Below are 72089 nucleotides of genomic sequence, written 5' to 3' on the forward strand. Positions count from 1 at the left end.
TAAGGCCCCTTGTTAACTTGAGAGGTTTCGTAAATCTCCTGTGAAAAAGATATTTACAGCTTCCAATTTATTCTTTAAATGGAATGGGCGGGGCAACAAAGTTCATTTTTGATCAGGACTACTGGTGCTTGCACTTTTATATGATAATCAAAAGCAAGAATCACTTTTAAAATTGGCACACTGTGTAGCTTAGGGTTAAGTTCTAATCGCAATTAGCGGCTGGCTACATCTTTATTGTTGTTGTAGCTTCACTTAGTTTGTTGGACAGCGGAAGCGTGATTGGATTGTTAAGTTGATGGCCAATCATTATTTTACCTTTCATTTTTTCATCATCGAGGACCTGCCTGTTTCCTAAAATAACTGGTCAAAACAAGAAGCCTCAGATGAAGGAGGAATAGGATGTTTTTAATTGTTGTGTGTGTGTGTGTGTGTTGTTAATAGACTCTCTGTTTGTCTGTCTGGTAAATGTGCTAAATTATTTTATAAATCACAGTGCACTATTAAATTATGGTACCCAGAGGTGATTAAAGGCCTACTCTTGCCTAAAACATAAGGTTGTTTTAATTCATTATTTTTGACAATGTCTTTGTAAACAAACAATGTAACTCATTTCAATATCATGGACTACATCCAGAGCTCTGTCTATGAATTCGAGGGTGCCATCTGTCAACTTGACATCAAAACAAGTGGTGGGCCAGGCAACCTTTGAAAAATGTTCACTGATAACCTTGAAAATAATGTTTTCTGGGAACATGGGAGCAAAAATATTGTGTTTAGGCAGGTGTGGAAACATTGATGGAGAAAGTAATATTGGTATGGAAACGTGGAGTTAGAATGTCTGTGTGTGTGTGTGTGTGTTCCTTTGTGCAGAATCATTTTCAGAATCATGTGCAGCATTCGTTTAGTGAAAATGCACTGCAATAACTACTCTCTGATGAAAATGTACATACAACAAATTAAGATGATATTACCAGTGTGTATTGGCTTCAATAAATGTTGGCTTCAAATGAAAATCACATCCTTTATGAGGGAAGGACATATTACTGAGGTTAACAACTATGTTAACCTCTGTAATAAAAACATAACTATGCAGAGCATCTCAGTGAGAATTATGTGAATTCACAAACTGCTACTCTTAACATAAGCTACCTGTGTATAACACTATAATTACACTGGTAACAATGCTGTTTATTGTTGTTACACAGCACTTTATCAAAAGCATTGCAACTCAACTAGTAATTGAGTAGTGTGTGTTTTAAATGTTTTCAATAATCTAGAGTAGGGACTATTTCTTATTGCTCTAGTCTAGTGTAATAACAAACACTAAACTCTATTACTATGCAATTACTGAGCAATTAAATTACAAAGCAATATGTAACAACAATATTATCATATTAATCAAATTGTTACTAAATGGGTATAAGTATATATATAAGTAAGTATAAGAGCACTTTCATGTAGCGTGTTACCAAGTACTTGCTTGTCACATGCATGTGAGACATCAACATGTATATATTGTATATCCTCTACTACTAGTACCATGGAGATTACTATTTTCATAGTACTAGTACTATATTGTACTATATAGTACTATACATCAAAATGGAGCGATTCCTTTTTATCGTTCCAACACAAAGACTTGCGTTGATAATGAAGCGATTAGTTTGGTTTACTTTGCCTTTCTCCTCTGTCTCCTCTCCAAGTTCAGAGTGACCTATTTAACTTTCTGTTCCTTCCCCGTGCGGCTTGGCTTATTAGCATAAGGGAGTGTGTCAATGGGCCTCATTAATACATTCATTAATGTCAGGGAAATCTAATTTAGCCACTTGAATTATTCAAAAACCCAGCAGACACCTGCTGCTCTCAGGTAGGAACTCGGCTCTCGACAAGGAGCTCAGCTTCGTCACAATGGGTGGAGATCTAAGGCCTGTAAAATACATTAAATCCAACCTCAATGTAGGAGGGTAGACACACATGGCAGGTGGAAGGATACACCTCTGGATGTAGTAGGCGAAGTGGAAGGTGGAGGGATACCTAAATGTAGTAGGGTAGGGTATGGGGCAGGTGTAGGGATACCTGAATGTAGTAGGGTAGAGGGCAGGTGGAGGGATGCCTGAATGACAATTGCACTATTGCACTATACTCCCCTCCCCTTCTCTTACTCAATACCACTGCTCTTCTGTACATACCTGTTCATACTGTTCATAATGCACATAATGCACATATCCTATATTTTCTTTAATACTACTGCACATACTGTACATACTGTTTATACGGCATTCCATATTTATATTTTATTCTGCATCTACCTCATGTTACTGTTAATACATATATACTGCTAGACTGCATTACCCATACAGCTCATATGCTGCTACACTGCTCATACTGTAACTATTTATTCTGCTATAATGCTACTGCTACTCACATACTGCTATACTGCACTGCTATATTATACTGCTTATATTATACTATATTATACTGCACTACTACTGATCATATATTGCACTACCTGTAAATACTGTTCATTGCACTTTCTGCTATTTTGCACTTCTGGTTAGACGCTAACTGCATTTCGTTGTCTCTGTACTTGTACTCTGCACAATGACAATAAAGTTGAATCTAATCTAATCTAATCTAATGTAGTAGGGTAGGGGGTAGGTGGAGGGATACCTGAATGTAGTAGGGTAGGTGGCAGGTGGAGGGATACACACTTGGTGTAGTAGGTTAAGGGACAGGTGGAGGGATTCACCCCTGGATAGAGGGTAGGTGAAGGGATACACCTTTGGATGTAGTAGGGTAGGGGGCAGGTTTAGTGATCCATGGAAGTAGCCGGGTCATGTTACTTACAGGTGGATCTGTGCTGAGTTTAGATGGATTTCTGAGGCAACCCATTTCTGCGATAATAGGCCTCAATTTCCCCTCCTCCATCAATTATGGAAATAAGACAAGTAAAATGTTACAGTGTACCGGGGTGCAGCATACCTAAGTGGGACGCTCATTAGAGGGATCTATAGACTGTTGTCCTGATTTGAGGTTATTTTGAACAGTGGAGTTAAGTTTGAAAGTGGACAGGTTTGAAAAAAGTACCTTCTGTGTATTTGTTATTCAGATCTGTTGCTGCGCTTTATCTAACAATCTATCATGGGACCTCATCAAGCAGAAGAAAGAGAAGGTACTAGGATATGTTTCTCTGTTTCAACTTATTAACACCAACATCAATATGTTCAGTTGTCAAGTCAGCTTTAATGGTTTTGTATTCAAATCTCTTTTTTGTCTTGTGAAGATGCAGTGCTCTCGTAATTATTGGGACAGTGAAGCATTTCAAACGATTACTATGAGGTTAAAGTATATATTCTCATCTTTTATTTAAGGGTATTAGTGTACATATCGGTTTCACCATTTAGAAATGAAAAACGTTGTATACACAGTCCGCCTATTTCATGGCACCAAATGTATTGGGACAATCGGCTTGACAAGTGTTTCCTGGTTAGTCAGATGTGTTCTGTCACATCATCGCAGCAGGCTTAAGAGAGCCGTCAATGTCAGTATTGATTTGGGCTTTGTATTTGCCTTTGGAGTCTGCTATAGGTGTCTGTCAACATGATGACCAAAGAGACATAAATGAAAATCAAGGAAGCCATTATGATTAATCAGGAACAAATTAATCAGAAACATACTAAAACCTTAGGCTTACCAAAATCAACAGTTTGGAACATCATTCAAAACAAATTAAGGCACTGGTGAGCTCAGCAATTGCAATAGGACTGGTAGGCCAAGTAAGATCTACAAATACTCACCATAACTAAGAAGAATCCCCAAACAACTGTCCGACAAATCAGGAACACTCTCCAGGGGGCAGGCGTGAATGTGTCAGAGACTACCATCCTCAGAAGACTTCAGACAAACTACAGTACAGAGGCTACACTGCAAGGTGCAAACCACTAGTTAGCCTCAAAAACAGGAAGGCCAGTTACAATTTGCTTACAAGTACCTAAAAGAGCCTGAAGAGTTCTCGAAAAAGGTCTTGTGGACAGATAAGACAAATATTATCATGTACCAGAGTGATTGGAGATCTTTTTTTACTACTGAGTTTCCTTGCATTTCTTTGTGCTAATGTTTGAACGTCGTCAGTGTTATCTTATAGTGAGTGTTATATTCATGTTAAATGTATGAATTAAACTGTTGGCACACAATCTGCATGTGTTAAAAAGAGAGTGTGAGATGACAGGAGGCAGACAGGCCCCCAGAGCTTGTGGCCCCCCTCACATAGGGGTGTGTGGTACGCCAGTGGGCAGCAGCAGAATTAATTCTGAAGTGTACAGAAACATTTTGTCTGCTTGAGTATAAGCAAATGCCCCAAACTCATTGGACGGAGCTTCATCATACAGAAAACAATGATAGGGGTTTTTCAGGGCCAAAATTGGAAGGTTCTCGACTGGCAAAGTTGATCTTGCGATTTAAATCCAGTTGAACATGCATTTCATTACCTGAAGATAATATTTTAGACAAACATTTAAGACATGTATACAAATACCCTAAATTAAAAGCTAAGAATCTATACTTTACCTCATAGTAATTGTTTGATTTCAAATCCAATCCTTTGGATTATAGAGCCAAAAGAAGCAAAAAAACACTTCACTGTCCAAATTCAATGATAGACCCGATACGTCTACTTTTTAATTGAAACTTTTGAGACAGACAACCTTAAGCATAATGATCAAACTGAATGTCTTCATTAGTGCTACAGCTTAATTTGGAGCTGTCTCAGATCTGTTGTCAGAGGAGCTCCTCCAGCTTAATTGGCCCTGTACACGTCATGGATGCCAGTAGGCTCTTTCTATGGGAAGATTAATTGGCTATCTATGCAAACTCTCAGTGCTGGATGAAGGCTGAATCTCCCTGCGATTAACCTTTTTAAAATGGCATGAGCATCCAACACTGACACACACACACACATCCATGCATCTGCACACACACACACACACACACAGACTACAACCTTGCTGCGCCATTGCAAAACATCATGTCAGCGCTCTATCAAATGCACGCTCCCGGGGGTCACTGGTTTAAGTGGGCAGGGAAGTGTGTGAGGTGGCCCACATGGTTCAACTGCCGGCGTGTGGGCGGTTCTGTTGCTGTTGGATCGTGGGTACTGTAGTTGACAGCATGCCCACAGGAGGAGCACTGGGTGTGCTCTTCATGTCACTTTAATTACTGCACTACGACAGGCCGAGGGCCTCCAAAGAATGGAAAATGGAACACAAACAGGATAAATGATAGATGGAAGGATCTAGAAGCAAACATGAATGAATCATCGTTCGACATTTGGGTTTTTAAGTCACTCCTCATTAACTTTTCCAGCTATTTGTTGGATTTTTATTTTTATGTTTATGGATCCGATACATTGTACTTGGTTATGTATTGTGTACTCTCTGGTAACAATCTGGTAACCATCAAAACATTATGACATCAATTCCCAGATTGATTATAAATTCAGAATTCATTCAGGATTTTTAGCTTGTAGCAGTGACAAGCTTGCAGCTTATGCGTTTGGCAGCGGTGCTAGCTGTGTGGAAGAGATAACGCATTCAAACACAGGGCTCAGGTGGTCATCTGCAGCACAGTGAGCATTACACTCCCTAGGCAAAGAGATGGGGAACGTTCTGTATGTGATACTCCAGAATGAGTCACATTCAGTCAATAGTATTCACATTTTGAGATTCACAGGTGTGCACAGAACTAATACACGGGGGCCCACATGCCAACATCAATATTTCAAGACACTGACTCCTCAAGGTACATGGCCTTATCTTTTGCCCTCTCCTTTTTCTATCGCTCTCTGAATATTATTTAAATTCATCCATTGCATTGAGCTCTGAGAGTGCACCATTTGTATTCTTTGCCTTTATATGCTCATATATTTCTCCAGTGGAATGGCAAACCAATTCATCCCACAGTTCAGTAAGCAAGGATATGGGAGTAACTCAATTCAATTAAGATTGGTTCCTTTTAATGTGAGCATACATTTCACATATGACCTGGAGTATGCACTGTTTATTGTGCTATAACATATAGTGTAACTATTTCAGAAATATTGATTAGGTTTAAAAACCTGAGAGACCATACTATTTCAATTCATACTGTACATAGGTACAGTGTGGGAATATGCTGATCTGCCTTTCCCCCCCGACATCCCATTAATTTGCTTGAATACGTATGTTACGAGCAGGGGAGGTTGGTGGAGGTAGACATCGGAGGACAGACTCATTGTTATGCATAGAATGGAATAAGGAATTAAACACACGTGTTTGATACCATTCCTCATTCCGTTCCATGCATTACAAAGAGCTTGTCCTCCGATTTCTACCTCCATCAGCTTCCACTGGTTATGAGACACACAAGATAATTGCTCATCAGGGAAAGGATCTACCACAGAGAAGCCAGACGGACGATAAAGAAAGACTTGATATTCGTTATTAGGGAGGCACTAATAAGCGTGCATCAGCTAGTGTCGACCAAGGAGAAACTAAAGCATGGGGGAGAATAGCCTAGAAAGGGCAGGGAGCTCGCTGATGACCCTGTTAATACAAAGTGTTTTGTTCTCACAGACTCGACAAGTGAACCGTCAGCGGCACAAAGCATGCACTACATCTGCGTTGTCATGGCAACTCCACAGTTACAGCCGGGAGGCTCCAACTGTGATATCAAGAGAGGTTGATGTATTTTTTTTCTGATCTTCTACTCTATTGCATGATGCATATTCCATCTTAATTGGCAACAACTTCAAAAGTTGACAACTTCTTATCAGTAGAATCATCTTTACAGATGGATCCTGGCCAGAGCCAAGACCCAAAGAAAGGTCTCAGGCCAACAATCTTAGAAAGCTTGTTTTAATAACTTTGTATGCCAAAGATTATGGTTGTAATACAGATGGATCCAGATTGTGCCATATCCAACGATGGGTACATGTACAAAAAGTCCAAATGTGACAGGTACATGCTGAGTGCGAGACAGACTGTGATAGAATTGGCCTTGTTCTACCAGCTGCAGTGCTGTGAAAACACTTTAAGTGTCAATGTGACTGAGTGGAGGTTATGGAACTGTATAGAGTCTGTACTGCTGTCTGACAGAGGGGGGTTGGAGCATCAATCCATAGTGTGTTATCCTTGCCATACTTAAAACCACAGCCACGACAGTCCTCACACAAAAGGCAAAAGAGCACTGAATGTCATTGGCATAAGGTGACATTCCTTTTCTGACTCAGAAAACAAGTCTCCCCAAATTACTTTACCAACAATACAACATTAAATTCCGTAAAAGTATTTGAATGTTTGAGCATTTGCTTGAGTCTCCCTTCAGTGTCAGATGAAGGTGATTTGCACTTTTGGGACAATTCCATTGAGCCAGGCAAACTCAATCAAACACAACTAGGCAAGTATTCTATTTGAACCCAGTATTGAACCCAGTATTTGAACCCGGTATGTCCTTATCTGGAAATAAATAGATAGAAAGCTCTATTCTTGATGATACACCACACATTTCTACTCTAGTATGCCACAGTCCCCAAATCTCTGGCTCAACCTTGTTCAGGGGACATTGACAAATGCAAGGGTGTTGCACTCTTGGGTATAAGTATCTATCTAAGCCGTATACAACATTTGTTTAGTATTGAATGTGGTGAAATGTGACCTGCTACTGCAGCAGGACCTGTATACAGTGAGTCTGACTGCACCAAGGCTTACACTAAGGGGATTGCCATTAAATATATCTGAGGAACTCCTCAAGGCCTCTGGTTTACCATTGACCGCTGTCTGATAAAAACACATTTTTGGGAGGAAGGAAATTCACACATGTAAAGATTACAATGTACATCAGGGATCTGCTTCCCTCCAGAGGGGCTTCCACAGGAAATCAATTGGGTTTCTTGTCTGCCGAGTGATGGCTCAGGGGACTGGCAGTTCAGCGGCATAGCATGTTCAATAGTCAGATGTTTTCTTTTTCCACTTTAGAACCTTGGAAGTTTTCAGAGGAGAAAATAATAGTGCTCCTGGAAATAATAGAAACAATCTGTCTGAGGCTGCTTTGGGTACTAGAGCTTCAAACCTTATACTGTATGCAATATACAATTTCCTCCAAACCCTGCGTTTGGCCATCTGCATGCAACCTTTTCATTCCACAAGCATCCTTGTCACATGAAGTTATATTTCCACCAACATGTGCAACATGCAAAACAGTCCCTATACTGTACAAGCTCTATAGGGCATAATTTGCATCTCACATAAAAAATAAGAAAGTGTTTACTGTGTGGGAGGCAAGAGTTAGAATAGTTCTCTAAATCACAAACTAAGTGATTCAGTCAATTGTCTTGGTGTGTTTTTGTGCATAATTTCATTCATTTTGCATTTCTTATCACAACCATTGCCAGGCTTTGCTACTGTACGTAGTCGTCACGACAACAGGACACCAGGCTCCACTTCCATGTTCTACCCTGTCAAAACCCACCGTACAGACCACTGTTTGCGGCTATACCATTCCTTTGTGAGGCATCTACTTGGATTTGGGTGCTATTCCATTTCCAAGTGGAGGTTAATTGAATGAAGGTGAGATGTCTATCTGTGAGATGATTACCTCGCGCAGAAGCTGAACTGCCAGCTCTTTGCTCACATGCATCGTTTCTGCTCGCCTGAGATGCATGTAGTATTTCTCAGGCTTTCAAGATCCGTCTTTGGTCTGATTCACTTGACAGCTGAAAATCTGTCATGATGGGTCTTTTGATAGAGAATATTGATGTTCAGTCCTGGTCATACACGCTCAGGGATTGAGTGTCTTACAATTTGTAAGACAAGATGGTCCGTTTAACCTTCTGTATTCAGTAACCTTACCTGAGACCTGACTTACAATACAGCTAGCTGAAATCACGTCACATGGGGTTTATTCCATATAGAAAACTGCTATACAATCCCAGATCCAAAAGAGCTTGCATATACTACAGTATATTTGTTTTGCAGTTTGCCCATATGACTCATTTTAAAGATCCAACAAGCAGATTTCATATGCATTTCATATTCTCCTGAACTACTCACAACAGAGCCTTCCACATGGGCTTAACAACAAAAAAAAGCATTTGGGCATTTGACCACCAATTATTTCTCATCCTTTTAAAAAAAATCTGCGTGTAAAGATCAGTCTCTCGGATAAACTGTGTGGCGTGCCTGTGCAGAAGATAAGAGGAAGTAAAAAATTAACATCACCAGCAGTCGACTCCTTCAAACATCATAGCGGTGTTTCAGCAGGGTCTAATTTCTCCCTAATGGAGTGCAACTGGCTCCACAGACTGTTATTGTAAACATGTCTGTTTCCATTAGCATTCCATGGACTTCTCCTCAAGTGGAGAGAGCGCCTGCTATGAGACATGAAACAAACAAAACGCAGCATGCCCACTCGATAAGACCAATCCAACATCACACGCATGCACGCACACACACACACACACACACACACACACACACTCTTTAACACCGACAGAGGTAATGTTAAATTAGGCTAAACGGCGTTCCCTGGCCTAGCTCTGCCCCCCTCCATCCATTCCACTGATATCGAAAACAGAATTATTATAGAGCAAAAATACTTGCGCGTTTCATCTCCCGGAGACATTCCCACCAAAATGTGTTTCATAACATAGCAGGTGTCGAGTCATGTTCTCCACCAAGACTGAAACACTAAAGTGCCCTTTGGTGTTAGCTTTAACTGGAGTATTGCCTCTGCCTCCTGTCACACTCCTTTAGTCTTGGATATGATGCTCTCTGACGAAGAACAGATTGCTGGGGGAGACTCACCAGAGGCAGTTACCTGAAATAGGCCATGTCTTGTTCACTTGTTAACATTGCGAGGCTAAGATTACATTACCCGTTGTAACACCTGAGCCATATACAGTAGGCTGCTGTTGTTGTTTTGTTGTTCCCTCCTCCCATGTCACCCCCCCCCCCCCCCCCTCGCTCCCACTCTTTGTAGTAACGCATGCATACTAAATGAGAGGTTCCCTTGAAGAGGTGCATTGGAGTGGAGACGCAAAGTGCGGATGGGTTTGGTGGATACATCCCATTTAACCATGCGCGGCAGCAGGATGCTGCGGGCGCTAATACGGTTCACTCCTACACCCGAGCCGTGAAAATCACCATCCTGCCTGCTCCCAGCAATTATAATTATTTCCCCTGCTTTAATTTATCAGCATTATGACTCTTGACACGCCTTGGCTGGATGTCGTGGGGGCCCTTCGGGGACGCTCATCAGGTACACTGCATCATGATTAGAGCGGGAGAAAAAAAAAAAAAGCCCCTTGGTTGGGATCCTAAGGTGCAGTCGGGGGTTTTGGCCAGACGCCATGGCGCAGTGTTCCTAAACTGTCGTCCCCACAGTCTTATTAGTTAATGCTGGAGGAACATGATGCGTAACCAGCGCCGCTTTGTTGCTTTGACAGGGCCGAAGGGCCGGGCCTGACGACCCCGGGGGTTGCTTATAGCCAGGTCATTACAGGTGATGGCCGCTGCTCTCTCCCTCTGTTTCCTTAGCTTACAATCAGAGCTATGCTAACTGCGTGTGTGTGTGTGTGCGTGTGTGTGTGTGTCCAACAGAGTTTAAAGCTGGGTCTCAGTTTCCTTAGTTTAGAATCAAAGCTGTTGTACTGTGTGTGTGTGTGTGTGTGTGTGTGTGTGTGTGTGTGTGTCCAACAGAGTTTAAAGCTGGGTCTCAGTTTCCTTAGTTCAGAATTAGAGCTATTGTACTGTGTGTGGACTTTGTGTGTGTGTGTGTGTGTGTGTGTGTGTGTGTGTGTGTGTGTGAGACCAACAGAGTTCGAACCAAATGAATGCTCTCTCACAGAGTGAAAAGCTAGCTTGCCACTCGGGGAATGACAATGAACTTCTATGGATCTCCAGGGGGTGACGTCACTGGAAGATGGGACAGCTCACAGTGCAACAGTGCAAGCTGATTCACTGCTACATATGTACACACACACACACACACACACACTCACTGACATCATAACACATATGCACACACATAATCATCCATCTGCTGTTTATATTGCTTACTGCTTATACTGTTCATATTGTTTATACTGTCCATACTGTATATTTTTTAGTACTTCTATTTTATTTTATTCTATTTTAAAACTTATTGTATTGTTGCACTACTCTGTGGCACTGTCACTTTTGCATTTCACTGTATACTTGTATGCACGTGACAAATAAAGAATCTTGAATCTTGAATGGTTCACATGACTGTGGTGAGCTGCAGTTTGGAACGTTGATGAATGTTGATGTTTTGGGCAAATAATGTATGCTCTTTTGACTTGCTATTGACTGTTTATTCCTTCGTGATGTTTGCAGGTGCCTCGTGAGTAAGTATGCTGGACCTTTGATAAAAGTCTGCTATCTTATCCTACTCATTATATGACACACACACACACACACACACACACACACACACCTGTTGTTGGCATGGATACAATATAAAATCTGATATACTGTATGACTTCCTGCGTTGAGCCAATTTGATGGGTAAAATACAACCAGCAGCAGAATATTTTTGTATAGTGTGTATTTTTGGTGTAATCCTGGACCTTATATAGGTTTCCTGTATACATGTTAATAAATAAGAATCACCGTTTTCAGCTTGTTAAAGCAATTTTCTGATTACATGGTTCAAGGTACGATGTAGGCACTAAGCTTATTAATTCACTCTGGGCTTTGCTGCATTACCTGGTGACCTGCCAGAGAGAGAGAGAGAGAGGAAACTCTGTGTGTGTGTGTGTGTGTGTGTGTGTGTGTGTGTGTATGTATGTATGTATGTATGCACGCATGTGTGTGTGTGTGTGTGATATGAGGAGCCCAGTGTTGCCCTGGCGTTACTAAACGATCACATTCTGTTCCCATATAAATCAAGGCTTTTCACACTGCCTCTGCTCGAGTAGGGTTCAGGCATGGCCTTTTCTGGGTCCATTGTTAGTTACTTTTAGAACTGAGCTGGAGTATCGGGGATAAGCATTTCCCGCTAAGCCTTGGCGAAGCGGTAATGCTAACGCCAGGCACCATGCTAAGCACAATGCAGACATATCAATACAGAGACAAGCCAAATATATATGTCTGTTTGATGTGCGAGGTGCTGTGCTTTACATAGCTCTCTGGGATTATTTGAGGGCCTTCTAAATCGGAGGGGCTAATAACATGGAGATAACGAGAGGATGACAGTAATCTGCGGTCTGTTCTTTTTCTGCTCTTTAATCAGTGTTTGGAGTGAATACTACTTTTAGAGCGCTATATTTGGGGGCTAAATCATCGCACGAGTTGTCTGTGTTTATAATGGCCTCTGCGGATCACGTTTACTGACTGTGACCAATCTTTTAAAACTTTCTCATAATGATTACTTAACGTCTTAAAGGCTGCCGGGTGTCTGTCAGTTGTCAGTTATTCCTTCATCACTTGCCCTTCACATTTACGTAAATACGAGACATGTCTCACGACACAAACACGCTCACAAAAGCTTAGCTGTGCTGCAGGCTTAATGTAACAGTGCAACATCTCTGAAACTCACAATTCGACTGTAATGTTTTCAAAAACACTGGTTCGTGAAAGGGTAATGGAGAAATATCAGAGGATCTAGTTCTTCACTGATGTTAGAGACGAGAGGCAGCTTCATGTAAGACACTACAGCTGGAACGGCACGGTAGGAAAAAGCGCATGAAATGATTCGCCGAGCGGCTGAGTGATGGCTGATGTGCTAAGCATGTGAGCACCTTGCATTTATTTCATAGCCCCGACACCGAACAGTTACCGTGCTCCCTCTCACCTCTCTGCTTCACAGGTCCATCATCTCTACCCTCTGGTTCTGCCTCACTGGGCATTCAATTCTTCCTCTGTGCCCCAGCGAACCAGCCAGTCACTGAGGCAAAAGAGCGGTGGAGCTCCTCTCTTACTCCCCTACAAGCCTACCTTTAACCCTTCCTCTCCCTCTGTGACGAGCACAGGGCTCCTAGGTGTACTACATACATCCATCTCAGTGAATCACATGAACTAGGTAGACATTTAGGGTCAGCTGTTCCGTGAATACAATTTCTGGGCTACCCATGAAACCTCACAGTGCATAACACGTCTATCCATAAAATTATTATTACGATATCTGCTCCTCTACAGTTAGCAGGCCCTCTACAGAATGCCTGGAGTCCTCGCAGATGTGATTGTAGGAGGATAATATGGTATGATGATTAGGGGTATGACTAGGTGACCAAAGGGTAATGGTGTATGTTCCAAGTGGATTAATTTGTGCAAGATAGAGAGGCACTCAACGCAAATGGCTTCATTGGCTATCCAGTCACATGAGTAAAAAAATCTGCAAACTGTTATGATTTTCCCTCCCATGTTCTCCCCTAGGATGGAAGTATCAACTAAACATAATGCTCATAAGGATTATTTTCATGATCATAAACCATCTAGCTTTACAAAAGCACAAATTCCACGAGCTGCAGTGTGACGTGTGACAACAAAGCTGTTATCTGTTTTTGCCTGTGTCTGTCTGTCCATCCTCATCGACCTCCAGGTCACACATTAAGCACAACGCACCTTCTTGTAAACTGATGAATTTGTATGCAGGGCTGATTCCAGTTTGTATCCAGTGCCGACCCCACGCTCTTTCATCTGTCTGTTAAAGTCCACTGCATTAGCAACCCCAAGGTCATCTCTGAAATGCTGAGGAATCAAGAGGCATTTCCCATAACCTGATTAAGTAGCCCATTACTACATAGTATCCCTCACTTCTTTCTGTTACGCAATGGGTAATGGTGCATGAATATGTATTTATGATTCTTCTGCTCACACCAGCGTGGAGGTAATGGATCATGTTAGCATTGACAATGTACCACAGAAAAAATGGCTGTGTTTAAAAAATGTGTTAAGTGTACTGTATCACCAACAAAGACAGGGTTAGATAAGAGGCAGCATTTGCCAGTTGATTTGACCTTAGAATCTCATGTATCCTATTTGTTATGGTTGTAAACATGATAGAGATGTATCCCCCCACGCAGGAAATCCACTTAATGGCTTGGTCTCATATAAAATGTTAAATAATTCATAACCATGTACTGTGTTCGTTGCTTTGTACCTCCGGAATTAAAGAAGTGGATGTACGGTAAATTTGTCACACTTGAAGCATAACATCCTATTATTCATAAATGAATTTGTAACCTGCATGTACTGACCTAATTATAGTGACATTGAGAAGGGCTTAAAATATTCTCAATAGAAATTAGTTCATGACTACATGCATACACTTGAATTCGCCCAGCCCAGTTGCTTCAATAATAATAATAATCATCATCATAATCATCGTCACAATAATAATTATAATAATAACTTTTTCAATCTCAAAGATAAATGTTATTGTTCTTGCTGTGGCATGGCTTAATGGTATTAAGTGCACTATTCAACACTTCCCACCAACAGTCTTGTTCAACTTCCCATACGTTTCTCTACAAGATCTACAACCTAGTTCTTGGTTATTCCATTTGAGAACCCAGGTATTTGTTTTGTACTGCAGTTTAATGCAAAAGTTAGCTCCATGTTTACCCATGACTTTCTCCAGCTCGACCGCATGTACAGTTGAAGAGCCACCATTACTCTCATGACATTTCATATTTGAAAAGGCCACCACCACAGCCTCTACACAAACATAAATATCACAGCATAGTTATCAGGAGGTCTTAATATCATCATGGCAACACTGTAAGCGTGACAACCTGACTCTTGCTAAATCAGCGATCATTTGAACCTGATATTTAGCGCTGTTGAACAAATTGCATCCGCGTTTCAGGTGTAGCATGATTATTTCGACTAGGTGCAATATAGGAAAACTTTGAGGCACAGAAGGGAGTCAGATAAAGGGGTTCCATCTTTCCAGGGATGTAATTGAACATGGGTCTACTGGGACGACTTAAAAGAGCCTTTCTTCAGTGTTTGGAGCCGACTTTGTTCAAACAGGTCCTTGCCAACTGTTGGATTTGGTTTACTTTTCTTTGTTTGTTTTCCAGGCTCTCATACATAAAACATGGGAGTTTGAAGTTCTCTCTACCACAGGGAATGCAACATCAAAATTCTTGCTTATAGTTTCCGTTTATTGCCTTTTGAGAATTTCCTCAACTTTGAAATGTCTGGAACCAGAGGAAAATATACCTGATAAATTTTTTTGGGGAGAAAACTGTGAATTTAAAACATTCACAGAGCTCGCTCTAGAACATTTTTTTGTAAGAGGTAAAACTTGGTTACAAGTTGGTTACATCAAGGTGTAGGTAAGGCTATTTCCAAAGAATGCTCATGCTTATCATTAGTCATAGTAATGAATAGTGAGTTGTATCCATATTTTGTTTTATAAAAACATACTGAGGTGGTTGAGTGAAACAGATATAATATAGGGGTATTACACAAATGTGGAACTAATCTAAGATATTGGGCTGTTGTGTTCACTGTTGTGAACATAATGTACGATATGGGATTGTTATGCTGATGTGAAAGCATAGTAAGATATAGGGTTGTTACACTGATGGAGCTGTGTGCAGTCCTTTAATTAGGGAGGGTAATGGGCTGAATAATTATGTTACCTTTTTGCCATCTGGCCCTGCATCTCCTGGAGGCAGAGTCAGCCTTGTTGTGCTGGACGTGCTAGGGCCCAGCCAGGAGAAACATGGAACAGAGATCAGACACCCTTGAGAGCTTTGTCAAAGAACCAAGTCATTCGCCTCTCTACCTACTCACTGGCAACCCTGCAGAATGACTCATGCATACATGTATATCTCTCTATATAGACTGTCTCAATAGCAGACAACTCAAGATTATGGGATGGTCATACCGTAAGACATAAGGAGGACATTTGTGCTTATGATGAGTCTTATAATGCAATACAACTGCATTATAATGCATTTGTACGCAATGGCTTTATCGGCAGCTGGAAGCAAGTCAACAGGCCAACCTATGGTGTGGCTGTAACACAGAGTAACTGTTGGTAAACACATGCTGTTGTAGGATCAAACTGCAGGCTTCTGAAACATATGACAGCATTAGGGAGAATGTGGTTTGTTCCAGTGAAAGTGATTCTCTTTCTTTTCCAATGGGATATGGCAGGCTGTTGGCAGACAAATGGAGGACAGATCCGTTGAAGCCATGTCAGCACTTAGTCTCAAAAGTTAGTTATGTTTTAAATTGCAAAAGAGGGTATTAGCAAACTAAATATTTTAATCTTCAGAGCTCTGTGGGATTATGTTTTGGGCTCAATGAATGCATTTAAAAACGTCTGAGGAAACAGAGCATATGTTTTATTACTGGTCTGTTGGTTGATATTTTTCCAGCTTGTATCAACAAATGTTTCTCTTTTTTCCCTTGCCACCCCAAAAAACAATTATAATTACACATTTTAAAAACAATATCTTTGAAACAATCATAACACATGAATAAAAATATACTTTGAAACTTCAAAGTTGAGTGGCCTTATATTGTGTTGTAGCCCTCTGGCTGATTTACATAGTCTTGTATGATTTTAACCTGGGTTGACAGGTTATACTGTATACTGTTGCAGAAGATACAAGTTGGTAGGGAAACTGAATTATAAGGAGAAATTGGATTGGCTGGTATACATACAGCCCTTATGTTATCTGTTCACTGAACAGAGAGAATGTCAACACCCAGAGTGATCTCCTCACGCCATGCGGCCTGAATCACGTACATGTATGACCTTCAGAGAACTATTCATGGAACAGAGGTCCATGTTTAACCCAGCATTAGTCTTTAGGATGCGTCTTAATACTCCAAAATAGTCTTCTCTACTTGACTCTGCACATCCTGCCAGATCAGTGTTTATCAAATCAAAGATGTGAGGAAATGATGCAAGTTAAACTATTGAAACGCAGCCCCACTCCCTGGGCCCCTGCCCCTATCTCCATCAAAGCTCCTGGAGAACATCTGTCTCCGTGACCCAGTGCTGCAATAGGAAATAGGATATGGGCACGGTAATACCTGTACTAATTCAAACCTGTTTCCTCCTGGGTTCCATCATCTCCTGTTTCTATTATGTAAACACTAATTAGCACCTTTAACTGTCATAGCCTCTAAAAACAGAAATCCACCTGAGACATGGTCTTCCATTGACCTCTCCTCACCCATAGACAACCATACATATGTCTGTACATCTCTCGACATCCCTTCACACCCTTGTGTTTCCTTCTTAGCCTCTGTGTGAGGATGTTATGACTGATTTAGAGCATTTAAAGCAGAGGGTTACAGTTGAGGCGAGGAGGCTAAGCGGGTGGAGATTTGAGCATCTAGGTGAGAATGAGAGAGGTCAGTTGAGCGTGACTGAGCTCCTTGGCTGTCTGGGAGAAGTGAGAGGAAGTGGGGGGGGTGAAGGGGAGGAGAGCATGGCCGTGTTTTGAGGGGAGAGTATTAGGTCTATGGCCCTGGTGGAGCTGAGACAAGCTACATGATGTTCAGTCTGGAGGTCTGCAGTGCAAGCTAGGTGCTACCTAGTCTCATACCGTGATAAAAAATAAAAAAGTCACCTTTTGGTTAAAGTCACATTTTTAAGCAAAGATTATGGTTGGGTTTTACGGAAACAAATATCCTAGCTCACGGCTGAGTGCGGGGCGTGCTGCCAAAGACCTGCATGATCTCACTGGTACATAATTTTAGTATAATACAGTATAGTACCCCTAAACCAGATCATAGAACGCAAGTGTTTACATGCCTGAGTGACCTTGTCCAATATGTACATGTGGTCGTTTGCTACATTAAGGTTCCTGCGTTATGCATGACCATTAAATATGTATTTTTCATATTCCAGACCCTGTTCATTCCAGTGTGATGGCTTGTTGAGTGCACAGGTCAGAAGTGCACTGTGCGTAGCTGGTTCAAAAAATACAGTTAGTCAAGAGATGGATGTGCTCTGGTAGAAATGAGGCAGTGTAGCAGTATACAGTATAATGTTTGTGTTGAGAACACCTCTGGGACTTTTAGTGGTAGGAGTTGGAGCTCTGTTTTGATATGGTGCACACACACACATTGGGGTTAAAGGTTTATTAGTCTGTAAGAGCTGTGTTGCGGGGTTAATTACTAACGCTGAAAGCTTGCATCCGTGTTACAACATGGTGCTCTCCAGAGGAGGGAGTTATAGTCTATCTGTCTAGAGCCAGTACAGCTTTATTTGGTGTTTACAAATGATGATCAAAAGCATCCTGTTCTTATTGGAAACAATGACCTAAACCTCAAAGAGGAAAATAAATGGCGTTTTATGTTAATCTGCACATTTGTTAACATTTACCAATCATTCAGCAAGATTACACAAGAATGAAAGCTCTACATAAACCAAGAGTACCCAGAGGCAATATCCATAATAATCAACCTTTGAAGTGTATAAGCATTCTACAGGTGGAATATTGTCAGGTTCCAGTGAAACCATCCTAGTGTGTAAGCTGAATTGTTTCAGACCTGAAAACAAACCAGCAGGACACATCATGCATATATTATTACCCTGAGTCATATTAAGCTGTGTGAACTCAATAAATAAATTCATGAACACTTGATTCCCCACTATTTCACTGGGGTTAACTATAGCCCACAGTCCTCTTTTGTGACGCTGCATGTGGCTTCATTGATTTAAATAATTAGCAAAATCATTTTCTAATCCTAATTTTCTGAGGCTGTGGTTTATTAACCTTGCGTTGAAGCATTGTCAAAGCTCTTTAGATTTAATGAGCCTCACCAATCCATTATCAGTTGTCACTTATTTACCACAGACTGTAGTACGCGCAAGTGTGTGTGCGCGCGCGCGCGCGCGCGCGCGCACGCACGCACACGCACACACACACACACACACACACACACACACACACACACACACACACACACACACACACACACACACACTGATCTCTACTGAACTTCTACTGAACTGTTAATAAGGCAATTGGAGGGATCAATTGGGTGGTTTGGCTAATGAGCCTGTTTAGGGATGTGGAATTGCTACCTCACCAGTAATTCAATTTAGATGTTTTTCTGATTGCTGATCTTTGAAACTATAGGCTATTTTAACAAAACTAAGGACAAAACATTACACCAAACCAGCAAAACATTATATATTTCTTGCAAAAGCAAACAATTATTGGAAAACTCTTAAAGAATTGTATTTTTGCGTCAGTACACACAAACCATCATTTGAATAAGCACACGAAGCACCAACTACGCACTGATAGTATAAATGAAAAACACTTGTGGCTTTTGCTTTTTCTGTGTGCAGGGCGTAGCAGTGTGCAATGACGTTTTCATACATGTAGTAAACACACATACACACAGGTATCCAAATGTGTAAAGTATGGATGTGTATTCCGAACATAACACACTATCAATACAAATAAGGGGAAAACGTTTTTTTTTTTTCTCTGTTCTAACAGTCCTCAAACAACAAAAGCACAGTAGAAAAAAACAAAAACATTTGTGCTAGAAAAAAAAGACCAGAAAAAAATTTGGCTTAAATCTTTGTGGGTCTGGCCATAAGACTTCATCCACATCACATGCGATGTTGTCTTGAGCTAGGCAGCGTGGAAAGTATTGCTTGGAGTGCCGTATCCAGGCCTGGCATGACTCCTGATCGATGTCTCCACAAGTCTCCTCTATTGCTTGTAGAAGGGCTGTGCATTGGTGGGGCTGGCGATCATACACCTTCCAACGCCATGCAGAGAAGAATTCTTCAATAGGATTCAAGAAGAGAGAGTATGGGGGAGATTGAGTGCGATGAAAAGTGGGCGACCTGTGAACCAATTGTGGACCGAAGCAGCCCGGTGGAAACTAACATTGTCCTAGATTATAACGTACCTGGGCTCCTCTGGCTCCTGGTCATTAGGAATTAGTCTGTTGTGGATGGTGTCCAGAAATGTGATGATGTGTGCAGTGTTGTATGGGCCTAGGATTGCATGATGATGAAGGATGCCGTTTTGACTAATAGCTGCACACATTGTTATGCTGTCACCACGTTGTCCCGGGACGTTGATGATGACAAGGTGTCTGATGATATTTCTGCCGTGACCCGCCTCTGTTACGGTTCCCCCTCCTAACCAACCCTCTGGCACCACCTCGAGGCCGCGGCGGTCATCACTGGAGCGTCTTCCTCGACAGCGCACCTGGACCCGATCCCCAATCAGCACCCTACATAGACCTAGCCGGAACTCCACTCCAGTGCAAGAACGTACTGTGACCATACGTCCTGACTACCTTGGATTCGACCCTTCCACGGACCTAGCCCTTTCCTGTTACCGGACCTCCCCGCCTGCCCGACCCCTGCCTGTCTGACCACCCGTCTGCCTGCCCGACCCCTGCCTGTCTGACCACCCGTCTGCCTGCCCGACCCCTGCCTGTGTGACTACCTGTCTGCCTGCCCGACCCCTGCCTGTCTGACCACCCGTCTGCCTGCCCGACCCCTGCCTGTCCACCTACCCACCCACCTGCCAGACCCTGGACCGACCCTGGACTACTCTCTCTGGATTATCCACTCTTCCCCCTTCCCTTTTCCCTATTATTATTATTAAAGACGCCTTCGGGCATAACCGTATTCTCCGCTCTCTGTGCCGTCATTGGTTCCACCCGAATGTCTCTGCGTAACAGCCTCGTCCACATAGAGTATATTAGCTCATGATGCACTGCATCTGCTTCTAGCTCCATGGCTCTCAGAAAGAGACAAGACAAAACAATGTAGCACTGTACGAAAAGACAGGGATCAGTCAGTATGATGTAGCACCATACATTTCCAGATCCAATACCAATGATAGGATAGTATAGCTGACCTGCACATATTCATCTCTCAGTTGTTTTACACAGTCTGAGTTTCTTTCATTACCGGTTCTCATTTCAAAATATCCGGGTGATGATACCTGCAACAGTATAGCGGCTCAGATTTGGTTGAACCCGTTGCCCAGCCTCCCTCATGGTCAACCACAGTCGCTCTGATTTCATCAGTTATTATGTTCCTGACTCCCATTCCTCTTCCCTGTCCTCTCCTTCTCCCCCGTCTGACTTCACCTCTTCCTTCTCCTCCTCCTCCTCCTCCTCCTTCTTCACCTCCTCATCCTCATCCTCCTCTTCCTCCTCCTTGTCCTCTAGTTCTCACCCCTCTTACTCTCTATCCAATATTGGCCTCCATTGTTGTCCAAACCAAATGTTTACCTGTGGCCTATTTATAGTGCTCAAGCTCTAGTTTGTAAGTGAAGTCATTATCTAAAAGTGTTTTCACACGTGTCAATGTGGAAATGCAATTGGCAAAATAGTGTAGCAATGTAGACACCAATGTTTACAGTTTTGCCAAAAGTGTGTTATAAAAAAGCAGAGAACGTGCATTCAGTTTGTCACACTTGGTAAATGCATTGGTTACAAGTGTTAATGGTTTCAGAGATAGTGCTTCAAGAATCACTGTTAGTGATAACACATTCAGAAAAAGCTGTAATGAATGTGATACCCCTAATTGCCCAACCCGGATGTTATGATAATGTTAGGACAATTGTTCGAGTTGGTAAATTGTTTGAATAGTCCAAATCACATGGTTAAGGTTCCTGTAGTCACAATGAAGAATTCAAGTCAGACTGTACACAGTCAAATCCACAGCCAGCTGCCTGATCAAATCAACTCCAGAGCTGTATAGTTGCAGTCAATGACTCATACTGTATGCGACTTCCCTTCATTAGTGTGCGACAGTATCTAGACATTGCTTATGTAGTCAGATGATGAGCGTATTTATCCATTGTGCTTGGGGCCTTGAATCTGTGTTTGCAGCATCAGGTCCCTAGACAGCCCATGATCCAGTGTATCAGGAAGGAGCCCTAACGATGAGGGCGAGCTAGAGGGAGAGGCAGGGGGAGAGAGAGATATATTGATGCTGTGGATGCAGGCCCTGTTTGAGGCAGTGGGATGTATCAGGAATGAGAATGGAGCTAGAGGCTATCATATTGAGCAGCTGGGAGAGACTTCTGGTGCCAATAAAGCAGAAAACAGGCTGCATTAAAAGGGTAAAAGGGCTAGAGCGCTAGCTCAGAGTAATATGAATGATAATGCGTGAGATGGATTGCATGAAACGGAATGATAATGTGCCACTACCAGTGTTGCTCCTTTCCTCTGTCAGACGAGTGAGCACTCCTCAAACTGTTTCCTTCCCATTTACTGGATGAAAGCCGGTCACGATGGCCTAAAGCAATGCTGTGCTACCAATAACAACAATATCAAATAGCTATTCAACAACCACATTCGATATGTGATATTTTATACCAGAGTCTGATCCATATTTCTTGTAACAGTTGGATGATTATTGATTAGAACAATTTACAGGGACATTTTAAAATCATACACAATGCTCAACTCCTGTTCCTCTCAGGAGAAATATACTCTGCGACAGATTGAAAGAAAGAAACCAATTAACTAGATCTCCCCCACTGTGACAATGAAGCCATTAGCACTAAAAATACACTATGACCATGCGTCTCTGGTAGTCAGCCAAACCATTGATTTTGTGCTCCACTGCACCGCATGAAATGAATACTGGTGGGACAATACAAGGCGACTTGCCTGTTGGCTTGATGTAAATGCTGATTATTTTTAGATTGCTGGCTCTCGCTGAGAGAAAGCAGAGAGTGTATTTGGAGGTGAGGTGAGGAAAACCGGAACTCAGTCACTGGTTGAGAGCCAAACTCACTAAACAGCCAAACTCACTAAACGCCACTCAATATCAGTGGCGATGCACTTCCCCTTGAAGTCCACTGAAGTAAGACAGTGTGGTCCCTGGTGGGAAGGAATTGCTGCAGGAATTGCCCACATCTCTCTCTGCCTCTCTCTCTCTCTCTCTTTGCCTCTCTTTCTCTCTCTCTTTCTCTCTCTCTCTCTGTATTTGACAGCTCTTTACGCATCAGGCTGCACATACTAGGACGGCGCTCTCCTCGCTCCCTGGATGACACTCACTCCCTGGACGACTCCAGGGCTTCTTCACTGTTCTCAGTCTCGCTCCCTATCCTTCAGATGTGATGTCTGACAAATGTGGGCACCTCACACTGACAAGTGTACTGCATTATGATTTAGTAGTGTTTGTGGTATGAATGAGGGCTGTCAAACGATTACAAAAATGAATTGAGTTAGGGGTCATGGTTTGCTGTGATTAATCACAAATTAATCGCAATTTTGGTAAGGTAAATTTAGACTTAATTAAATATGTTTTCATTGAAAAGGAAGAAAACACTAAATAATCTGCATCAGATGTTTTTATTAGCATATTCTCTGATAAAACTCTACGTACCTCTGTAACTGATTGAATGAAGTTAAAATAAAGTTAAAGTTAAAATGTTCTCAATGGTATCTATTCCTCCATATCCATGCTATTCAACATGGCAAGATACTGTATACGTTGAGAATGGGGTGCATGGATCTTTTCAGCTGAGAGTCACAATACAAATTCAAAGGCAATAATAAGTGTTTCTGATTTAATTACTGCACTATAGGAACTTGACCAACTGTCAAATCTCTTCAGATAAGAACTAAGCCTATATCAAAATGTAAGGAGTGGGGCATAGAAGACAAGTTAACCACTCTGGGCACAGGCAGCGCACTCAACACAAATGCTGCAGCAAGACTACTGCCCTTTGAGCCCTGGGCCGCGCAGAGCTTGCAAAGGTCTGTTTCCCTTCGAGACAGCCTCCCCGTTTGATGGTCGGTTTGAACAAGGTGCTGCGCAAAATCACCGATTGTTAAATTTGACAGCACGTTATTAATACACTCATAGAAAAAAAGGGTTCTTCAAAGGGTGCCCCTACTACAGGGCCAAACCGAATAACCCATTTTGGTTTCTACAGTAGGCACAGAGTGTACTCATAGTAAAGAGTGTACTGTACAGTTTGTTGTGAAAGTTAAGAAATAAACTTAACAAGTATACCTCATAGTATAGCTCTAGTTTTTTCCCAAACGGCAACAACCCACCTGCTCTACTATTACATAACTGTAGTTGTTTTCTGTCTTGATATCAGTCTACAATCCCACATAACGGAAAGTCTGTATGTCTTTGCAGTATCCAAGGACAGGCCAAGTCGAGTGCAAGGTGATACAGTATCGCAAAATGTGAATAAAAAAAACAAGGTAACCCAGCCCAAACAAGTAACAAGGCATACTTCATGGTACCTCAATAGATTAAGCATAATACATAATTACAGTACAGTAAATGGCACATTGTGGTACTTGTGTCTGTGAATCTAAAAGCAACAGCAAGTGTGATTAATTAACCATTATCGGGTAATAACTGTCACGCCCTCCACTTCTACATAGCCTGTGCCAGGCTCTCTTGCCCCTGTCTGTTTCTGTGTGTGTGTGTGTGTGTGTATGTATGTATGTATGTATGTGGCCCCAGCTCGATCCAGTTCACGTCTTTCACTCCACCTGTTCTGTCTACACACCTGCGGTTCATCATCCCATCACCATGCAGTATTTAAACCCGGGCTTCCCATCCACTCATCGCCAGATCGTTTGTTGTTCTACACGTCAGTTTTGCTCTCGGTCGCTTTGTAGCATTTTTTACTCAGAGCATTACTGTACTTTAGTATTTTACTAACAGCGCTCTCTCTGTTGTTCAGTGCCACTCCCCGGTTTCCGCCTGCCTGCCCACCTGCCAACCCTGCCTGCCTGCCTGCCTGTCCTGCTTGCCCTGCCTGCCCTACCATTCCGTTCCCTCTACTCTTTCATTAAAACCTGGTTCCTGTGATATACGTGTCCTGACTCTGTGTCCTGCACTTCGGTTCTTTAGCTCTGACCGTAACAGTCATAGGCAAGGTTGCAGCCAAGCATCTCCTCTCCCTCCTCTGCTCTCAGTCCCTGCACCCACTACCTCTGATCCACTGCCCCTGCCGGAGCCTATCAATCTATCCTGCAGGATTACCACGACCTTGCTCCTGTTTTTAGCAAGCATCTTGCCTTGTCTCTGCCGCCTCACCGCCCTTATGACACTTCAAATACCTGGTAATGCCTTTTGGATTAACCAGCGCCCCTGCTGTGTTCCAAGCCCTTGTCAATAACGTGCTTCGTAACATGCTGAACCGGTTTGTTTTTGTTTATCTGGATGATATTCAGATTTTGTCCCCCTCTGAACATAAATTACACGTTCGCCAAGTTCTCCAACGCCTTTTGGAGAACAAGCTATTTGTGAACGCTAAAAAATGTGAGTTTCATGTTCTCAGTGTCTTTTCTAGAGTACGTTATCGCCCTAGGTCAGGTTCAGATGGATCCCACCAAGGTTTCCGGAGTGGCCAGCATCTACCAACCTCAAGCAGCGTTTCCTTGGTTTTGCAAATTTTTAGCGCAAATTCATCCGGAACTACAGCCACATTGCGGCCCCGCTCACAGCCCTCACCTCCACCCCTACTGATGGATAACTGAGGCAGAAGCCGCTCTCAACAAGCTCAAATGCCATTTCATCTCTGCCCCGGTCCTCATTCAACCCGAGCCAGCCCTGCAATTCATCGTGGAGGTGGATGCCTCGGACACGGGAGTAGGTGCAGTCCTTTCTCAGCGGTCCCCTACTAACAGTAAACTCACTCCGTGTGCTTTTTTCTCTCGCAAACTCTCTCCCCAGAGAGAAATGATGACGTCGGCAAACGGGAGCTGCTCGCTGTCAAGATGGCCCTGGAGTAGTGGCGCCATTGGTTGGAGGGAGCTGAAGACTGCAGATCCAGTTCCCATCCTACCACCCACCTGCATCACCAGGGAGATTGAGTCGCAGGTCAGACAAGCCCAGACAGAACCAACAACCCGACCTAGGTAACGGTCCCCACAATTGCCTGTTTGTCCTTGCTACCAAGTTCTCCAATGGGCTCATTCCACATGCCTCACCTGCCTTCCTGGGATCAACCAGACGCTCGCCTTCCTCCACCAACGGTTTAGGTGGCCTACCATGGATGCTGATGCCAACGCTCTCTCAGTTGTTCAGTGCCACTCCCCGGTTTCTGCCTGCCTGCCCACCTGCCAACCCTGCCTGCCTGCCATTCCATTCTTCCACTCCTTCATTAAAACCCGGTTCCTGTGATATACGTGTCCTGACCGTAACAATGACGGTTTTACCCACTACTTTTAAATAGATACCCGGCTGTAGAATAAAAGCAATTGTATTTTTTCTCTCATCACGGTACTAACCACTCCAGAAATCCCAATACCAGTGTTGAACATGATTTCCATCCTCTCTCTCTCCTATTGTTTGTCTGACACATGACAGATCCAGCAGTGTCTGCTTTGTCTGCTAACTTCTTGGAGAGATAATGAATCCGCAATTAGGATGGAAAATGACCCTTTGTTGCGATTCGGCACATCACTCTTGAATACACAGTTAGGGTAATTTTCACCCACTGGCAAGCAAAGTTCCCAAATCATTCTTTATACCAGGCTCTTGATTGTCTCTAGACTCTTTAGAAGATTGGCAGTTGTATACAGGTTTATCACTCATAGAGTACATGTAATATGTATTACCCTTCATGATGTGAATGTATCTATGTACAGTACCAGTCAAAGGTTTGGACACACCTTCTCATTCAATGGTTTTTCTTTATTTTGTATTATTTTCTACATTGTAGATTAATATTGAAGACATCAAATCTATGAAGGAACACATATGGAATTATGTAGTAAACAAAAGTGTTAAACAAACCAGAATATGTTTTATATTTTAGATTCTTCAAAGTAGCCACCTTTTGCTTTGATGACAGCTTTGCACACTCTTGGCAAGGTGTGTCCAAACTTTTGACTGGTACTGTATATAGTCTGTCTATGCATATAATGTATAATTACTATGTACAAGATTGCTAGAATACTGTATGTAAAGTGTTACTACACAGGTATGTCTTAAGGGCAGCTGATTGTAATGTGTTACCATTTATTAATGGCCCGTTTGGATGGTTCTCTGGAACTAGTAGCTCCTAGTTGGTGAAGTCATAACTTGGTGAAGTTATGAATGCATTCTAGTGCTTTTAAAGTGGTTTTGAGATTTTGTTTGCAATCCATAATGAACGTTAACGTCAAACTACAGACATATAATACATACACGTGATTGAACAGAAAGAGGAAAACTGTTGATATTTTTACTATTTACTGTTGAAATCAGCGTCTTTGCAGCTTTGTTTTCAGACGAGAATGTGAAAGGTTACAGTGAATATGTCACAACCTGTAATTCGGGTATCATCATTCTGGTCTGACTTGGAGGGTCGTTCAAGTGGTCATTTCCTACTCTGGAACTTGGATCTCAGAGTTTCTGACAGCATCCGGATGGGCCATTATTCAGAAAACACATTCTATCAGTGACTATATATTCTGTGGACAAAATGAGCAACAGTAAGCTTGGAGGTACTGCAGTTTTAAAATAACCCACCTCTAAAGCCCCAGAGGTGGTATACTTCAGCATGCTAATTAATTTACTTAATTGGCTTAATTACAGTAAGCAATTCATAGAACAGAGGACTTCAACTCCCTTGGCTGTATCTCAATGTTATTTAGAACCATACAACAGGATAAATACTAGGTAAATACAGTTTGTGTGATTCACACAACTTTTGAATCATTTACATGTACATTAGCATGAGTAACAAAGATGATTACTATGCAAAAAAGAATGTATACCGTATATCTCTACCAGGTTCGAGATATTATAACATCCTGTTGAATAGGAATTCCTTTTCAAATCGACCTCAAGTTCAGTTGCATATATAAACATATACTCTATAACATGGTTTAAGTGAGTGAGAACTCCCCTCAGATGCAGTAATTACTGGGGTGCTTGGTAAACAACAGGTTCATTTATACATTTAAACATTAATTAACTTCCTTGTGTTCACTTCTCCACCATTTCTGCTTTTTGTTTATCCACTTTAAGTGATCTTTTTTGTTTTCATTATGCCAGGCTTTTCCCCCCCACTAAATTAGTATTTGTATTAGTTGATTATGCTGGGTATCAGTCGATGGTGTTTTTGTTTTTTTTTGCTTCCTGTATTGCAGAGAGATGTGTAGACGGATCAATTCCTCAGATGGAAATGCATGCTCCGCTGCTCCGCATTGATGAGGTTATTAGCTTGCACTTCCACTAAATAAACAAAGTGCTCTCACTCACCGGGAGAGTGACATCAAGTAAGAAAGAAACATTCATTACCCAGCCTCTGAGGCTCCCCAAGGAAAACCCCATACGATCAAACTTCTCATAAACTCACACCCAGTCTCTTTAAGGTGATATTCTTAGTGCTACTGATGACATGGTACTCTGGTACTCTGTGGTTCTCAACCAGGGGTACAGTACATGGCCTATCCACAGGGGGTATTTGGGAAGACTTAGAAGAACATATAGGCCTAATGGTATGAACATGAGGAGTGTTTTTTGAGTAAAAAGTACTTAGAAAAGGTTGAGAACTACTGGTCTATGGGGCTTTACACACTACAGGGCTGAACTGGGCCGTTATGCGCTAGTGTGTGTATGTTTTTTTGTCACATTGTCCTTTCCAGCACTGTTTCAGTAACTATGGTGGATGCATAACTGGCCAGCCCAATACCACTCAGCTCAGAAGTTCAATTAGGGTATACAGTATACAATGGTGTACTTCAATGTCTGGCCCATTGTAAAGGTATAGTTGAGAAGTGTATTACCACTTTGTATCATGCTGTAATTTGTGGTCAGGGCAATGTGGCAATTACTGAGGATTGTCATTAATACTGTATGGCTTTGAAGGCAGTTGTAAGCAAACATGGTCTTTCCATTTAAACAAAGTGCCATCTATCTACAAAACCTGGTGAACATGATCTAAACTGCTGGGACAGAAAATCAATGGGGCTAAAATGAAGTGGATCAGATGAGGCAGCGTTGGTTCCATTTAGCAAATATGATACATTCAACCTGGAGAAACACATCCAAACAATTACTGGGTGAAATGGATGGGTGTTACTTCGAAACTATAGTTTCTAGTGCCACCTCTTAAAGGCCAATTTTGGCAACTTTGTTGTTGGTCCCAAAAATACTCCTCATTCCTACTCTTTTTCTGCTATGGATTTGTTTTGATAGCCATATAGCCTCTACTCACTATTTTAAAAAGCCCATATTAGGTTGGACTCTGTCATCTGGTATGACCTTGTGCAATATACATACAGTAGACAGAGCAGTGTAGACTAAATTACTGTAACCCTTGATCCTAGGGTTATCCTCTCATCTCTAGCCTCTCCCTGCTGTCACCCAGAGTGGTTCCAAACAGCACAATTACTGTTTTCAAGCACCCATATGACAAGATTCACGACCGAGCCAGGTGATGCACAATTTGGTTAGGAAGTTTTACTGTTGTCTGTGTCTGAACAATGTATTCACAATATATACTGTAAATTATATATTGGAAGGCATTACTAGGGCTAATGCTATTCGCTGTAGTACACACTTCCGTTTTCATAGTTCAAATTTTGGATTCATTATACTGCTGTAATAAATTGATAGATGGAGGGAAATTGGGTCTGACCAAGTTAATAATCCAGTGTCAGAGAGATTGTGGAGGAGAATACATAGTAGACCGTGGTGAATTGGCTTTCCTCATGGGGCAGGCTCAAGATACCTGCCCACCTCTTTCTCGATGTTTCCATATCATCTCCCGCAGAGCTCCAAGTCTTTCCGAGGCTCTGTGAGGGGAAGGAGAGGCGGTTTGGACTTTTGGAGCACACAAGACAAACGGTGTGACTGACGAAACGTTCAGACAGATCAACTCATCGTCCTTCCCCAGAGTTCGTTTCTGACGCAGAGGAATGTTTCGTCAGAACAGATCAAGCGGCCAAACCCCACAGCTATCTATACACTGTTATAGCACACTCTTACTAGTTGAATAAAAGGTGGAGGGGAGTTGCGACAGGCTGACGAGATGGGCCCGGGTGTGACAACGTTTGAGGAGAAGCTGTGGTAAAAAACACATTATGAAGTCCTCCGGGAGTCTGCCCTACATTGCCTCGCCTCACACAACCGTGTTGACTTGTTATTGCCTCTGTGTAGTCGACCAGAGTTTTTTCATCAGGGGCCCTCTGTCCACAGCACATATTCAAGGGCTTCAGTAACATTATCCCTTGTGGGGCTTTTGTTGTTATTTCCTTTGTTAAGCTCTCCTTCCTTTCTATGGCCTGTAGTTATCATGAGAGAGCGAGAGAGAGAGAGAGAGAATACAAGAAAAGCAAGTTTATTTATCTGCTTGCACTTGCACTGTTGAAAAAACAGATATGACACTGATTCGTGCTATATAAGTTTGTCAGAGTTGTTTTGAAGAGGGGTTATTATACGGGTTATGCATGCAGTACAGAGGGCTGATTTGATGGCTCCTCGCTCTGCAGACCTAGCAATATTTGATCTCAATACTGTAATTTCATCCTGCAGTAGAGTAATGCAACCATTATAAAATGTTCTCTTGCCGCTGGTAAGATCATTGTAGCATTGGCCTATGATAGGACAATGCAGTAGGAAACTTAATCTATGCACATTTAAGATTGATCTAATGGACAATGCTTAAACGAGGCCTACAAATACTGCATGAAACTTGCATGTTACTTTGGCTATTTTAGGGAATGACAGAGGACACTTAGAAGTCCATTTTCTAAATTCCATTGATATCAGACAGTAGTATGCCAATAGCTCCATATTGTGTTGTCCCTGAAGGACTCATTTTGACTACAGTTGAATAAACAAACAAAAGATCAAGATCACATTTTTTGTCGGGGTTCCAGGCAACTGTTGGCAGTATCCATCGGATGTAGCCTAGTCTAGTATTGAGTCCCATCCACAATAAGAACCGAGCACATGCACTGTAGCGACAATTGAACACCCTGATCAATTGTTTGAAATCTGCCACACAAGCTGGTCCAGATTATGTGCCCAAAGATTTGCTGCAAACACCATGATCCCCTCGATGGTAGCAGCATGAGATCATGAGGACTGTGCCAGTGATCAAGAGAAGAGCAGAAAGCATGTGGATGCAAAGATAACAGTGGTGAATGACTGCAGTTGTCCCCTAATGGAATTTCCAGTCTGTATTTAAACTCCTCTATGCAGGGGGAATATGCATTAACTGTCCAAACAGTAAGTGAGCTTGCAGGCGTTGCTGATTCTCTTGGCTTGGGTTGAGGATCGTGCCAGGCTTCAATCTTATCATGTCTAATTACTGCAGCTAGCTAGCTAGTGCCCTGGAAAGTAACAGAGAATACAATAGGTTTGTGTGTGTGTGTGTGTGTGTGTGTGTGTGTGTGTGTGTGTGTTTGGAGTGTACATTACAGAATATGGTTGTTGCCATTCATTGTTTGCTGGTAGTGGCTTGCTTCACGTTGTACCACAGAGTAGGATTCTCTTCTTTCAAGTTCGCAATCATTGTTGAGAATAAACATAGTTGAATTTGAATTATATATATATATATATATATATATATATCACACTGTACTGACACACATATCATGAAATTCCCCAACCCACCCACTACACTAGTTTAAAAGTCATGTAGGTGGTTTGGGATTATGCATACAGACCATGCAAATACAATTTATCCAGCCATATTATTAAGTTAATGTTAAAACTCTTCAAAGGCTTTTCAGTGACAAGACATTTGTAAATGGATGGCATACAGTAGATTCCATGCATACCTTAATTGTCGGTCACAAGTAGCCATATTCCACTGATTCCATGTGCTGTATTAAGTTATATCCACTGGTACAAATGAAACCATGCATGAAACAGAAGCACTTTAAGGTTATTGGCCAAAATACTCCAGCATAGTTACCGTGTACATAGAAACCAAATCTCAGTCTTTGTGGACCGTGCAAATGGGCCATGTTGCCCATAGCGTAACTATATGCCCATGTTTGGTTTGGAAACAAAAACGGTTCAAGAACCACACTGACAGGATGTAGAGCAACACAAACACGTGGTGTGGTAGATCACGTCCTTGCCTTACCTCTGCCCCCTTGAAACTCCCATGCCCCACTCAAAAGCTTTGTGCCCATTTCTCCCGACAGGAAGCCAAAGCTTTTCTACAAAACGTTTATTTTCCATCTGTGCCATTTCCTGGGGGGGGGGGGGGGGTAGGGATGGGTGACGCACTGTGCTGGTATGTATAATTAAGCCAGAGTGTTTTACTCAGGGGTTGAATGATGGGATATAACATCTGCAGTTTGGCTGCAGGCGCTGCGGGCTTCATCCATTTATTTTCATCAGTCTCCATCAGTCCGAGGATGTCTCGAACAAACAGTCGTAACCACACAAGACAAATGGCCTTCATAGTAAAATGCGAATGCGTTCATGCAGTCATTCACCCGTTCATGTACATGTACATTAGCTGCTGGATACTGCAATGAGTGATACCTTCAAATAAAAGGTGAGGATTTAATGTAGCTGGCCTTTTCACATCTCAAAAGGGCTCAGGAGTGGACCATGTCCAATTCATGCTTTGATAGACTGTACAGCAGAAGAATTTCAATTGTGCCGTTTCCTCTCAAGCACTTTGTGTAACTTTCAGATATTTCCACTGAACAGGAATGAGCTGGCATGAAATAGGATTAGTATAAGAGACAATTTCTCCAACAAAGCTGCTCCTCTCCTGTTCTGTCAGAGGAGCCCAAGCTCGCTGCAGGGAAATGTGGAAAACAGGCATACAGAGTCTGCCATCTTGGGTGCTTTGTTTTCTTCTGGTCTCATTTGTGTTGCAAAAGCAGTGTTCTGGAAAGGGACTTGTGACCCTTATTGAACTGGCTTGGAACAAAACACAAATGTCATAGCCTCCTAGGGTTCAGTATTAATACAAATATTTTCCTTACAGGATGAATTTGCAACCCAAAGGTACTGTCCAATAGAATTAGACAGGTTGCCAATGCTATCGCTAATGCTATCGCTAATGCTAATTCTGTGCCTGACTCATTAGCAGTTGTCTGGCCACTCATTTGTCAGGGACACCAAATGAGAGATTTTCTCTCTCACGCCTCGTGTCTTCTCCAGTTAGCTTCTCTATCTGTCGACCTGTTAATAAGCCAATTGCAGGGATCAATTAAGAGGTGTTGGCGACTGATCCTTATGTTAAATTGAAGATTACATCCTGATTAGGGACTAAATGATTGCCTTAATGAGGTGGCAGAATTACTCCGATTGTGCTAGCTCAGCTGGTGTTGTAGGTTGCAGTGGCTTCCTTTTCCCATTATTCTGTGTTAAATGTTTGGTGTTGTAGCCCGTCTTGTCTAGCACACTATAGGCTGTTTCTTTTTGCATCAATCGTAATGGTATTCATGGCTTCTGCCCGTTTTGACGTATTGCTGGAGAGAACATTGGTTCTGTTCATTACCCTGACTTATAATGGTACCCCTGTCTGAGTTATAGCAGTGTGCCTGCTTGCACTAAATACTTGTTGATTACACTACAACAGCAACGCTGTATGTCACAGACAAAATAGTAGGGGAGCTTTCCCTGGTGTGCATGTTACTCTGTCTCTGTCTCTGTTCATTTGACCTCCCTTGTTCGACACAAGGTCATTTCCGATGACAACATCAGCAGATGAGAGAGGCAGGGGAGGGAATGCAGAGTGCTTTGACAATGTCACTCCCTTCCTCCCTGGTTTAATAGCAGCCACGCCAATAAGAAATCTGTCACATTCCCAGTCCCAGGTGTTTCTGTGCCATGCAGACTGCTGCATCTGGCAGTGAATACACATTTCTGCTCCAGTGTCAGCAGTCAGCTAATCGGTATGTGGAGCTATTGTGCCTCCCCCTCCCTCTTCTGAAACCTCCCCAACCTCATCTCACTGTAACGATATCATCACTGTCGCAGTATAGTGATGAGGATTCTGTTAATGAGCTGGAAAATAGATGCATGCAACATAAATATGCATATATACATAGTATACACAAGCTGTTAATGTCTGCACTTGCATGCATAATGTACACCCCCGGACACTAACAGGTGTATATTAGTGCATGTTCAAACACACACAAACATACTCTCACACTCTCTCTCTCTCTCTTACACACTCTCTCGGAAAAAAAACTGTAATTTCAAGCGTTTAAGATACTCATCGCTCTCCCTGGAGATGGGAATGGAGCCAGCAGGATGCAAAGCAACAGAGGCTGGCCATTAAATGGCATGTGTGGCAGAGATGGATGAGCTGAGGCCTCCAGAACCCAACATCAGAGCGAGATTTAAACCACTGATCCCACGCCCCCACCTGCCTGTCTCACCTCTCCTCTGATCCCACTCCCCCACCTGCCTGTCTCACCTCTCCTCTGATCCCACGCCCCCACCTGCCTGTCTCACCTCTCCACTGATCCCATGCCCCCACCTGCCTGTCTCACCTCTCCTCTGATCCCATGCCCCCACCTGCCTGTCTCACCTCTCCACTGATCCCACGCCCCCACCTGCCTGTCTCACCTCTCCACTGATCCCATGCCCCCACCTACCTGTCTCACCTCTCCACTGATCCCACGCCCCCACCTGCCTGTCTCACCTCTCCACTGCATAGCCATCCTTTGATCAAAGTTCAATATATCACGAGACCACCTTAAAAAGAGGCTCCCCTGGGATTCCTAATTTCACCGACTGTTATATTGTATTTGTGGTCCTCTGTGTGTTTGTATGTATGTATGCATGTATGTATGTATGTGCACGAATGCATCTCCCCTGCAATGTTTCTTGTTCATTACAGTGCAAAACTAATAGTGAAAGGAGAAGGAAATTATGCATCTGCAAAAAGAAAATGTTCATAACAAACTCTGAGAAATGAGCTCAACAGTACCAGGTCTGACAATAGGCTGGCAGATGTTGACTGGTTCTTCTCTAATTACACCCAGCATGTTAATAAGGTCATGCCAAGGTGCGAGTCTCTACGACTCAGAGTATGCCAAGCATGAACGCAGGCAGCCACACATTTACTAAACCCAGCGGAGTGAAGCAACACACAAGCCCATTGGGTATTGTGGAAACTCATGTGTTTGAGATGGTAGGGGGACGAGATGAGAAGAGACATGTGGGCCTTGAAAATCCACTCAACCTGCTCTCGTGTTTGTCCTGGCGTGCTCAGGTTCCCTCTCGGAATTAATCACCAATAACACCTGCACCATACTGTTGGTATTACTGCCGATTATATAATTACTATCTGTGACTCTTTGCACTTCTTCACTGGGAACGCAATTAGCATCCTTTAGAGGACCGATTTATGCATTCTTATGCATCTTATACATACCAAAACAACCATGCAGATATGCTATAATTACAGTCTCCTATGCTGGTTAAAATGAAAGTGAGATGATATTGTTAGTGAGTCATACAGCTACAGTATTGATTATGAGATTGTCATGAGGCTGTCATTAGAATACGGCACAGATTTTTTAGATCTGATCAAATGTCGCTGGGGGTGGAAATATACTGCAGTATTGTTACCAAAACTACTGCAGTAGGCTACTATATGCCAGAGGAGGCTGGTAGATGTAGAAATCGGAGGACGAGCTAATTGTAATGGATGGAACGAAATGAGGAATGGCATCATACAGGTGTTATTTCACATTGTGAGAATATTGATTTGAATGGTTCTTAGCAATATTGACTCGGTAGTAAACCATTTTTCAATCCATATTAATTTCATGACAGTCTCTGGCATGCCAAGCACTCATAGATTGGCAGAAACACATATCTTGTTCAAAGCTCAGTGGTGGTCAATACTGTACTCCCAGTATTGCTGGAGGGGTCAAGATGTCATTAGTTCACAAACTTAGTGTCTGACAGTTTAACCTCACTTTTCCATGTTGTTCATCTCCTCTCTCTCTGGCTGCAACCGGTTCTTGCTCACCTGGTATAGAGCGGCACATGATTTAGTGACCTTCTTGGTTTATGCCCTGAGGCGTACCTACCAGCGAATCGTTTCGGTGCGCTTGGGCTTGAATCATGTGTATACTCTCAGTACTGTAGCAATATCACAAACAGTATCTCTTCTGTGTTTGATTGTGGTGGGGACATTCAGCAGCACATCATGGGTACTGGCATTCAGGCAAACAAATGTAGAAATGGTTATAAATGGTTAATTGTTATAGGAACACTGCGCAGATGAACACAGTCTCATGTCAAAGCACCTTTCTCTTGGTGTGTGGGCTCCACATAACTTGTAATTACCTCTGACACATCTTGAGCATGATGCTTTTGTTTTGCTTCAATGTTATTTCACTTCTTCTACATATACATTAGAATCGTGGTACATTTGCCTGTGGCAACCAATTGCACTTCTCATTTGGCTCATGCAGTTTTATATAATTGCTTCTTTATCTACGGAGGGTATTATAATTTCCTTAGGTGAAGAGCTGTAAAGCGTTTTTCTTAGAAAACCTGTGGCAACCGCTTATCATATACGCCTATCTACATGTAATTTGCATGTGCTGAAATGCATTAGTTTTGCTTTATATCTCAGGGTACACAGTTTGATTAATGTATGTGTCACCATAGTGTAAGTATTGGATACTGGTCTTGCATATTCCTACCACTAAATGGTTCACATTCTTATTCATATTGACAGTATTATTTGCTCATTATCTATGTGACTGGTTCTGTCAGTCCTATAGAAACTAGACATTGGTGTTAAAAGGAGGTTGGCCACACTGTGTTGTGATTCATAGAAATGGACACATTCTTTATTAGGATGCTGAGATTAGCTGCTGCCTAAGCGACTACTACAGTAGTCTTCCTGGGGACCTCAAAAATAATACATTACAGACAATTCACAAAAAAAACATTAGACGACCTCTTCTGTGGTTATTCTGTAGTGAATAGTCCTGTCACGTTGTACCATTCCTGAATTTATCATTGCATACAGTGGCTTGTTTTTGTAGCCATTTATTAGGGTAAATTGATTGGTGGTGGGGTTTTAAAAGTGATTAAGGTAATGTGTTATTCCCTCATCTGTTTGACATTCTTCTCTCTTGTGTCTCTACAAATTGCACTGCAGAACTTCCTCCATCTGGGGTTGTTTGTACATCTACATAGCAAATGCACACTGTGTGTGTGCCAACTCACATACTGCATAAATGTGTCCCTAATATTTTAAACTGTGACACAAATTGTTAACAATCGTCAAAAATTAGCTTTGGTGGAATGTATTTGAATCAGTGTCAAAAGCTTTTCTCTGATTTAGAAATACTTTTCCCTATCAAGTTAAATTACATGTAATGATTAACACATACTTACAAACAATTGTTTAAATGAAAACAATAGGTTATGGTTCAGACCTCGAAGAGTGTTCATCAACTGTAACATATCATTGTTCCCCTAAATGAAGTGGGCTTACTGTATAAGTCTGCTGAGAAAGTCTGCTGAGAAATTCTCAATTTGATGGCAGCCCATGGTTTTGGCTGAGGCCACGCTATCCCTTTGCGCGTGTTAATTAAGATATGCTAATGTGGTATGCCAGTGATACAGAGGTGTGCTTGCGCTGTGGATAGAGTGGGACGAATCGGTGATTACATATTCTTGGGGATTCCTCCCATGAAGGGAGAGCATGATATGACTCATGGCACTGAATGCCTCACACAACTCTGCTTTGCAAACAAGGCCATTGCAGTGGTCGTGACTCAGCACATGCTTTTCATCACAGTAAGTATGGAACGTTCAATTCATTCAGACGGGAACATTTACGAAACAATTATGTATGTGCCATTACGGTGGAACTAACGAGATTGAGTTCCCGTTGGACCCTCAAGGCTGGGTAGGGTTTGGGAACAATGTTGTCTTCGGCATCGGCTTGAATCCTTTTACCTCAACAAAAATGGTTCAGCCAGAAATACTCATGTCTTAGTTTAACTAATTTATTGAATATAAAATGGTTTTACAATTAGGCTTGGCATATTTGGATGGCTTCGCTCTTTTGAGAGCTCCCTGCCTGGGAATTATAAACGACTACAACACATTCATGTATATTACATGGCAGGGCGCCCACAATAGATACAGACTGGGCAGAACTAAAGCAGGTGGAGGCTGGGGACGGTGGTAAGGAATAAAAACAATAGCAACACTCTCATAGCACAGGAACGAACAACAGTGCCAGCAACAATATTGTCGGCTACAGAGGGGTGTGTAGACAGACCGCTTAAACAGGTCGCCATAACAACGTGTAACATATTAATGTGTCAGGTGTAAACAGCTTGTGTAAGCTCGCTCCATTTTTGTAACTGGAGGTATATTTACAAACCCCACACACCACCAATGCTATTTTATAGCTAGGTAAAGTGTGTGTTGATATTATATTCCATCACAACAGTTTTTAGGCAAATGACAATGCAATCAATAAATACCACACAACATATGTATATGTACATATTTAAAAAAATTGCCATCAAGTGGCATGATAAAAAAGTCCCTCTCTTAAACTAACATTATCATGGTACCAACAAAAATCCCATTCCATGTAAAGGAGAATAAATTAAATGACTAGTGGGAAAGATCAGCACAATCTCAAGGTAAGTGTTGTGAAAGGTTCTGTGTTATCTATTGACTGAGTGAGTCACAACAAGAACATTCACAAGTACATAGAACTGTATGTACACAAGCACAAGGACAGAGGGTAACCTTGAGACTATCACAGCAATTTGTCCATACAATACCTTAAGGGCTGACTATTAGCAACATTGCTACACCGGCTGAACAGAGCAAAACATGATCCTTTCATTAAAAAAACGACCTCTAATTCTGTCTCTTTTTGCAATCTGAGAAGACAGATACAAGACCATATTCTTGGATGCTTGAACAATAATTTCCTTACTTGCTTGGTGTTGTAGTGTGTGGTGTTTCTTATGCGCTTGTGTGTGAGCATTTGTGTATTTGATACTGTAAGGGTGTGTGTGCCATTTTGTTTTCTATGGTCTGTGCAGAGTAACCTTTGTATATTTGATCGACGTGTACAATATGTGGTTCTTATGCTCTTATTTGATAGAGTTCCATGTGGGTTTTTGATGGTGTTTGTGGTTCTTGAATGTTTGATGATGATGGGGAAAGGGAACCACACAGGTTCCAACCGGACCTAGCCTCTTCCGTGGACATATGATTGACGAGCCTGCCGCTTGACCGCAGGTGGGACCTGATTGATGGACGTCTCCAGAAAAGCTCAAATATATATTCATTGGAATGTCATGAGTAGGAAAACATATGGCACTCCGTATCCCCAATAGGAACGTCCCTCCCTTTAACTTGCAGTCAGCAAAAGGGTGTAATCACAGTTCACCACTGTCAGGTGGAATAGGGTATGAGTGAGAGGGGTAATGTGAAGTGGCAGATCAGTAAAAGGCTTTCTTGGGAGCGTTAGCAGACCTGGGAGGAACCTGCTGCCATACGTCACATTTATGACCTGGGACTTTGGGTGGCACATTTGGAGGGAGGGAGACATAGGCTTAGACACTACTGTAGTGGGATCTAACACCCCGTAGGAGGAGCCAAGACCAATGGAAGAGGGATGAGACCACTGGGTATTTCCAGCACTAGATTTCTACAGGTACACCGTATATTATTTCCCTGCTTTCACTAAGAGTCATTATTCTAGTCATATTACTAGAATAATTGCCCAGTTTATGGCATTTTGTTTCTGTGTAATGAAATCTCATCATCCAACAGCTGATCATAATATTCTTAACAGGCAAGGGGGACCATTTTGTCATAATCCATGTCCAGATCATTTTAATGGAGCCTGTGTTTTTAATGGACCATATAATTACTCTAAAGGAACAGGTGTGCATGGAGATCACTCCAAATAAACAACTTATTACTTTGGACCCGAGGTCAAAATGTGATCAGAGCGCTGTTCTGAACAGCTTTGCATGCTGTAGAACGGTAGAAAACAATCTCTGGAGCTAACTGCATCAGCCGCTGTTCCTCTGCTCTCATGCTTAATAGGTTTCTCATCCATGTCCTTCATCCCTCGCCAGGGAGATGAGGTGAAAATGACTGACTGAGACTGTTTAAGGCACATTTTCATTTCCCTAATCAGTCCCTCTCATGTGTTAATCATTTTATGGTAAAAGGTAGACAGGGGGAGGCGGAGGGCTATGAAAAAGAAAGTAGATGTAGCCAACACAAATAAATGAGCTTTGAAATACTACAATCATCGTCACCAAATGCATAATACATATTGCAAAGTTGAGCTTTATCTGAATATTCCTCTAAGACAGACTTCAGTATTCTAAGCTAAGATGAATGGGGAGGATATTAATTCTTTGTAGACAGCAAAAGAACCTTGACATTGACTACTTGGTTATTTTAGATTCACATTTCATCTGCGTCATGGAAAACCTTGTATAGTATCTGCAAAAAGTCAACTTTTCAGGAATTGATAACAATTTTACATGTTTACAGACAATGGCATGTAATCTTGGGATTTCACAAGGTGGTTTGAATGACTTTTCTTAGTCACAAACATTTACAAGACATTTCTATTTTTTTATTTTTGTTGTTGACACATTTTACCTCTATAAGATTAAATATCCCATGATAAACCTTGAAGCAACAGGGAAAATACATTAAATATCCAATGGCACACATTCTTTGAGGTGGAAGAAATGCAACAAAAAAAAGGAGGGAACTTTTAAACGTATCATCTAACCTAACCTAACCATCATAAGATGGGTCCCTACACTGGACTGTGCTGTTAGTGTAACCACAGTAAATGTCATCAGTGATCATTGGGAGGAAGTAAATGGCTGTGTGCACACAGTTCACCTCCCAGGGGATAGACAGCGTAATCACTAGAGTGTTATTTGGTAGCAGCGATAAGAACCTTTGTGCTACCCAGAGAGATACAATTACAGCCGGGGGATAGGTCACAGAGGTGTAGCAGGCTACAGCACAGCCGTAAACACAAACACTAGATGAACCTGATTTCGGCCATTTCCATTATTTTCTATGACAGTAAACACAGTCAACAATCTTCCCCTCTAAGTAGTTGAAAGGGTTTTAAATGAAAAACCTTCAATTTCTAACTTAGGAATCAAGAAGCTTTGGAAATATTACAGAGAATCCTAATAAGATAGACATTGACACCGCACTGTAGGTGGAATGTGGGAGGGACAGCATTTTAAAAGTATGTAATTAGTCACTCATTTAATTTTGAAACTTTTAAAAGTTGCTTAGCAACACTGAGAAGTTGAAAGTAATAACATGTGAAATACAACTCCAAGTAAGCACAATGTCAAGAGGTTTCAATGTTCATCTGCTGTAGGTGCTGTGTGCTTATTCATTTCTACGGATATGATGCAGCATTTGGCTTCCACAATCCATACAGTAGTTTCAATTGGGTTCCATTAAAGCATTGGCAGACTAATTCAAATGGGGCCAATATGAATCCACTGGGCATACAACATACATTTATTAAAAGGATGAACATTTTTTTTTCTCCCAAAATACATACAAACACTAAATCACCACCCTGCATGGCATGTCAATTGTCTAGTGGACTCCCTCTCCTACTCCATTTATAGATGACTGACAGTGCTCCAATTAAGAGACACAACATGCCCCCTGCCATGGCACACATGCACTCTGGGACCCAAATCCCTGTCCACCCCACAGCGGTACATGCTGCCTTCCCGCCCCCATGCAGGAGATGTCACGACACATTCCAGACAAAAGGATGATAGCTGCAGTCCTGTCACAATGCCAGGTTTCCAGGTAAACAACGATAGGCTCTCTCATGTACTGTGTATGAACACAAAGACACACGGTTCTGGGAATGATAGGAACCGTTAAAGAATACAAGTCTGTTCACGACAATTGCAATGCTATGCCGTGTCATGGGATATCATAGAAGTCTTGTATGTGTGACTTGAATGTTACATTCAAGTGTATGCTAAGGATTACCTGATGGGTTTGTAACACGTTTACAGTATATTTTGTTTTTAGACAGATGCTGGGGCACCAATATGTATATGTTGTATCCTTTCCACTATCTTTCTTTTCATAGTGAAGCACGGTTTAAATGAAAACTGGTATGGTTGAGAAGAGTAGACACAAGGAGCATTCCTTTCCAGTACTCAGCAGCGTCATGCAGGAACAGAAAACACCTCTCAAGGCTCCGTCCACTCTCATGATCGTCTTGAGTAATTTATCTGTCGCCCATAATATTAACCTAAACTCGATTAACGCCCCACCTTAATCATTCCCCATGATGGCCCCCTGATATTTGTCTCGGTGGCTGTCATTCCATTTGGCGATGGCTTTTTAACTGATTTTGAAGTGGGCCAGTCCCATGACAGCTCTATATCTGCGGGCATCGAGATTTAGGGATGCGGCAAGCGCACTGAATTAAGCCCTGTGACAGGTGACTTAAGGACTGATGGTTGTGCCTGACACATGTATCCTGGGAAGCTTGTCTGGATCTGGACAGGTAAATCAACAATGTGCCACTGATGAAACCCAGGCCCCAGCCATTCGTGAAAGTGGTTTAGTGGCAATTTTTCAAAATGCCAAACCATATTACATCTGTCGTCTGAACCAATTAAAGACCAAGACATTGAAAGAGGCGGTATTCAACGTTTAAGCGTCAAAGTAACACTTTAGCGTCATTATTCCAGGATAATTTTTAAATATAATTAACCCTAATTATAGGTCAGTAATTACATGGTATTTGTTTCTATCTTCGGAGTACATTTTACAGTTTTACTTAAGATTTACAGAAGCAGGCACATTCTCCTATAATAACTGAAAAAAACTATACTGTACATCAAAGGCATTGCAACTTAAACTTTCGAAAGAATAGATTGCAGCCACAGTGCGAGTCAATATAACTGTGTACTCTATAAAAAGTAACTATACAAGTAATTCAGCTGGTGGGTATTCTTTGAAAAGCCTATGCACTGTAATGCAACATTTATCAGTTATTCTTTACATTTCATTTCTTTACCCGTCATCTACAATACATTTCCTTTAAAAATGCATTATCAGTGTTACACAGGTACAACTATATCTAGCAACAATCCTATTATTATCTCCCAGTTGAGCAGTTGTTTGACTGAGCGGAGAATACAGGGAAATGTTGCTGGTCTTCAAAGGGAGGCGGTTTGGGTCCAGCAGACTGACGGAATGATGCTGGACAGGGAGGCTGACACTGAAGAGCCATGCAGAGATGAGATTGATAGTGGGCATGAGCAGCTGTCACACTGTTGACCAAGCCATGCAGGATGGCTGAATGTAACCTGACACCTTGTCAGTTTTCAGAGTGCCTTTGGATTGAGTGAAGCCTGGTGATTGAACTTGTTTTTCAAAACGGAGTTTCTCTGGTCACTCTCTGTGTCTTTTATACCTCTTCATGGCAATGGAGTGTCTGATGTTGTACTTGTGGTCGAGGGTCCTGGAATCAAACCGAGTGGTTTTCGGTGCGCTCAAGAGCAGTAAGACATGACTGGATTGCGACCGTTTGGATGTCGTTCCATCTTGAATCTTCACGGTTCAAATGGGATGTAATCTCATTTGATATGTGCTATTTAATAAAAAAAGAGTCCATCTTTACCTTGCAGAGGTGAACTGAGCCACAGGCGTTTTCTTTTTAGGTCAGAAAAGACATTATGATGTGCATTAACCTTTGAACCTGACCTGGGAATGGTTCATCCAACCGGGCCGGCTAATGAAAGAAGCAACACTTTCCAGGGGGAGGCAGAACAGCAATCTCTCCATGCCTCTGCTAATCCAATCACAGCCAGTACTGCCCCTCTCATTACCTTTAATGAACTGTGACGCTGTTGCCTGCTTTGATCCCTTGGGCTGTGGCACTCCGGGTCTCCGAGGGGTGGCTTCTCTTCACCGATATCTGACACTTTGTGTGCAGTAAGGAGATTACATTGATCCAGCATGCATGTAGTAAACCAATACAGCCCACGTTGGCAGCTGAAAAGGGCTTCATTCGGTATGACTTCAATGCAGGTAAAATAGTGTCAAGAATTTGTAAAGTGCAAGTTAACGTTAGTTAATTCAATCCGCTATAATTGTCACAAATTTATTTTGTAGCAATCAGACTTAAACGTGCAATACATTTGCGATCTGTGTATGAAGACCTTTGTGTACCAATAATACACAAATATGTTAAGCCGTGGTTTTGTCTCTCACATATTTGCATCCATTTCCCCCATGAACATTTTGATAAATCTACCTACAGTACCGCATTGTTATGAATTATTTCTCTCCATTCATTACAGCAGCGCCATAATACTACTTAATATTTAATGAAATTCATTGCTTTTTGAATTTAACTTCCAGGACGCCACTGGGGGTTTGACCTCCTTAACCTCCATGCCATATGCAGGCTTGTCTCGAGAAAGTCTTGGGAGTAATTAACCAATCAATTTGCCACTTTATGAAACGACGGCGGTCTGAATTAAAATGTAAAAGGGCCACTTCTTTTGTATGTTTTCAGTTTTTTCTGTGCCCTCTTTTTATAACATTGGTCCTCTGTGGCTCAGTTGGTAGAGCATGGCGCTAATAGCGCTTAGGTCGTGGGTTCGATTCCCGCTGGGACCATATATACTGAGTGTATGCTCATGAATACAAGTCGCTTTAGCTAAATGGCATATATTATATATTAACATGCCCTTGGAGTACAATTGCCATTCTGGTCTACCATTCTATTCCTTTACATCACAATAACTTAGAAAAGCTCAAATGGATACTTAGGTTTAAAAAGTAAATTTGATCTAGTTTTCCCCTCTGTATCTAAGGAATGGTGTCATTGATATGACTCACCAAACACTTTATTAGGAACACCTGTCCACCTTCTCATGGTGGAGGTGGTGTAATGGTGTGGGAAATGTTTTCTTGGCACACTTTGGGCACGTTAATACCAATCAATCATTGCTTGAATGCCACAGCCTATTTGAGTATTGTTGCTGACCATGTGCATCCCTTCATGGCCACAATTAACCCATCTTTTTTTTTTTTTTTTAAATATGTTTTTAGGGCATTTCTGCTTTATTGGGATAGAGATAGTAGAGATTGACAGGAAGGATGGGAGAGAAAGGAGGGACGACATGCAAGATTTAAGATTTAAGGTTGGAATCGAACCAGAAACCTTGCGATTACGTGGTAAGCGCATTAGTGTGCTACGCCACTAAGCTCCCCATTAACCCATCTTCGAATGGCAGATTTTTGATGTGTCCTCACCTGGGATTTGATGTCATAACCTCTTTGAATACATTGCAGTGCCTTACTTTCTACGCCACCTGGTCAGTGCGAATTGTCATGACTATATATATCGGGACGACCGCACATCTGCACTTTGCAAACGTTGGCCTAAGCACTATATACTAGTGTTTCAGTTAATCTACACCCCAACCCTTAATTTCAGTGTTTCAGTGTTTTCTGCATAGTTGAGGATTTCTTGAAATATTTAACCTTGATAATGTTACTTACCCATTAGTAAAATGTATATTAGGTTGCATTGAATCTGTCTCAAGCTGCTATTTTATAGCTATTTTAAGTGGTTTAATGAATGCACAGTATGCCCAAATTTAGTTGTGTCAATTAAGTCAATTTCTGATATTATGAATGGGACACCATGTATGACATTTCACCTTAGCATTAAAATAATATTCTGAAGTGATTAGTAATGTTGTTTAGTAATAAATTGATCAGATAAGTGCAGCCAATTTTTGCCATGCCTACATGTATGTCTTCTTTTGACTTCCTTGTTGAGGAACCAATAGTATGTCTCTCAAAACATATCTCTGACACTCTTAAAATGTACACACAGCATTCTTCATGTCTGATATTATCATGCTTGCCATCACACAGTATGAGCAACAAACAAGGTTCAGATAACCACTTCTGTGTGAGTAACCTTAGATGAGAGGTGATGACTTAAATTGATTCTCACAGGATCAGTTGCCCCTATAGCTCAGTGGGATTAAGTGATAGACATGTGGGAATTTACTGTAGGGATCAAATACTGCTTATTTCCAAATAGAGCCCCTTCAATAGTCCCTTGTCTTTCTCCCAGGAAAAAGAGAAAGGAACCAGATAATTACCTATTCTCCCATGTCACGAGTGCAGAATACACAATTTGAATATCAGCACACCTCAGTGACTAGTGAAATTGTCGATTATGTGGGAGACTGGTGTTCAAATCCAGTGCAACATCTATGCAGTAGATCAAACTTCAGTTTTCATTGAATTTCACTTTATCATACTTCAATGACTGTGCATGTTACTAACGGTGTATATAATGTTATCTGGAATGGTCTCATCTGGTATGGTCTAGACTTACATACAGACCTATATATTATACTTACTATATGCAGTATATACTGTATATAGTGTGGTAGCTATTGCATGATCAGTATTATTCTTTATCATTTCGTAAACTAGAATAGCATTGCCTGAAGGTGTCACAGATGCAAAGTTTGGTATGAGACAATGCCTCAATGACAATTTCTGACTGCCTTACTATGATCCTAAAATAACTTGTGTTACCACAAGGTCACGATAATCACATGGTATCTTCCATCTCTTTATGGTTGGCATAAGACAGTGAATCCAACATCCTTTTACATAACTTTATACTATGTTTGGAGTTGCTGGACCATACCATTTTCCATAATGATGGATATACAACGATCCAACCAAAAAACAATGTTTGTGCAACGTCGGTTTAAAAAAAAAAAAATGCCCATGGGAGATGTACACAGTATTTTGGTTGGTGACAAGGCATGCAAATGACAAATAATGTGTGCATGTAGCAGTATCTGCTCAACAGGTCATTGGAAAGCATATACCTCTTAAATGTACAGAAATAATGCAACAACAAAAAGGCACCTCAACAAATAACATGTAGTGTACTGTAGACATTCACAACAACAATATGCAATTTTGTCTCAGAGGCATAACAACAGCAACAAACCTCTCATCTCTGAAGGAAAAGTTGGGCTGCAATGATTTGGGTTTGCAAAGCAACGTTTCAAATCAATCGAATCTCATAATGTGCTACAGTACATTATGTAGGCTACAGTACAAGATGTCAGACATGCCAAATTATTAGAAGCCAATATAACCTTTCTTATACAATTAAAACATTTATTAGGAATACAATTGTCTTCACATACCATAATGCGGTAGTTACCATGAACTTAAGCACATGTCAACAGCACAAATACAATTACACACTATACCATGCATGTAAATGCTTTTCTTACAGCTGCATAATTATTGCGTGCTGAAAGTCATGATATAGTAGATTCATAAGAACCTCATGAATACTGTGCGTTTTACACTGAGAAAGCCTGTGATTAATGCATAGGGGAGCATTATGCTATATTGATGGTCAAAACATATGGAACTTCCAACATTATTGTCGATTCTCTATGACACAAAGCTCTGCCACCACAAATGCATAACTGTGAACCAATTTAAATTCTGTGAGATGGCATGATATAATTTTGCCCTATCTGTCAGAACGAGGAGGGTTGAAACAGACTGTGGGAATAGCCAGCCAGAAATAAATACATCTGGGATGTTGGGAAGCCAAACACTCTCCACTTTGATCAAGGGGTGGAATTTAAATGAGAACATAGATGCAAACGAAGGACCCTGAGCAGAAATGATCCAAATGAAAAGTTCACATGGCAACCCAGTCAAACATAACCTTTTCCAGTAGAGCCGTCTGTGGGCCTCAGGTAATGTAATGGGTCTGCATACAAAACAGTCCAAACATGGCCGCCACATACAGGAGAAGTTAGGCTGCATTACAGTACATATTCTGATTAGTTTAACCCGAGGTCACGGTTCATTGGCTACAGTAGCATCAGATGTTGACTATCATCAGCTTCTCTAGTGTCTCTTGAGGGGAATATTGTATATTGTGGCAGTCAATGTTATATCTTCATAAATCAATGACCAGCGATTTATGAAGAATGTCATCAAATTACATTTTGTTCATGCCATTTATATCGTTTCAGAAGTGATTGAATATTCTCGTATCATACTATAGACATCAAGTGTGATTTGCAACCCCCCTCTGGACTATCCCCACCACCCCCATATCCCTGTAATTCTCTATAAGCCCAAGATAATGAAAAGAAAACATGGTTACGGCACTACCCTCTTGACTTCCTGATCAAAGCACACGCACATCGAACGCGACACCCCAGTCAGCATTAATGGAATTCATTTTGTGTGTTTATGCAGAGCAGCTTTCCTTTGTCTCAGCTGTAGTGTAACACCGACCCCCAAAGCAGTGTGTTATTCTTTTTTTTTTTAAATATATTTTTAGGGCATTTCTGCTTTATTGGGATAAAGACAGTAGAGATTGACAGGAAGGATGGGATGGGATGCGATTATGTGGTATGCCCATTAGTGTGCTACGCCACTAAGTGACCCCACTGTGTGTTTTTCTAACACAAGATGGGTCTATATCCTCTGTACCTGGGTTAACCCTAACCCTAAAAAAAAAGATGGTAAACACTAATGTTAAAATATTCGTAAAAGGAGGATGAACTATATTTAGCATAAAAAGGTGCATAAACAGAGTTCATGTTGTGTTTACCCTGCACTACATCTTTACTCTGTACACCCCCAATCCTCACACAGGCATCACAGAAAACCACTCTGATGTCAAACCTTCCAAACATATAGTAGCATTTCAAATCGGATATGTTTTGGAGGTAAATGAGCCATGCTAAGTTCGGTAGGCTAACTGCTCGAGGAAAGGATGTGAACTGTGAATGAAAAGTTTGGGCCTAACGAGGGTCTGAAATAGCCTTGCCTGAGAGGCGTCACGCTGCAGATGTTCCCCATCAACAGCTGATAGCCACAGCTGTCCCCTCCTGAGTCACTACTGCAGACAATGATGAACACGTCCGGCCTTAAACCTCCCCATCGTGAGCAGCATTTGCCTCTTGCTGCACGAGAAGGCAAATGTGACAGTGGCAGTATGAGGAATGGAGACATTTATTTTGTTTGCGACTTTGCTTACTGCAGCATCATGTTTCAATGTCAACACTAGCATACCATTTAGAACGCATGGCCAATTATACTGCTACATTCGATTTAGTATGCTACTGTAGTCTGTGACGTAATGTAGTCACTTCTATTTTTCAATCACTAAGGGATTGTGTAAATGATCCACATTCTATACTTTCTATTTTTATAATAATAATTCTGGTGTCTAATTGAACTTTCTACTTTCCATGCTGTTCTGTCTGGACCTGAGGCAGCACCATCTGAAATGTTATTCCAACAGAAGTATGGCTGATGTCTGCAGACATCTGGTACCTCCTGTACCAGTAACAACATTATGCATATAAGTGTGTGTAAATAATTAAGTAGATTTTTGTCAGAGATAGAGGAGCCAGGTGGGCAATATGGTGCCTCCCACAAGGGTGGCTGAGATTTTACCCCGACCCATCTCTCACTTGCAAAATGTTATCACTATAACACCCTCAACACTAGGTAGATTTATTCATTGAAGATCTTTTTTTTTTGCATAATTTAAAGAGATGCTACAGGATGAATTGTATCATTTCAGCTTATAGTTCTAAAAGTACTGTCGCACGGATGAGCGAAAATGGGTCCCCGTTTCGTGGCCTGCAGTCTGTGCGTGTCGTGCGTGTGCATGGATTCGACTGAGCCCAAGCTACAGGAAGGTGAGCCAAAAGTGAAAGTGGAATTTAAAGTATTGCTCCTTCAAAATACTGGCGCTGATAAACTGGGGATTTTGTAGCTGAATGCAGTGATTCAGTGATTCGGTTAATTGATTATACTGTATTTGTATGAACTATACATAGACTATCTGGGCCCAATGCAAGAGAGGTTTAAAAATTATAGACATCATACTGTAGTCACAAAGATCCTGTAGCAGCTCTTTAAGAGGACTAATCTTGATATGTGTTCTGAAAGCCACCCTATAGCCAACAAGAAAAAGTAGACCAGACAGCCAAGTTCTGATTAATTAATTCTAATTTATTACGGTGGATCCAAGACATGACAGAGAACCTCACCTGTGTTTCCTTTTCATTAGTTGATTCGTTTGTGGATGGGGTTTTGCATGGGACGAGTACAGTACGGTAGGTAATCCAGTCTACCCTCTTGGCCCTGTACCCTCCACTACCTGAATTTCAATCTCATTAAGCCTTCATTGAACTATCTTGAATGTCACTTCCTACTCAATTTGCTGTATGGCCACCGTACACAGTCTTTCCCCCCTCTTTAAATACTGTGCGACAAAGGAACTGTAGCTCCCAAGCCAACAAAGCTGAAATGTACCTCTGTTGAATGGAGTAACACTACCTGCGGCTACTGTATCACTGGAGTGTTATCCTACCTAGCCTAGATACACCCCGTGTCTCACGTGGTTGAGTAACCGGTGTAGCAGACACTACTCACCTGGAACTCAATATGATTCTGAATGAATAATAGGACCAACACCCTGAGAATGGAAAACATGCAAACATGACATGGTGTTATTATGTATCAGGGGCCTGGCATGGTCAGGAGATATGTGATTACAGACCTTTACAAAAGGATTGCAATCTGTGTATAGGAAGAAACAAAGGCAAAGGGTTTAATCATTTAACAGCCCCACCCCCTCATCCACAGTGCATGAACCTTGTTTTGGAATCAGCAACAGGCAGCTCTTTCCTAGGTACTAAAAAGCAGAAAGGTAGTGCTATATTTAAGTCCTTTTTGCTCAGCCTGTAGGTGGATAGCATAACAGCGTGAGACACAGACTGATAAACCTTTCTCACAGATGGAGTGAGTGATGCATATTGATTCTGGAAAGGAAACAAAACTATTATCTCAGGGTTGGCAAACTATAGACTCCTCTTATCATGACCTACTCTTGTTTCCCAAAATAAATGATTGAGCCTTGTGTAAATCCATTGGAAGGCAAGGAATAGCTTGTTCCCATTCCTTGTTCCAAAAGTTTGCAGGTAACATTGACCTACAGTACTGTAATTCAAACTATTTGTCAGTCAATAGATTCATCATTGGGTTTTGTACCTCGAAAATGTTATTTTCCCCTGATACCATTGCTGCTGCAGCTTGCTTGGCTAATTGCTTCGCTAGTAGTCATGTAGAAACACCAATGTATGTTGCTATGGCTACAGCTGTGAGTCGCTGTTTCTGTTCACAATACACCTAGAATAAATTGTTCTTTTCAGACACAATATAACTGCACAGCATCTTCTAAAAGGGTTTTTGAACCTCTTTTAAAAAGAGTTTGACTCTTCAAACACAATTCGGCCATCTTTTTTCTTCCATAAAAGTTGCATGTTGGTAGGCCATATTGGACACCCTGTGGGGATGCCCAGGGCTAGTTTTCATTATTGCAGTTGAGCTTCCATGCCTAAGAAAACAAAAGAAACCAGAGAAGGAATGAGACTCTGAATTGGTATTAACCCTCTAGACCCCATCGCAGCCGTTATATAATATATATATATATATATATATATATTTTACTACAGTGCCCGCGGACGGCCGTTACTTCACTCATACAATAAAGTAATTTAAGAATACAATACTTAAACCATGGAAGGTAAAATCACTTCAACAAAAACATATGACTCTCTATTTTAACATTTGAGTGGGAAAAAAACATAGGTTGTCATTGGAAAAAATATTTTGAATCAAAGTTACAATTTGCTCTGATTCTTATGTGTTTATTTCGGCCATCATCAGGGCTATCGCTCTGATCTTCCCATTTTTGAGACATCAAAGTGTTCAAAACAAAAGTGAGTAACAGATGAGCAAGAGGAAAAGTAAACCTTGCAAATTAAATTGTTGTAGTATGCCTCAGAAATACTGAAATAGCTCAAATGTGTCATGACTCAAAGGCAACTAGCTACCGGTGCTAGATATCTAAAGTAAGTAAGATAACTAAAGCAAAATGCAGGTGAAAACCATGACAAGATGGTTTGGTGATCAATTTGTGTCCAATAATGTTTCATGCTAAAGCCAATAATCAAGTATGGCGAGTGTAGGTTGTGTACTTGTAATTGACATTTACCCTTAGATTTGGAGTTATTCACCATTATTTCAGACATTAGAAAAATAGAATAATTGAAGGCAAAACCCCAGTAAACTGCACATATTAGGACATACTGACCTTCATGGACAAGACGAGTGATAATATTACTTTGTATTTGTATTACTAAGAAATAATAAATCGTGTTTTTTTTTTATTTATTTTTTTTATATTATGAGTAATTAAGAATAATACAGGTTATTTTCCTAATTAACCTGTATCGTTCAAAAAGGTAAACCTCTGTGTACCTTTTGAGCGATACATTCTGATAGTGACTGCATGTGTCGATTGAACCCTCATCAACTGCACCAAACAAACTCATTTCATACATTTACCAACATTTGTGTTGAACCAAGTTCCATTCAAATGCAGTGTCCCTAAAACAACCCAGAATGTAATTTGATAAACACAGGATTTCCATTCCAATTATATTGCGGAACCTTCAAGTCATATTGCACTCATCTGTATCCCTTACAAGTGTGTCCTTATATCATTAAAGGCAGCACAAGCAGGCAAACATTTAAACTGAGAACACCCTTAGTGTTCCTCACAAGGATTAATATTGACAAACTCCAGGAAATTGTTTTCTTGGGTAAAAAATAAAGTTTAAATTGTGTTTCAAAGTGGCCTAACCTTGGGTGTTATCATCAATGTCCAAATAAGTGGCTGCTTTGCTTAGTTTCTTGTTTGTCCAATTTGTATTTGGGCAGGCAAAGCAATTCCTTTATGTTGTTGCTGATGACTTACCCCTGTGCATTTTGATATGGGTTCTTCAGCGCAACAAGACAATGATGAATGCTAGCAAGGGGTTGAATGTAAATCAGCCGGGATGTCTTGCGTTGCATGTCAATGTGGAGAGGCTGTTATCAGAGGTCCCCCACAGAGGGCCTAACAGAACATAATATTGCTGTGGTCTCACAGCCCAGGCCTTGCAGGGAGGGCAAGCGAGCGAGTGAGGCAGTAGCTGATATCCTTCCCCGACTGTCTACCGTGGTAAAGTGGTAAAGGAGAGATGGCATTAACAGAGCACTTTTCCACTCTTACACACCAAATCCCTGGTGCCCTCCCCCTCCCACCCTCCCCCCCCCCCCGACTGATTCATCCAGTCACAGCAGTGTGGGTCATGTGATGATGACTGTGAGTCATGTTGCTTTGAGCCTGGCTAGCTGTCTTGCTGGGACCATTCCTGGGGTGTAGCTATACTGCAGCATTGGCTGCCTCTGAGCATCAGGACGGAGCCTCCCCTTACATCAATCTAAAGTCTTTCTGCATGAGGGGAAATCACTCTCTCTCTCTCTGCACAAGGGAAAGCTTCTCTCTCTCCCTGCACTGGGACAATGTTTTTCTGCACTGATAGAGGGACTCTCTCATTTTCTTCCTTTCTCTCTCTCTCTCACTCTATAACAGAGGAAGACTATCAATATCCGGAGAGGACTCTCTTTCTAAGAATGATAGCACTCCTTGGGTGCACACCAGTATGGAAGAGCTACAGGGCTTCTTTCTCATTTGGAGTAAGACTCATGACCATGTTCACATTTATACTGTGTATGTGTGGGTCCTTTGTGAAAGACAAAGTACAAAAGTTTTTTTTATTTACTGTGCAGAATCATGGTTTTTAAAACCTCCTTATATCCCTGTATAGTCTGTCTAATCATAGTTAAATGTGTTATTCTTCTCTTCACTCACACCCTCACTCTCCTGGCTGTGCAAGCCCACTTTACGTGTCGCACAAAACACGCCCACCACCTGACCACTCAGTCTCCAGGCAATATATGCTGCCATTGTCTCATTATGGGTCATCTCCATTAGGCCTACTGTACAATACGTGCACAATTCTAATTACTTGGGGCCATATTTTGTTGTTAACACGGGTTCCTAATGTACCCAGCCTGTGTCTGATGGCAGTCAGGATTGCATCATACTCCAGTCCAATGAAAAAGTGTTTCGCTATGATGAGCAAAATATGTACTCTGTATGATAAAGAGTGAGATACTGTATGAAATCATAAAGTCACCTTGTTTCTTACAGGTAAACCCATAGGAAAAAAATTCCAATGGGCAGCCAGCCGTAGTGGGCAGATATGTATTGTAAGCTAGAACCCAGGTCTATAATTATGGCACAGTGACGTCGAGTGTTTGAGCTGAGCAATTTCTGCGAGCATCGAAGAGGAGGAAATTGACCTGCTCTTTCCTTTTCATTATCTCAGCACTAATTATATTCTGTCAACACTTTCATATATGTTGTTCAGCTGATGCAATATGTGCCTCAACCTCTGTTATTACCTTGCAATCTCATCCCATTACGTGGTTGAACGCATGCCTTCAATGTCCTTTGTGTGATATTAATACATTTGAATTATCGAAAGGAACTTGATTAGATATTCTTGTTTCTTTGTTCATTGTCTGTGAATGTTTTGATTTCACCACAAGCAAGGCTGATGTGGAAATAAAGGCCTGTAAACACTATTTATGAGTTTTTCTCTGGACCACATTATGACCTTCTTGGATTCAGACAGACGCAACCTTGCAGTTTATTACTGTAGGCAATGAAAGCCTGGAATATTAAGATGGTTGAATACTATGAATCGTATGAGGGAATCGTTTTAGGGAATGCATATGGGGGAAATCGTATGAGGGATTTGCTGAGGGATTCGTATGAGGGATTCGTATGAAGGAATCATATGAGGGAGGTTTACTAATAGACTCTTTAGTAATCTATACCAAAAGTCTTTGTAAGGTCAACGGAAAGCCAAACAAGCTATGGGCTGTGATGGGTTAGTCAGGAATATGTTTTATTTCTATTATATACATTTATTTTTTACTTTCACTTTGAGGTATTGTACCAGATTTGGCTACATAGCTAATTTCTATCTGCAGTCCCAATATAGCAGGCCTAATACACAAGGGCCACATAAGAAAGAGGTTACCAACCAAGCTCAGAATGTCCATCAAGACAATGCAACCAAGCTCAGAATATCCATCAAGACAGTGCAATCAATCTCTCCCTCACATATATTCATATTTTCATTAGACTGAGTGATTACAGGAGGACTTAGACCATTGATCTCCCTAGCGACATTCCATTTCCTTCCACAAATGGAAGGGTCGTCAACACCAGCGCAGAGGTTCTTCAAATAAGGTGCCACTATTTTGAATAAACCTTTCAGTCAACAGCTAAGCCTTGACCACACCATGCGATGGAGGTTCTGATAGGCTATTAATGCACATCAAATTCCCGAATTATCCATCGAGTGGGACCACCCACACTATTCAGAATGAGCTTATTAATGGAGTTTGCCAGGAAACCAGGACAGTCATCAAAACTTTATTAACTGTTTGTTACTTCTGGAGCATTTACGTTAGTGAAGATCTCTTCCCGTCGCCACAGAACGGCATTTATCCATACACTCCTACCCCACTGTTTTTATAGATTGCAAATCAATGGGATGAAACTGGGGGCCCATTCCTCTCTTCAATAGTGGCCACAGAAGCGTTGATTAGAAGATCAATTGCACATAGTTAGAGATCAGCATATGACAAAAAGATGCAATGCGTCATAATTCCAGTTGGTAACAGAGGGGGAAAATGGCAAATGTCAGCAGAAAGACAGTCCCATTCCCAGAGAGTCTGACAGCCAGATATGTCAGAGTTAATCCCAAAATGAAAGGGGGAAGTGATTTTACTGACTCATCACCATGATTGCAGATGCATGTAGAGGATGATGAAATGTGAATGACACAGCTCGAGTCAGCACATGAACATTCAAATAGAACACTCGTCATCTCCAGACTCAACCTATAGGCCTACTCGTATCGTAAACTACCATGATGTGATCTATGAATTATCGAATCGTTTAACATATGTGCATATTAGGCAGTAACTGCCAAATGGGGCACTTATTCTACAACACATGCAACCCCCTAGAGTAAACTACATCAATTATAATGTTCATGTGCTAAATGTAAAACTCAATGCTTAAGTGGCCATCGGTTCTGTTATGATAACACATATCAGTGTTTGCATTACACCAATGAAAGTGTGAACAGACAGAGTTATTCATATCAATGGCACCATTGACATAATATGCTCACGAGGGTCACGCTTTAAAGGAACGGTAGAGCTGGCGCTCTAAATGGTAGGAATTAATGTGCATTTAGTTTCATTATTTACCAGGTTTCATTACACTATCTTACCAAGATGGCATTCAGATTCATTAACAAAATGGCAGTAAGGTCACCCTAGCCATTTATGCAGGCATTGTTTTCAGGAACACTTGGTTGAAACATTGAGATTATACTCGAAAAGCGATGCACATACTGTGTTATGAAAACACCCCCCGCCGTGGGGAAACTGACGCCAGTCGTTGATTTATTTTCTAAATGGCACGGATTCGGCGTCATACTTGCGGCATTTTCTCTACTTGAGAAGATTATAATTTTGTGGCAAAACAATGCTTGTTGCCCTTTGTGATAAAGATATTGCATTTTATATCTCAAGCCCATTCGGCTGGAAAGGTTGAATTAAGAATTTGACGAGATTGTTTCTGACAATGTACCATTTAGCTAGAGTATCCCTGCTCTTGCGTATCCAGAATGGTTACTCCTATATTACTCTAAATGTCACTTGTAATCCTTTGCAGACCTGACTTGCAGACCTGAAATAGAGCTCATGCTTACTGTACTCTGAACAATATTGAGTACCGCATTTATTTTTTTCTTAGCGAAAACATGACATGATGAAACTGTTGTACAATAGGATCCACATACTTGTGGTGTATCCTCCCATCAACTCAACAAGCATAATGAACCATAAACAACATCCTAATGTTGTTTTTACATGTTAATGTAACCTGTTGTACAGCCCACAGAAAGGTTGTGCAAGAATGTCTGGATCTAACAGTAATTGGGTCTTGCAAGACTGGGGGGTACAGGGGAGAGATAACTGAACAGGAAACAGCATTGTCTGTGTTTCATCATACCATTGTGATAGAATCTGCATAATACAATAAAACAACTCTATTTTCTCTGCAAAGTGTGTCGATAAATTATAAATACTGTCTTTCCCCAGAGACCAGGAACTTCAACTTTCAACAATAGATATCAAGCAATGCCAAAGTACAGAGGAAGGATCTGGCCCAATGCTTTGACACTTTCATGCATTATTAACATACATTATGCAATAGTGGTCCTGCACCATTGCCAAACACGCAGAGGAATGTTTTGGTAGCATGTTTCTGGGAGTAACAAAGCCGGTAGGGGGCAGAGTTGGCCATCTGGCTTGTATGCCCCTGCCAGCTCTCTTGGATCCTTCCTTTGGGTAGAGAACAACAAACTTAAAAGGAGATGATTGAGCCACAACTGTGCATAATGAGAATTCCACTGACAACAGGGTGAAGATACAAAGGGTTAATGCAGATGATACCATCTGGGCCATACACTATTGGCCGGGGGCATTGGCAGGGGTTTAATGTGTATAGTAAGTGGAAATTGGGAATGCATTTTCTCATTTAAAGCACAAAACGATTTAACTCGCTAACATATAATAACAAACAATGGCTCAGATTCCAAGACGTAGATCGAGATCTAAACGCATCGTCAGTGGAGAGTCTATTGGAAGTGCTAGTTAGTCCAGGACTGCACCTAATCTGTGTCCGTGAGTGTACAAGAAAATGCCTCTATTACCAAATAGCATGCATCAGAAGGACTATTTTACCTCCAGAATGGTAACTCTTTTACACTGTGTCAAAAGGTGACACTGCCACTTGTGGATTCTACTTATTCAGCAAGTTTAGTCAAAGGCATCTTCCAGGGAGATCAAACTCATGTACGCAAACATATCTAACAGTAGCTGAGTTTACAGGTCCAAAGAAGAGCAGTGGTTGTTACAAACATGCATACACAGCATATATGGGGTTCAACAAAACAACAAATAAATAAAATGCAGACAAATGAGCAACAGCCAGAAGAAAAAAAAGCAGCAGTCTAAAATCTAACTAAACCCCTTTCTCCTACCAGACTCTTCTGGCGTGTGTCCTTGAAATGCAGTCCTCTGGTAATTATCCAATAAATCCAATATTGAGAGAAAGAAATTGTCAAATCCAAAGCTATACTGATATTCCAAAGCAAAGTGAATGGCAATTAACTATTCATCTTTGCAAACAAGGTGAAATAAAGAAAAGAGGCCAAACAATTGTGGCCAAACAATGCTAGGCTATCTCCAATTGGCCCTAACGTGGGCTGGACACACCTCCCACCACACTCACACACCTGCACACTAATTGTGCAATGACTCATAGGCAGATATAAAAGTAAAATGCAATGTGTTAACATATCATTGGCAAATATACACTCACTGAGCACTTTATTAGAAACACTATACTAATACTGGGAAGGGCCTCCCTTTTCTCTCAGAACAACCTAAATTCTTCATGACATAGATTCCACAAGATGTTGGAAACATTCTTTTGAGATTCTGGTCCATGATGACACGATTGCATCACACAATTCTTGCTGATTTTTCAGGTGTACTTTCAAGCTGTGAATCTCCCGTTCTATCACATCCCAAAGGTGTTCTATTGGATTCAGATCTGGTGACTGGGAAGGCCACTGAAGAACACTGAACTCATTGTCATATTACATTTATTTACATTTATGGCATTTAGCAGACACCTTTATCCAAAGCGACTTACAACAAATACATTTGTTTAAGTAAGTGAATCATCTATCCATCAGTCATCATAAGGTAAAGTAATCAATGCTCAGACCAGGGGCCATTGGCAGTCACAATGCTAGAAGAAGATTTTTTTTTTTTATGAACAGGAGAGAAACTATCCTGTTCATGACTAACATGTTCATGAAACCACTTTGAGACGACTTTTACTTTTTTTTTAGGTAATGAAATTATCATGCTGGAAGTAGCCATTAGATGGGTAAATTGTGGCCATGAAGGGATGCACATGGTCAGCAACAATAATCAAATAGGCTTGATGATTGGTATTAACTGGCCCAAAGTGTGCCAAGAAAACATTCCTCACACCATTACACCACCTCCACCATGAGAAGGTGTACAGGTGTTCCTAATAAAGTGTTCAGTGAGTGTATATACAGGTACTGTACATTAGCACATTATCTCATAAATGTTTCATAAATGTTGACCAATGCTTCATGTAATACTTATTTAATGGTAACACATGATACATCCTCATAGTTTTAATGTACTGTATAATTATTAGTTTTTTTTTCCTTCCCCCCCCCCCCCCCGCCCCCAAATGTCCATGCAAATAACTCCCCAGATTTCGCAACATCAGCATACACTGTAAATATAAAATGAGCCATGCATTAAATGAAATGATGATGTGCCACACTATCGTTGTTATACTGTATGTCAGATATGGGTCTGTGTCTGGCTCTGTGAAACCTATTCACATCCTGATGTTATTGACATTATAAAATGTTACAATGTTTAACAACATAACAAAAATCTAATGGACACATAAGTGTGTGAGAGGAGGACTATTGAATATTGTTTTTAAAGGGTTAGGGTTTTATAAAAAAACTAAAAACACAAAGTGTATGCTGATTTCAATAATGATGCAACCATAATGGAAGTACTGAAAGAGGACCTTTGATTAATTATTTCCTTATTCATTATTGGCTTTTAAAGTGCTTGAGAAATATGTTTATGGCACTGATATTAAAGAGGGTCTTGTATTTAGAGTTTCCCCTCACCATACCTGTGATGTTTAGCAGGTGTTCATTAATTCATTAATTAATAGCATTAATCAGAAACTTTCTACAACTTACTAAACTTACACATTGTGTTATTGTAATTATGGAATGACTACAGATTTGATAATGGGTATAGCAACTATTATTTGATATAACACAAGTGCTGTATTTAATGGCGACATGGTCATACAGGACAGTCCAATCAAATCTCTCAGCACATTTCAGGAGCCACTTCTAACTCCTGCTTGTCATGATCCCTGAGTTTGATACAGCAGTCTGTTAGATCTGTCCACTAATTGGCCGAATGTACTCTGCCTCTATTTTTGAGACACTCTCATTTGAAGCTGATTTAAAAGCCCCTGCATCATCTCTGCTCACACTCCTCCCAGCCATAGTTTAAGACCAGGCTTGGGGAGAGACTGTATGTCATTTCCTGCAATCAAAGGCAGGTACTGGTGTAAGATGTGCCACAGTGAGCTGAGAATTACCCTCCCACCAAACCCCATCCATCATGTCTGCGGGAGCGTGCTTTGAGGCAGACTCACACAACATTTGACAATCTTCCCCTCCTTATTTATTTATTTTTTCACATCCCGTGCAGAGAGTTGTTGCTATGCATCACTATCTAATCAGACATTACCTCTGACAGTGGTAAGCTTTTCTGTCCAAATTCCAGGATGCAGCCGTGGGTATTCTCCTGAAACATTGGGAACATGTCATCCCTCTGCTCTTATGCAACACATCACTGTGTTTCAATACTTTCTCTGTGATGAGGGAGGAAGCATCCTTGTCGCCTAGTCAGTGTTCTTATATTTGTTCTACTTTATGTTGACTGTGGAATTAAAAGCTTTGATCGCAAAAAAAGGACAGAAATTTCGCTGCAAGCTTACCGAATTATGAATACAAATGAGAGACAGAAATTGTTTTAAAAAAGCCGCAGACATTGGAGACCTTGATTACCGTTACGTGTTTCCTCGTCAAATTGAACATTTGGGGCAGTAAAAGGTAGTACTGTGGGGACCAATTTCCTGGTTCTGTCTTCTCCCACTAGGCATTTGGTGCAGGTAATGAGAAAAGATTAGCTGCCTTATGTGTCATTAAAAAGCTGACTAATGGCGGCCTACTGGCCATTATTTGCTGCTATGCAAAATTGTGAAAACAATTAGTCGCCGGGAGATTACTACCTCACTGAATTATCGGTGGAGACAATTAAGGACTTTTAGGGCTTTATCAGTCCCCTGGGTGTGATAAGAGAGGAGTCTGTGTTGAGGGCAGAAGGCAACAGGTTTTCCCTTCAAAAATGATTTCCCCTGAAAATCGTGAGTATCAGCGAGACATTGTAGTTGTCTGACAAAACTGACCTCTAGCTTTACCTATGAAACATGGGACACTATTTGTGTAGCTCATCCCTATTTCTGTTTAGTGATTTTACAAGTAAACTTCAGAAATACCATAACAACATAGATTCAGTGGCTTCTTCACCATATCTTGCCTACTTTATAGTGCTGTTTGAGAGTGATGCTTATCAAACCAAACCTAATGATAGTCTTCTACTATAATGTAGACCATCACAATGTAGAAAGATAAGCCCTGACTGAAAAGAGCACTCAAGGAAATCGGGTAATGACAGCTTTCAATAGAGTGGAAGGTTGTGTTCTGCACACAGTATGAGTAACGGTCTAATGGTCTTATAATAATGTGCTGTGGATGCAAGACATCTTGTAAAAATCCTCCAGAACACAGTGTTAAAAGTTTATACAGATGCATTGCAACATCAATGTTTCCTTACACTTGCTGCACAGGGAAGCAATATACTGTAGTTCTTCACTGTACACTTTGGTAATAAATGATTAGCTACTCTTGTTCAGCTCAGTGATCTGAAAGGGTCATGACATTGGCTGTGATGTTTTTGAAATGCTTTTCCTGTAGTTCAGATGCAGGGGTGGCACATTAGCATCACCCAAGTGAAAGGAAAATAGGCCAGTGATGCATCAATGTACTGTACCTTCAGTGTGCTTCACGACCACAGTTGAGGACACTTACTGGAAGGCTTTCTCTCCGAGGCAACAAAATGGAGGTTTTGGCCCAATGCCACATCTGACACTCTCACATTAATCTGATTAATGTTTCTCATTTATATAAGTGCATAACAAAAAAAGAATGCGCTCTCCTCTGTTGCATTTTTGCACATATGAAGAGTTGTTTTGATGACTATATCACACGGCTGTGCCTTGAGAGGCATATGCACTTGTACAGTATACATAGGCTAATACATAGGATAATTGAAGAATTCAGACTTTTGAACCATTCATCATAATGGACACACACCCACACATTTATTTGGGAATATGTGAAAATAAAATCTTTTATCCGAGGGAGTTCATATTGAATTTTACAACGTGTGCATTTTCTCTCTCTCTCTCACACACACACACACACACAACCACTTATTTAGCTGGGGGAAAAAAACAAAATTATCACTTAAAGAACTCCAGAAGGCGTACTGCATTTTGTCACAGAGCCAGTGCAACAAGAGTTTGAATCACCAGTGACACTCTCCCTTCAACCTTGGTTTTCTATTTAATCAATATAACATGTCCATAGGTCTATACTTGCAGCAGGCACACACCACAATCCTATAGACAACAAGAGGGCCTTACTATCAATGCAGCCCAATGAATAATATCAGTCAGTGTGTGTGTGTGTATGTCTGTTGGGGAGGGGAGGGGGGAAGGTGTGATGGTGTTTTATTCCCACTGTGTGCCCCCCCCCCTTCTTTCTCATTCTCTCTTTTTGCTTCTCTCTTACTTCCAGCCAAAGTGCTGTTTATACGATTCCTTTGCAGAAAATTCAGCAATAAAACCGAGGCGGTTTCGGTGTTGTCATAGGGAGCTGTTCTGTGCAGAGTTGCCTCTCAGACTGGTGTGTTTATCCAAACACTTTGGTCTTTGTGCAGTGCTGCAGCCCTACGGGCACTGGAGCAGAAAGAGGAAAAAGCGAATTTTCTAAAGTTTGCAATACATCACCATGGTTTTATCAACCCAGATTGAAGTTGGGAAAACTACAAAATGTAGTTTCAAGTTAGTGACAGCCAGAGCTTATGACTACAGAACATGTATGGTTCACGATTGAGTATGTACATGTACTGTATTGTTCACGTTTTCAGATGAGGTAAATCAAAGGTATTCAGTTTGCATTCTATTTACAGCACATTCAGGCACTCATCTTCTGTAACAATGAAAGAGCACACAGCTTTTAGATGAACACTTACAACTAACATGAATTCCAAAATTCTGTCAGCTATATCACTAGCCTTGATTGTCTGTGCCATTATGTTCTCTTGGGGAGCTAACATTCTTCGAAAACTTAAATTCTTTCAACCCCACTGTCTTTCATCCATCCAAAATGTCTGCCAACGTATCATTCTTTCCTTTTACCCAAAGAGCTCCTGTTTTATAGATAGTTTTTTTTAATAGATCAGCGTGAGGTGGTAATATCTTGCACTTGACATTTCAGGCTAAAAAGAGAATAAGAAAGTGATCAGCTTTGATCTCGGGGGAGACATGCCAATTGGCTGGACATCAAAGTGGACTTAAACGCCAGCCTCTGGGTGTCATTACTCTCTCTCCACAGAGGTAATGAGTAAGTGGGACACATGCTTTATCCCTGGTAAACAGTGGGCATAAATAATATAGCAATCAATATGTGATAGTCAAATAAACGAGAATGACACATTGACGAATGGATAGAGGAACATGAGTAAATATGTGAATAGTACATGGCAATAAGATACGTTTTATGGATAACGCTTTCCAGTCTTCTATATTCTTTGGTTCTAATTGAGTTAGACACTAAGGGCCGATTCCCCAGACCAGGATTAAGATTTTCCATTGATGGTGTGATTTAGGCCAGGACTAGGCTTAATCCATGTCTGAAAAACTGCCCCCAAAAGTATACACTGTGGATTTATTATTAGTATGTACCAGGCAGAGGGGGACACAGTTGACCATGTCACAAAATCAATATTGTACACTATAATGTATGAGCATACAGAATACAGAAACCATTACTCAGGTGACCAATACTCAACTTTTCATAAGGCTTTAAAATAACACATTCTGCCCAGGGCTGGATGAGTCATCATCATTAGCATTTTCTGCTAACGCGGAGAGAAAACTTTAGGTATAGCTGTTGACCTGAGGCATTTTTGTATTTATTTGAGATGTAGCACATTTCTACACTAAATCCTTCCCCTTAGCTACCCTTGGAGGGAACTTTCTTTGGAAATGACAATAGACTGATCATTCCAATAAAACATACATTGCTAAAAGGAAAACCCATTAGGGCAAAAATGGGAATTATGTAGTGTACAGCACACATACAGTACCGTGTACTAAGAACAGATATTAGTTGAACAAACACTTAAAAATACCATCACACTGATACTGAATGTGTTCGCTCAGCTGTACATGATATGTTGTTTTCAAATCTAGCAAGAGGCGATAAAATGCCTCTCGGGTATTTAGCCTTGTCACAAAGTTTGTTTTTGTTCGCTGAAATCCCCAGTCTTCCTCTGAAGATATCCTAATCCAGATGATATCTTGACAGAATTCAATTTCCTTAGTTAAATTAAAAAAAACCTACCCACATTAATTGGTAAATTGATCATAGAGAGTGATTGCTAGTTTGTCGAATTCCGTAATGCAAGTTCTGAATGTAAACCGCTAGCATAATCTCATATTGACACATGGAAGCTAAGTACTTATTAGCTTTCTTGAGATGACTCACACACGGAGGAACATGTTCCATTCTAAATCTTCCTCAAATGAAAATTATTCAGCACTGAGGAAAAAGCAATTTCATCTGACTCATTAAAACAAGAAACAGCTCATCAGCACGTGTGAGCACAGCATAATCTGCATTATATATACACAATGTGGACTATGATAGAAAAACGCTATCATCTTCCGACACTCGGAATCCATTTAACGTCCAAGAAACTCCTACAATTCCACACAATGGCATTGTGCTTGTTTTCTGTCTGTGTGTTGGCCACCAAAGGTTATATTTACTGTCTGGGTCTCGGGACAGAGGAGGGGGGGAGTGTGTGCTGCACTGCAATACTGATGCATTCTGGGCTCTGCTACTTTCCGATTCCTATCTCAGCCGGGCCCCCACTAGCACACAACAGGGGGATTTAATTGGGGATTTAATTAAATGTCTGGGTCAATTGCATCATGTACGGAATACTGACCGTAGGGCAAACGGGTCTAATGAATGCCAATGCATCTCATATGCGCCTGTCCTGATTGGTTGGATTCTGCATCCTGTGTCAGATATATGTTTTGATTGGCTGGATAGAGTGTTTAAAAAAAAAAGAAACAGTTTGGATTCTAATATGAGGAAAGGTTTTGGTTGTGAGAAGCACACACCTTTGGGTAAGCTTGTGAGACCAATGCACTATTCCACAGCTCGTTTTATAATGGCACTGTACTGAGGAATATTTTGAAGACTTCTGTGAGGCTTTAATGAAAGGTTTGTACACATGACCTACAGTACAATACACTACAGCCTTGTATGATGTCTCTCTCTCATCTGTGGTCGCTCACCCCACACGTGCTGTAACAGCTCACATGTTACTGTCTGTCAACTCCCGGGGAATACAATACTAACAAGATCACATACAGTAGACCGCTGCTAGCCATTAAGCTGCCAAGTGTTACATCTTCAGCCATACACATATTGGAGATTTGATGGGCGTGTGTGTGTGTGTGTGTGTGTGTTTACGTGTGTGTGTGTGTGTGTGTGTGTGTGTGTGTGTGTGTGGTTGTGCACTTGTAAACAATACATGATCCCACAATAGCCCATATCACTCCCTGTTCAGTTGTCTTATCAACCTCAGCATTGTTCAAGTAAAAATGTATAATCAGCATACAAATTGAAACAAGTTTGCTTCACTAACTTTAATTCAGCAATAACACGAAAACAAATAGAGTAAAACAACTGCAGAGACAAATGTAAGCCTCACCTATTATCTACAAGTAAACAAGGTGGGTGTCAACAAGTTATGCGAGTGCAGCGCAGCAGTACATGTTTATGTAGATGAAGTCATTTCAAAGGTGTCTGTTCTCTTCAAAGGGAAATTACTTCAAAGGGAATGTTTAAAAAAAAAATAATGGGTCATTTCTGTACCGGAAGTGAGGAGGACAGTGAAGATACCCTCTCATTCAGTGAGATAAAAATATCCTTGTACAGTATGTATGCCTCAAATATTCATATTAACATTGCAAGTTTTGTTCCACAAATAGGGGTATTTACACTTATGTAATTTCCATTTGGCATGAAGAAGATCCCGTCGGAAATATTATGGATCCAATATGAGATTTTTGTTTGGATATTTCAGTATACTGTATATATATATACAGTTCCTTGGATTACGTTAACATGATATCTGCTATTCTTACCATAAAGATCAGAGCTCAGCTCAAACACAATGAGAATATAGGCTTTGTTCAGGTGCAGGCTCCCTTGGCCAGATGCCAGGATGATAATCAATATCGCAGTAAATAAGAAACAAGCAGCAGCTGCTGAACCCACATCAATGTTTCAGTCTCACCGAGGGAGGACATTCTCCAAATTTGAGCAAGGCCCAACAAACATGCTGTTACCATTGGAAAATAGATTGAGATGTGATAGCAATCTGAGATCTGTGAGATATCTTGGAAACTCCAGCCACTTGATAATGCACTGCTGTCAGTATCGTTGATGGACTTGGTTGCTTAGCTCGTGTGGTTCTGTGTGTGTGTGTGAGTGTGTGTGTGTGTGTGTAAGTGTGTGCACTCTGCATGGTATGAATGTTTGTACAGGCCTGTGAGTTCTGCTACCGTATAAACGACCAGTAATGCAGATACTCTGTCTGCAGTGATTTGTAGGCACAGTACAGGTCTGTGAGTCTAGATAGCCAGTGATGTACAGTCGATGCTCTCTCTTTGAGTGTGTGTCCAGGCACAGTGCAGCAGTAGAGGTATGAGAGTTCTGCTACTCGTGGTGTAGAAAGGTTGTTATGTACTGTAGCACTGTAGATGTGTGTTCTCTGCAGTGGTCTGCCACTCTCTCCAACTCCAGATGTCCAGGTTATGCCCACAGCTGCCAGCTGTCGCTTAGGGCAGAGTTATGGCAGATAGATGCGCCACCTCTCTTAAAGGAGAAAATACCCCTTGTATAGGTAAATCACAATACACTTTTGACGTTTGCAGATGGGCACCAAGTGGGCCACGGTTTATGTGGGTCGTATCTATGTGTGTGTGTGTCCACAAAAAAAGACCGTTAACATTGCCCAAAGACAATGTTGTTGCCGTGAGAAAAGCTAAAAAAGAAAGTTGCTCTTTAGAAAAACAAGCAGCTGTTGTGTAACGCATCAAATACTTCTTCGATAATTTGATCGGCGCTAATATACAGCTTTATTCAAATGTATTCGATAAATGTGTAATTTATGATAACTGCAGCGGTATCTTCAGCCATTTCCTTAATGAGACTATAATAGGGTGGTGAGGTGCACCCTGGGACCTCCTCCAAGTTGTATTATATGTCAGCACTGTCAAGGGTGTGCTGTGCTATATTTCATTGGAATATTGGTTTACTTACAGGCACCTGGCAGGGCAAGTGCGACAATAAACAAACAAACCCAAATGAAAAATGACCCTCAACTTCATTGTCAAAGATTTCACGGAACTAATTCAATGAGGAGTCCAACAGACGAGCTCACTCTGGCTAATGTGATTTGGAGGTGGGCTATAAATAGGGCCCAGGCAGGATGTGGGTGCTCAAATGACAACAGTGCCAATCAGGCGGCCCACACACACACACACACACACACACACACACACACACACACACACACTCCTGCCATCTAACATGATAGGGGTAATCTGTCATGTCTGTGAGATCACCGGCTGCGTGGGAGAACAATAGCACTGCTCTTCAAAGATCAACTGGACGGTCGAGGGGGACAGTGCATTTTAAAAACCAAGATCAAAGGTACCTTTGTAAAAAAACGAGCTCTTCAACATGACAATTGAAAGAGCGTGGTGTTTGGTTTGAATTTCTATGATGTTTTATTCAAGCAACGACACTAAGTGGGGGTCCTGTCATCTCTGTCAGGGACGACAGTGGCCATGTAGAGGAAGTGGCCTAAAGCGCATATTTGTCATCCACCCCCTGCCCATTACGAGACAGCACAGCGAGGCATAGAACTTTATTTTACAAGCATATTGGGCGGAAGTGTCTGGGAACGAGGTTCATTTCAGAATAACATACATAATTCACGTTTTCCGGCTATCTCTTACTTCCGGTGGACTAGGTGGTCCACACTTTCCAAGTGTGGTTGATCTGTGCTCCTATCTGGATGTGTTCATTTCAATAATCTTCTGTACATTCCTTTGTGTCAGTGTAATCTGTTGTCTGTGGAGACCTGTGGTGAATATAAAAAGCACAGCTGAATATGAAGAGTTTGTCATCGCCGGCTATTTTTGCACAAAAATTAGTAGTATGCAAGACAGCAAACAACTTGAATAAAGAAGGAAGGAACAACTATGCATTATGCAAAAGCTACTTACACTGACTAATGGTGTCCTCTGTGACTCAAAGCACTCTCTGTCAGGGAGGACAGTGCCCATGTAGGGTATCAGAGGCCTACAGCGGATATTTGTCACCCACCTCTTGCCCACTAGACAGCACAGCGAGGCAAAGAACATTTCTACGACATAGAAATGACTTGGTATCTACTTAGAAAGTACATTTTAGAATGGCAATAATGACTACAATAATAACCCAATTACTTTGACTTTTCTTTGTACTTATTTGTTTATTTTGGATTTATTATAACAAGCAATGCAGGGTGTCATTTGGTATCAGGAAGTCACAAAAGGTGTTGAATTCTTTGAAGTGAACACCAGAAAGTACAACTTGTTGGAGCATAACTTCTTGGGAAGACTTGAGCAATTAGCAGAGGAAGCAGTGACGTAAAATAACAAGCGACCGAGATGGTGAAAACCGTTCAACGCACTGGTTTCTCATGGCATATTTTACAATAACCTATGGTGTGCAAGCATTGGGAGGAAGTGATGTGGGAGATGATTGATGCAAAGGTAAAGTCAATGGCTTTGGGTTGAGAGTTTTTCCCGATCTTTGTGTTGGGTAAACACATAGTTTAACACATTGGTCCACCAAACCTTCGGAGCATATTGGCCTGAAGTGAAAATTTGATTATTTTCGGAATAATAGACATGATTGACATTTTCTGGCACATCTCTTACTTTTTAGGTCTTTCCAAGTGCATATGGTCTGTGCCCCTATCAGATCTGTTCATTTGAATGATCTTCTGTACTTTCCTTTGGTGTAATCTGTTGTCTGTGGAGAATTGCGGTGAATATAAAAAGCACAACTTTTCTCCAAACCCTCCTGAATATGAAGAGTTTGGCACCGCCGGCTATTTTTGCACTAAAATTAGTAGTATGCAAGACAGCAAACAACTTGAATAAAGAAGGAAGGAACAACTATGCATTATGCAAAAGCTACTTACACTGACTAATGGTGCCCTCTGTGACTCACAAGACGAAACCACCAAGAGGAGAAATATAGAAAAAAGATAAGTTATCTACTGTGACGTCAACAACCCTATTCCAAGCAGCTAATGATATATTTATAGAATAAAGATGCAGCAAAAAAAAGTTAACAAACAAAAACTGCCTGGGAGGTTGCTCTGCTAGCATATCATTTCCACGTTCCAAGTCCCCATTTTTGATTAATTCAAGGAGTCAACAGGGACCACAGAGGAAGCTGTGAGCTACATTGTGTCAGTGTGTGTTGAAGTCAATGCCATGGTGAAGGTACACAGAGGTACACACACCTTCCACGCACTCAGGTGTACAGGTAAAGCTCTGCCAGTGAGCATATCGTCAGACCTGCTAATGAAAGTGGAGCTGTGGTCTTACTCGCAAAGTCCATTATTTGCAGACAGAGGTATTTTTGTCTTGGGATTTTCCAAAACAAAATGAGAAAACCTAATTTACACTTGTGTTGTCAAATCTGACTTCAATGTCCACAGCAAATGTGTCACATCAAATTATTATTATTTTTGGTCCAAGCACACATGTAATAGAGCCATTCTGAATTATTGACTTGTGCTCCCGTGTTGTTTTGTCCCAAATATCCCCCAAAAAGATGATCTTGGAGCTGTTTGAAAGCCCTGTGGTTCATCATAAGGAACAATGTACAATATAAAGAAAACAAGCGGCCAGTCCTAGAATCTGTGTTTTTCCTGACCTGATTCTGTTTTGCTGATGTTGTTTTCTATTCATCTCTCAAAGACAAACTGATTATGCATTCGCCTCTGTTGTTAAATGGAAGTACTGTGGCACAACAGAACGTGTTTTGTTGCCAATTATTGTAATTAGTATTAAAACCTTTTCAGCGAGTGTAAGATAAAACAATGTTGTTTACTGTAAAACAGCAAAAACAGTAGTGGAATGACCTTTCAAATAGTCAAATCATACCCACACATAACCTTTGCCAATTTAATGAATTAAATATAGAATAAACGTATGACATCTGAAATGATAACCCTGGAGGTGGTTCTTCTTTGTGTTTGAATGTCTCCTGGGCACACAGATTATCACAGATGACTTTATCAAATTTTTCACTCCGTTTGCTTAGCGGTCCCAAGGCCCCTTTTATTAAATGCATTGTGTGTGTGTGTGTGTGTGTGGGTATGCATGTGTGCTTGTGCCCGCGTGAGTGTCTCTGTGTGTGTGTGTGTGTGTGTGTGTGTGTGTGTGTCTCCATCAATCAGCCACTAGGTGTTTCTACACTTAAGAAGACTTAGTCTGGCAGCAGTCTTGCCCCCTGTGCTTTCACTGAGAACCTTCCTTTTTCATCTGGGAGGAAAATACCACTGGAGAGAACATCATTTTTTTTCATCACCTGAGAGCTATGTGTGATTGCCTGAAGAGGTGCTCTAAGGTCGGTTTTGTTTGACTTTCTTACAAGGAGGCCATTTACCAATGTATTTTATCACCGTAAGACTGTGGGGTTCTAATTACGCTGATCTGCCTCTTACTTCAAAGAGGCCTTGTGCTGATTGTGCTGATTAGCTAGAAATTGAAGTGGGATTTAATGGGCATCGTTTCACCGATAGTTTATTCTTTGGATTGGGAGAGAACATAGAGAAACTTGTGAGCAGTACTGTGTTTGCTCTTTCATTTACCCTTGAAATATGAAAACAATTCTGACTAAAAGGTCAAATACATCCAGCGAATGCCAGCTGGGATGATTCATAAATATAATCTCAGTGCAGCTGCAGAATAACATTTATATAAACTGTTTTATATGAGTTTTGTATGAGTAAAAAAAAAAAAAAAAATCATTAATCATTTAGCATTTTGGAGTTAACATTGGTGCTCTAACTTTGAGTAGTAACCTAGACCAAACGCTGTACTCATAAGAGTATAAGTCAATCTTTGGCTTCCTTACTCTGCAATTCTCACCCTTGTTGGTAAGGTCTAACTCACTTACAGGTATGATGAATATACCCACAGATATCATAATAAAACATGCATTCTTATCATTATGTGAATATACCTTATATGCGGTCCTCAGTGTACTGCACATTAGTCTTGCTTTACCGTCTTCGGCTTTTACAGTAATACAAACAACCATATACATTTTTTGTCAGAAATCAAAAAGGCAGTGTCTGTTCTGTTTGCTTGGTTAATGAGTCACAACATTCCATCACCAACAGTGGGTGTCCAATTGTCTTCATAAAATGAAATCCATAGTGCTATACAAAGTTCAGTTATGACGACTATATTGATCTAAGTTCCGCAGTTGAAATATACGAAATCTCATCCAAATGTCATCTCGATATATGCACACAGGTAAATGTCAAAACATTAACCTTGAGTGGGTGAGCACTTTGACATGGTAAATTGGGCCAAAGTGGCCCAATTTACCTTCATTGTTGTAAACAGAGTATAAAGAAGGTGATAATTAGTTTAGCTCTGCATTCTTGTTCACAGCAACTATTTTTACTATGTTAATTTCCACCGTACCTGTACACACAAGGAATTAGAAAAACAAAATATTCTAATAGTATCTCCAATTAGGGGCTGCTCATGTGCTTACTTTGATGTGTAATATAAAAGTAAGAGGCCGTTTTAATTAAGCAAAAGATGGCAATTTGTGATTTAAATAAATAGATGTTCATTAAAGATCTAA

Source organism: Argentina silus, assembly GCF_951799395.1.
Source record: "Argentina silus genome assembly, chromosome: 15".
In the NCBI taxonomy this organism is placed as follows: domain Eukaryota; kingdom Metazoa; phylum Chordata; class Actinopteri; order Argentiniformes; family Argentinidae; genus Argentina; species Argentina silus.